Source organism: Corvus cornix, chromosome Z (assembly GCF_000738735.6).
Source record: "Corvus cornix cornix isolate S_Up_H32 chromosome Z, ASM73873v5, whole genome shotgun sequence".
In the NCBI taxonomy this organism is placed as follows: domain Eukaryota; kingdom Metazoa; phylum Chordata; class Aves; order Passeriformes; family Corvidae; genus Corvus; species Corvus cornix.
Window position 1 is genome coordinate 71,529,175 of NC_046357.1, and position 72,089 is coordinate 71,601,263.

The 72,089-nt window shown below is 38.1% G+C and overlaps 1 protein-coding gene across 2 annotated transcripts; it reads left to right on the top strand.

Annotated features, from left to right (window-relative positions):
* Positions 1-1,750: 1,750 nt before the first annotated feature.
* On the top strand, positions 1,751-57,411 carry CHD1 (chromodomain helicase DNA binding protein 1). 2 transcript variants are annotated; one of them, XM_039566510.1, is made up of 37 exons: positions 1,751-2,101; positions 3,892-4,097; positions 21,497-21,701; positions 22,623-22,727; positions 24,025-24,092; positions 25,293-25,442; positions 25,744-26,018; positions 28,446-28,671; positions 29,519-29,619; positions 29,872-30,050; positions 31,109-31,236; positions 31,805-32,021; positions 32,619-32,708; positions 33,527-33,717; positions 34,811-34,999; positions 35,313-35,475; positions 35,888-36,040; positions 36,533-36,604; positions 38,224-38,373; positions 38,960-39,108; positions 39,340-39,436; positions 39,543-39,638; positions 40,576-40,752; positions 40,923-41,083; positions 42,418-42,459; positions 43,149-43,279; positions 43,636-43,774; positions 44,480-44,630; positions 45,647-45,769; positions 46,130-46,267; positions 48,482-48,745; positions 49,158-49,298; positions 52,101-52,279; positions 54,112-54,208; positions 54,427-54,484; positions 55,396-55,606; positions 55,814-57,411. In XM_039566510.1, the coding sequence occupies exons 2-37, from the start codon at positions 4,045-4,047 to the stop codon at positions 56,175-56,177; spliced, it is 5,433 nt and encodes a 1,810-aa protein (XP_039422444.1). In that variant the 5' UTR covers positions 1,751-2,101; positions 3,892-4,044; the 3' UTR covers positions 56,178-57,411. The 2 variants fall into 2 exon arrangements, with proteins under 2 accessions (XP_039422444.1, XP_039422445.1); XM_039566511.1 differs by lacking the exon at positions 48,482-48,745.
* The last annotated feature ends 14,678 nt before the right edge of the window (positions 57,412-72,089 follow it).

Consider the following 72,089-nt stretch of genomic DNA (forward strand, 5'->3'; position numbering starts at 1 on the left):
TTACTGCTGGTCAGGGCTTATGCAGTCAGTGCTTTTTCTGCTCCTCATCCCAACCAACCAGTGAGGAGGCTGGAGGTGCACAAGGAGGTGGAAGGCGACACAGCCAGGATGACCACAGGGACGTTTCAGACCATATGGCATCAAGCTCAGTATATAAAACTGAGGGGAAAAGAAGGATGGTGGGATATGCGATAGGGCCCTGCTCCCCTGGGGATGGCTGAACCTGCCTGTGGGAAGGGGTTAGGTAATTGTTTTAAATTTACCTTAATTTAAAACAGTTACTTTCATTTTTACACTCTTCAATTCAAACTTCAGTCTATTGCTCTTTGCAGCACTCTTGTCTATCACAAAACATTCTCCTTTAAGATGACTTGGGCAAACTTCAGAGCTTCAGTAAGGAACATAGTGTAATTATACCCTTACTGTAAACTTTCAAGCTGTTTTCTTATTCAAGCAATTCCTAAAGGCATTTTTCTTAACTCTAGGGGGAAATTTTTTTCTCTGCCATACAATACTGAGATTTTGTGGTAATCTCCTATACCATGCTTGAGAGCTGAGCTAGTGTATATGCCTCATCTGGCCTCTGCAGCTCCTCAGACAGGGAATTGTTGAGTGTGACAGCCAACCCCACACCATGCTTGGTGCGCTGAAGTCTCCTTGGTAGGCTCCAGGAAACCTAACCAACTCAGCTGCAGGGTGGTGTGTATATCAGCTGTCCACACATCACTGAGCACCAAGGCAGCTAGCATTGCTCATTCTGGAAGAGTAACCATGAGTTAAGATATGGCACCAAGAGGTCTCCAGCTGACTGACTGTGGCTCACATGTGGGTCCTGGCCAACACAACTCTTCAAGCTTGAATTCATTTGACAGCTGCTGTGACCACCTTTGTCCCGTATACCCACACGGTGAGTAGCTTCCTTCAAGATCTCCTTCATTGATGAGGAAACTATGTTTTCCTGCTGATCTAACCTCTTTCACCCTTGCAGGGGGTTCAAAGGTCGGATGCCAGACGTCAGTCACCAATGTCCCCACAATCCTCCTGCACAGTGATAGAGCCTTGCAGCGCAGGTGTGCTTTCACCGGGAAGGCGGCAGGTAAGCTGCTTCCACCTTCCAGCGCCGTGTTGTATTATTTACAGCACAGTCTCACTCAGCTACTACTTTCTTTTGCCATTCTGGGAACAATTGGACACACAAATTACTTTTTTGCTTGTGTGTTGTTTTTTGGGGGTTTAGGTTGTTTCGTTTTTTCAATAACGACCGTGCATCTCGTTAAACCGTCCTGATCACTGGCAAGGACCGAGCATAGGACTGGGCGTACATGTTTGGATTTAAAGAGGAAGGCCAGCCCTCTGCCAGGGGATAGTCCAAGCCTACCTAAGTACGCTCCAGCACCACTCGAACCGCGCGCAGTGAGAAACGCAGTTGCGTTTTTCGTCGGGCCGCGATTTTACACTGAAAACCGCAAAGCGCAGTACCGAGTGGCCCGCGCCAGGCTGCAGTCGCGCCGCTCGCCTCAGGGCGCCCCTCGGGATGGGAGCCCCTTCCCAGCGCTAGGCAGAAGGGAGGTAAGGGCGGATGGCGGGCAGGAGACGAGACCGAGCCCGCCGGCTCCCCGGGCGACCGCACCGCTTCTGCCGCGCTACCCGAGGCCCGGCAGCAGCGCGGCTCGTGGCCCCCGCCCGAGGCTCCTCCTCCCGCTGCCGGTCGGTCCCAGGGCGCAGGGCTGACATCACGCCCGGGGTTTCCATCCGACCGCGGGAGGGGGAGGCTGAGCGGAGTGGCGGCGTGATGGCGGCGGTCGGCAGGACTTAGGAGTCGGCAGCGGAGCGGAGCGGCGCCCACCCCGGTTCTCCCGGCGCCCCTCCCAGCGTGGTCCAGACCCCATTGTTCGAGCGGCAGAGCGAGCGAGCCCGCGGTGCGGGCAGCGCGGAGCCGGCCGGAGTAGCGGCGGCCACCCAGGCCCCGCCGCGGCCGCGGAAGCCGCCCACGACCCGGGACTGCCGTACGAGCAGCAGTACGCCCCGCGGGGCGCAGCGAGGCCTCGGGCCGTGGGGGGGCCCGGGGAGGGCTGGGCCGGCCGGGCCCCGCGCAGCGCAGGTAGGCAGAGGCCGCCATGGCACCCTTCGCCGGCCGGGAGCTGTGCAGCTGCCGGAGATGAAAGCCGGAGTGGGGGCGGGCAGTGCAGAGGAAATGCGGCCCGGCTGCCGGTCGCGAGGGGGGTGGATGCCCAGCGCCGGGCTGGCTCCTCGGGCCCGCTCCCTGTTCTCCGCCGAGGGAGGGAGGGGTTCGCCGGGGCCGAGGTGGGCAGTGGGGTCGAGCTGCTCCCGCGCCCTCCTGCGGGGGGAGCCAGTGCGAGCCGCCCGGGCGGCCTGAGAGCGGCCGCTGCTCCGCTCCGGGCCGTGGGGGGCGCCGGGGGAAGAGATCGTGGGAGGGCGGCGGCGGTGGCTGTGGAAGTGCTGCCAGGGAGCGGCGCCCGTGCAGGCCGCGCCGATAGCGGAGCGGGCGGGCGGCCCTGCCCGCGCTCCCTGTGGGCGGGCAGCGAGAGAGCGGCGCGGGCGGCAGGGGATGAGAGTCGGGATCGCGTCGGCACGGAGCAGAGAGTGGGCGGCGGGGAGAAAGTTTTGCCGCTGCCCGTGGTGTTTGCCGCGTGCCGAGGGCGCGGCGGGATCTCCCGGCGTGCCCTCTACTCCCTCGCTGGGTCCCCGGCCGCGCTTCGCGGCCCCACTGCGGCTGCGGGGCTCCTTCCGATCGCGCTCCCCTCCCTTATCGCTATTGTTCGCGGGCCGCAGCGGCCTCGGCGGTGTTAGCGCAGGGCAGTGCCCGCTCCAGAACGAGGGTTCCCTCACCACGGCCCCGATGGGCTTGGGGTTGGGCTGTGGCTTGTTCGAGGGGAGCACCCCGAGGCAGGCAAGACCCTAATCGCCTTCACACCGCCAAGTCTGTGAGGGCGCATGTCTTGGTCTGATTATCACTGAGTTTATACTTGCGGCCCATTCACCGTGAGACTTAACTTTCTCTGGCTGCATCGAATACTTACTGCCTAATGATCTGGCCTAAGATACTCATGTATATGGAATAATGATCATTCCATCTGTGGGATCTTGCTGGTTTGATTTCGTGGGAACTCGTGTTAAACGGTACAGTCTTTTATCTTCCTGCTCCTAACCCACAACTGTAAGTGGTTAGCATTACGTGTATTTCTGGAAATGCTTCCGCTATGTTTTGTGTATGAAATACATTTTACTTAGCAGATCTTAGCAGAACATTAATATTTACCTACCTCTTCAAGTAGGCATTTTTTCTTTAAAATTTAGATCTGTTTTGTCCTGAATTCAATACTATGTCAAAAGTTAAGACACAATGTATAGTAGTGCAGATAGGCAGTAAACTGTTCTCACCCTCCAGTACTAAAGAAATTGTAATTTCCATAACTTTTCCTGTTTTGCAGCTAGTCATTCAGCAGAAATTGCCATCTTTATAGCACTATCCATGAAAAGTTGCATAAAGAAGCATGATGGCGTAAAGAAGTGTATGGTGGAACCCCACTGCAGTCAAACAAAAAGTGAGACAGGTCTTCCCTGCATTTTGTGCATTTTATTTAGATCTTCCAGTTTTTTAAATATGACTAATATGAGGACCTGCTGTTCTCTGGACGTTTTCACAGACAGCAGGAAAAATCCTTTTTTTTTCCCTCAGAAAAGGAAATGGTGATAAAATGATCAACCGTGAACAGGTAGCACACAAAAAAAATGCTACTTTTGAGTTACACATGTGACGTCAAACATGCCCCCTTTCACTGTTAGTGGAAAAAAATGTAGTATTTTTGGTAGGTCTTTAATTGCAAACATACTTTAAAACTGTGTTAATGTTTTCCTTTCCTATTTTAGGTATTTTGGGAGAAATCTTGAATACCCGCTGAGAACACTAAAGCAAACACATACAGTGTCTGGAAAACATACACAGTACCAAGAAGCGGATTCCTGATATCCACCTTGTAACCTGAGTGGACTTTTATTTATTTTTTAAACTTAAGATTTACAATGAATGGGCACAGTGATGAAGAAAGTGTAAGAAACAGTAGTGGAGAGTCAAGGTAAGCACTTGCTTATTTCAGTTATTCCTGGCTATGTATTTTCTTATATTTTGTTTACTAAAACTAAATTATATTTGAACTGAGCGCTGAAGTGTTGTGGTTAGCATGCAGATCATAGGTAGGAAGAATGGCTTTGCTTTCTTGCAGGTGCTTAATCTGCTTGTTATGTTCACATCATTTCAGCTAAGAATGGGAGTGATCTTGTATATGTCTTACATAATGAAGCTGAAGTAGTATTAAAGCCATGTTGGCATCCAGCAGAATAGTATCACTCTTGAGGGAAAAAAGTGCCTGAGGTATCAAAAATATTGACTTAAAATGTTAAAATAAAGCTATCCTCTATAAAGTGCAAGACACACATACATACTATATGTTGTATAAAACCCTAATTAGGGTGTCTTTAAAGGGGCAGTGGTTCACTTCATTTTTTTATATGAAATACGTTTATAATTCTGTCATTCTTTAAAGCTGTCATACTAGTATAGCTGAAAGTGTTAACTTTGTATTTGTATTCAGAAGTTAAAGGACTATTTTCCAGCTGTGTTCTTAACTAAAAAGAAACCTAAAATCAGTTCTCTAATGTCAAATTACTTCTATCAGGTGCAGAATGTTCAAATGTTTGGAAGAGTGTGATTAGAATGTCCTTGCATCCATGCAGGGTGACAGCCGGTTAGTAGGGGTGGAATTAAGTTCACTTACAATTCCAAGTTCAAAAAGCCCCTCCAGTGCTACAAAGTTTAGATTTCCAAAACTAGAAATATGATAAACCGAGAGGTTTAAAAATCAACTCGCCAATAAAAGGTGGGCCTTAGACTTCTCCTCTAAAAGGTGACTGTGCTGTTTTTCTGCCCCTCTTCCTGTCAGATCTGTTCTTTGCCTGTTGAAGTGGTTAGCTAATTCTGTCAGTCAGAGTGCCATAAAAAAACTATGTTCTGCAGACTGTGGAAACTTCCAGTTGGATAGAGAGAGATCTAAATTACTGCCTCAAGAGAAGAAATGCAAGAAGAATGTATGACTGCCAGCTGATCAGTCAGCATGTGCTGGCCATCAAACTTCTACAGTGTATGATGGACTGGGAGGACAGGGAAGGGAGAATTGTTTAGGTGACCCTGGATGCAAATCACAAGGAAATGTACGAACAGTGAAACTAAAGAGACTTTTATAATTGTTGTGTATTTTTATGTTAAGCTTCCTATTAATACACAGGAGTGTTCTAGAAAGACAGTACATTTTCAATGTTGTGAATAATTTGAAAGCTCTACCACATAGTAATTTTTGAAGAAATCTGCTTCCTATAAAGTTGATACTGTTACAGTTAACAAACAAGTTTGAAGTTTCATCTGGGGCAAAATATTCCTTGTCACTTAAAAAAAGCCAAACCAAAAGCTTCCAACAAACATGAACCTACAAGTTTGTGTGTGAATTTTCGAACTACTTGAAAGAAGCCACCTTGCTAAAGGTCTGTGGAGAAACTATTTTGTATTGAACTGTGAATGGCCATAAGTATCTGTATATCAAAGTTATTTAAAAGCCGTAGGGGTTCATAAGATTAAACAATTAAATGTTGTAAGATTCCCATGAATTTAATGAAAAATAAGTATCAGGAGGATGCACAGTACTCAAAGCTTCACATTTGTCTGCAAAGTGAGACTTTGTTCTTCATTTTATATGTCCTGCTGAGTACATCTTAAAGCTTCAAAAAATTGAAAATTCAAACAACGGTTTTTCCTAGGCTTGTGTCACTTGATAACCTGTGGTGGTTTGGTCCAGAATGCTCATTACTAACCTGTGACATAACCCCATAGTCTAATTCACAGGCAGGCCTTGGAAACTTTATTTTCATGTTCATTATCAGAAAGCTGTTCTTGTAAGCGAAGCGAGAAAACTTGCCATTTTAGATGATGGAACCCTTTTCTGTCTAACTTAGTTCCATTATTAAAATAATACGGAATATTTTTATTTTACTTATCCTTGGGTTATAGTTGTGTGGTTTTTTCTTTAACTGGTAGGTTTCCAGTACTCTAGGTGGTATTCACTCTGAGGTGAGGTACCTTAGCAAGCTGCAGCTGTAGACAGATAGTTAACTGTAACTTCGAAGTGTTGGTGTAATTATCCTTCATATCTGGAAATGTGAACTTTAGAGAATGGAAGTAGGATCAGCACAGAATATGTTTAAGCTTATAGTGATCCCATTCCATTCAGAATGCTAGGGATGGAAATGGAATAAGTGAAGAAAGCAATTGAGAACTGCTGCTGGGAATAAATTGCAAAGATCAAATTCAAGAATTAGTAGGAAAAAAGAAAAGATGGAGGTGAATACAGTGATAATCTAAGTAGCAGCATTGGTGTTAACTAGGAGAAGTCTTTGAAAATTTGTGTCAGTTTGCAAAATTGATACTTTACAAGTGCAGTAAAGCCCGTTTCCCTTGCCTTGGGTGTCTGATGTCAAATTCCATTGCTGTCATTCTGGAGTGATAGTAATTATAGCCTGATACAGGGGAGCCACCATCATTACTTCAGAAGGTTAAGCAGTGGATCATGGCTGGCTTTACAAAAATACACCATTACATGGTGTTTTATAGGAACACCATGACTTGAAAAAGTTGTGGAAAGCTTGTAGTATTCTCAGCAATAGGAGGGCTGGAGAAGGGACTGGTCATAGACTTTTGACTTGATGCACTGTGGTAAGGAGTTGTAGCTGTCCTTTATTCACTGTGTTTAGCTGTGAAGGTGATTTTTTTTTTTCTGAAGTAAGAAGAATGAACAGTTTTCCACACTGCTTCATACCTCTCCAGTGTTGCATCTATTCATCTCTCTGCTAGATCACTAAAAAACTTTCCGTGGTTGCAGGTGTTGGTCCTGAAGTTCTGTTTTGCTACAGATGGCAAACTGCATGGCCACACCATTTGGACTTCCCTTGCCTATTTCAGGAACCTCTGAAGCTCTAAATCAGTACTAGAACCGAGCATGATGGAAATTACTGTAAACATTGTTAACTAGTCTTGTTGCTTGGTGTTCTGATTTCTGTTCAATAATCACAGTGGAGTCTACTTTCCAGCTTCTTGTTTACTTGAAATAACTATTCCATAATGTTTTGAAGTAGCTCAAGGTAAAATATCACAGATACTGTTCATCTGGATCGCAAGTGAGTGTAGACACAAAGACTTCTTAGCAGTACGTTGAGAAGCTTACATAAGTGGAGCATCTTTGTATAGCATTCTTGACAGCATTCAGAACAATTCAGCATACAAACTTCAGTATGAATACATACATTCAAGTTACATAGTAATAAGAAAGCTTAATCAGCAAGGAAGGGCAGTTACACCTGATTTGCAAGACAGGTGCCAGGTAGAACAGGGACTGCAGCAATGAAATGTTGGTACTATTTGAATACCAACCTGATTTCCCATCTCTTTGCTCTTCTGTGTTTCTGCAGAACAAGGTAGAGAGGGCTTGAGCAAACCTTCCTTTCCTAGTAAAAAGGCATGTGCTCAGTGTAACGTGAGTGGAAGGTAGCTGGCCATTTTTGCAGTAAGCAGCTTCTTACACCAAAGACTTTTACAAGTCTATACACACTTGAACGTTGATGTTGAGAGAAGATGGTAATTTCAGTGGATTTAATTTGCTTTGTGGGTTGCGTAGTCTGTGGAGCACATAAGTAAAGACTTGGTCAACAGGCTTCAATTTACTATATAAATGCATACCTTCCATAGAAAGTAAAAAAGATTCATTGAAAGCCATGACTTCAGGTTCTTGCTTTCCTGAAATCTAAGTGGGAGTTAAAACTGAAATTGACCAAGCATATTTGCAGAATTACTTGCATGCACTGGCTTATTTTTAGTAGGAGTTTAATTGATAATATTAGTAAAAATGTGTGTATGTAGCAAGAGAGAGCATATACATAAAGCTATATATATTTAGATAAATACTTCATGCACAGGAATTCTCTGATCAACTAAAGTACCTGAATGGTAAGGAAGACTTTTGGTAGAACGTACTGTAAACAGCTAGTGGATAAAGTAAATTCTTTGCAGTGTTTTTGTCTTTAATTAACAAGTTGTTATTTTGTCAAGAGTAATCTCTTACAGAATTAAGAATATTAAAGCATGATAAGCTGTCCAAATCCAAGTTAAAAGCATCTTTTCACTTCTTTTTGGAAGAGTTCAGATAGAACGTGTATCCAGATGTATCCAGACCCAAGTATTTTTTTCCTAGAAACCTTTCCAACTAAAAGGAAAAAATATTTTAATTCATGGTCTGGCTCTCATTCTGCATGTGGTCTTAAGTTTGGTTTTGGAACTCCTGTTAAGTTTATCCCCAGTTTTTGTCTAACCCAATTGGATGCCACATACCTGTACCACATATTTTAGATTAAATTCCACTATTCTGAGAGTTTCAAGATTTTAGCTGATGCAAGCGTTTCGTGTTCCTCAAGACAGAGTGAAGTTTTGTGATACCGGCAGTGTATGCATCAGGCCTATCCAGATGTGGCACTTCAACTGGCTTGCTTTTTTTTTTTTTTTTTTTTTTTTAATTAAATTCCATTTAATACTTTTTTTGCTGGTGGTCTCTAAGGAGCTTCTGGTAAATACATCATTGTGTTGCTGCTGGATCCAGCTGTGTGTTGAAGGTTGCTCACATTACACAAAAAAGTAGTAGACCCCTGGGTAATGACTGATACCTCCTGCCTTGGGAAGGGTTCCTGGAACTTCTTTGTGCTCTTAAGATGTGTGACTTGCATCTTTCAAATAAAGACTTGCAATGTGGTTCATAGGGTCATGAAAGTTGGTAGGTAATCAGTTTAATTTTGATAACATTGCTGTGTTTATAGTAGTACCAGCAGATAAGAAGTCTGCAGGACAGGAAACACAATGTGTTAGCCCATACCAGAAAAACTCAATTGAGTTCATACTCTGTAATAGCTGAGGACAGGAAATAACATTTGGTAGATTGAACATGATACTCTTTGTGCCCTCTGTTCTTTACTGACAGTGGTGAATAAGATAAATCTGCCTTATGCATTATAATGAGGTTAAATATTTAAGATTTCTTGAAGAAGTAAAACTGAAAAAAGCTTACTACTTATATAGCGTTTGCCTAAGAAGCTTACTTGCCATTTTATGGGTTTGGCATTTACTATCTGTTGCTTCTGCACATTTTGAATGGGCTCTTCATATTCCAATGCTTGCCTTCCTTCAGCTTGTTTAAAAAAACCCCAACAACCAAACAACAAAGGAGACAGTCCACTGTCATATCAGATACATTTCAAAGACCCTGCAGATAGTAATCTTTCTTTTTTAGTGTGTTGAACTTTAGTTCGCTTAAATTGTTACTCTCTGTCTTGCTAGTCTTGATCAGTAAGGTAACTTCACCTAATGAATGCACTTGAAATCAGTGATGTTAAATTAGCTGTTCTTGGATCTGTTACTAACCTAGACAGGAGTCTAAACTTTCTGTCAGTTCTTTTGCAACATGGCTTGTTTAGCTTTCCATTTTAGGATTTGTATTAATGCCTAGTTCCTTGTTGTATGATCCTCTCAGGGGCACCTTGTTTTAAAGGATAAGCTAGTGAAGCTAAACTTAAGACTGTTGAAAGAACTAATGGCTCTGAGGCAGGATATGTGCTTTAAGCTTGTCATTTCCCCAAAGCATTCCCCAGTTTCATTGCATAAGTATTTATTTGGGGGAGTTAAAAAAAAACCATTTGTTTTAACCTGTTACCTGCTTTGGTACCTTCTCTAACCTATGTTGCTTTTCTTTCAAAGATATCTTTGCAAATAAATATGACATTCGGGCATAGATTTGTTGTGAACTTGTAGGGAGTACCCAGAGACAGTTAAAAAAACTAGACAAATTCCTTCAGTGTGTCTAAATTCCTTACCAAATCAGATTTGACATGTGCTGGTGGACAGATGCAACGATCAAGGGCTAGAGGTAAGAGGATTCTTAAGTGCATATCCTGGAAAGTGCTCTTTCTTTACACCTCAGTTTGTTAACATACATGGAACTAATTTTTCACGTAGAACTTCCATCCTGAGACCTGCTGTTCATTTTCAGTAAATGCTGTTGGCCTGCTACTGAAAGTTACTGCTGACTGCTAAATTTTTCATCGTTACTGGGGTTTGTTTGCACAGTAAAGAAATGGTCTCACTTCAGTGGTACCAAGGAGATCATCCTTAGTGCTTTACCCGTCATGTTTGTTTCTATTTTCCATATCCTTATGAGGGTCCACTCTTCTGCACAGTCTTTTATACTACTGTCTTAGTTTAGTTTGGAGAGGGGAGGTTGGGTTTTTGAATGTTTTGTTTTTTCTATTTCAGTTGAGCAAAGGGAATACAATGTAAGGTTTCTTATTCAGGAGCACCTTTAAACACATAATGCCATTTTCATATTACTTTTTAAAAAATAAGAAATATATGTCATTTGCTTGGAGGTGTAGGAGGGAAGAAGGCTTATGTGATACAGAAGAGGGACTTAATAGTAATTTCGTTTTGATTAATTAAGTGCCTAAAAGCGTAAATGGTCTTCAGTGGTTAATCTTAGCATATATTGGATCTACGTCTCCGGTTCTAGTCTTTATAGTGTTTATAATTTCTATAGCCATTTGGCTTCTTGGAATCCCAGTCATCTGGGAAGAAGGTAAGAAAAAAAGGCAAGTTGGACAATAAAGTAGTATTGGTTAGAAGAGGTCATCAGTACAAGACCAGAGCAAAGGGTAGACATAGTGTGACACAGTAAAAGTAGGGCGAGTTTGACAAACACAGATTCACAACAAACATTTTTAGTTAACTGAGAATGATGTCTGTTATGCTGATAGTTTCTCTGATTATGTTAGGTAAAGTGTCAGTTCTGCCAGCAGAGTTGAATGTAAAAAGTAGGTTCCAGCTCTGCACTGTCATGTAGAGAAATCATCTTGACTAAGTTTGGAAAGGCTGAGGTAGAGACAGAGGAAGGTCCTAATTTGTACTAACTGCCTAAAAATAGTGGAGTTTTCTTTTACTTACCAGTTTTAGTCAGGCTTTTTTTGGAAGAAAGAAAAATGTAGATACAGATGGCAAAAGAAAAGGCTGGTTAAGTTGTATCTAAGCCATCTGTCGTATTCCACCTTAAGTATCTCCAGGAGAGTGGGTAATGTATCCACTGTTGTGTTATGCTGAACTATTTCCAGTAGAAGCAACTTAAGCAAAGACCGTGGCTTGTATAGGAAGAGGAATTGTCAGGAAATAACACGCTTGACATCTCCTTTTCTGTAACAGGAGCTCTGAAGAGAGGGACAGTATTTGTGTGATAGCATTGAACAGCAGCAGACGGCTAATTGTGACAGTATTCCAATCAGTGTTTGAGGAAATATGTAATGTTCCTTGCATCCACCCCCTAGAGATATGATATCAGAATCTCAGTAATTAGTAATGTCAGTTCAGGTGATTAATTTTGTGAAAGTCAGTGGTGCTACTTTGCACTAATGGACATTACTTGTTGCAAGGAAGGTTGGTCAAATTAGGGACCCTAGTTAAACTATATCAGCTGACACTTTAAAGCTCTTTGGCTATGTTCCGGTTTGGCCAAATTTAGAAATATATCCTCTGCGAGAAGGCAGGCTACAACCAACCCTCCCCCACCAGGTTTGGGAAAAAATAAATTTTCCTCGAAGGAAAGTGAAAGAGATAAAAACTATTTATTTAACAAACCCACAGGAAAAGGATAATAATGCTAAATGATAAAACCTCCCGGTCTGCTGAGAGAAACCTGGGGGGAAATTCAGAGTCCTTCCGTAGATCTCTCTCTCCCTCCTTGGAGATGGAACGGGGTGGTGGGCCCGTGTCCAGGGCCAAGGCCTCGGTGGAAATTCCTCCTGTTGTATTCTGATGTTGAAACTGTTCAGCAGAGAGAAAAGGAAAAAAACGAAGTCCCAGGAAAACAAAAGTTCAACTCTCCGGAGGAAAAGGAGCTGAGGAAAAAAACTGCTGAAAGCTGGCTGGAAAGAAAAGCAAGCTGCATGCTTCCCTTCCCTCTCGCTCTCCAGCTGAAAAAAAGTCTCTATCTCTGTGTGACCTTGAACAAGCTGCAAACTGCTTTGAAAAAGTTTGGCTCAGTTTTTCCTCCCCCCTCTCAGGCTCAGTTTAAAGGCATAGAGAGGTACAAAAATTAATTTCTGGGCATAGGGCAGCGATTATGGGATACACATCATAAAGTCACCCCAAGACAGGCTAGAAAATAAATTCCTTATAGGCTGTGCCTCAAAAAATGCAGGTGAAGTTAAAGAATCCCATAGGCAAACATAGAAAAGAAAGCAACCAAGGGTGTTATGACTACCTAACTGCTATTATCTCCCTGTGTTTTTAATACCTTTATTGCAGAACTTAGCTTCTGTTTCTTTAATGCAAGTTAAATCTCTGCCTTTCTATCAGATAGGTTTTTTGTCCTTATTGTAGCAATGATTTTAAAAGGCAAATTTTAGCACAGTATGAAATGCCCTCACTTATCATTTGGTGTGCAGTGGTAGCTTCCATTGAGTATTTACAGAAAATACATATGTTCTTTTTATTTCACATTTCTTTTCCATTTCAGGGAAGGTTAAGCCATTTCTGGAGTTCTGCTAATACAAGGTGTTAAAATCAGAGATTACTTGTTAAAATAAGAGTTTACTTGTCTTCATGCTCTGAAAAGTTTTAGACCTCTCTCCAGCTGATGATAATTATTTTTGCCTTTTTGTAGCTGGCTGTTGGGGTGTCCCATTTCAGCAGATGAAGAAAATGTCAGCTGAGCTACTAAAAATCTGTCTGAAACTTCTGTATGTGTTTTCCTGTGAGCTTCAAAGACTCAAACAATTGCATTTCAAAAACTGGTAAACAGGCTCTAAATTTGCAGTGATGCTGGTAGACACTGCAGTGTGCTAGGAGTTCTCTATGCTGTTGCCTGTTTTATTAGTCACATCTGCAGTGCCATGTGCCTGGAAAAAGGAGAGAAGGTATTAACACCATTTAGTAGATGTGCTAAAGTTGAAAAATACCAAAGACACCCTTTTTAATTTGAAATCTGTTTAGGGTTTTTTTTCTAGGTTCTCTGTTGATTTCCACTGGTTTATGCTTCAGTTTCAGGACAGCAGTCTCAATAAATACTGCCTGTTCATTTCTGCTTGTTTTTTTCCACATCTTCATAGGCACTTAAGAGTGTTTATGAGAACAGAGGCTGTTTTGAAAAGCTCTGTCTTTTCTGTCTGTGGATAGTACTGACACCATAGGGGACATTGGAGAACGCAGCAATATCAGCGTCAGAAAAAGTTATTTTTATATACCTTCACCCATAGGTGTATGTATTGGTGAGGGCTGAATGTGTTCTCAAAGTGAGGCAGTGCATACTGTTCCCAGCATTGTTCGAATTGTGTAAATATTACTGTAACTCAGAGCAAAGGTAGGAGCAGTTAAAGAGAAATTTTACAGTTCTATGTTTCTTGTTTCTGCGTTCCTCCTTTACTATAAGGAGATGACATGTAAATGCTCTCCTTGAATGCCTGTGTGTAAATGTATATACCTTTACTTAAGTAATTCCATATTTACTCTTTAAGTTTAGCATCTAGCATACTAGGATTTAATCTGAATTACTGCTCATATGGAAGCAGGTCACAGTTAATTCTGCAAAAGGGATTACAGTTTTATGTTCATTTTTAATAACCAAGGCTTGCTTAGTATGTCTAGGTTAAGGAGAAAGGAGGATATAAAGGAGGATTTTTTTTTTATCCTTTAGTGCAGTGGTCTCTAAAATAGTTGTTTGTGCACTCCTGTCAATATTTAAGCATGCATTTTAATGTATATATAGTTCATTTATGAAGTATATACATACAATAATATTTGTACTAAAACCTACCTCATAAAACATACACATAAAATAGAAAACTTCAATGTATGAGATAAAGATTTAATATTCAAAAATGTTACGTTTTTATCGGTAAAAAATCCCTTTTAGCACTCATTTAAAAATATTAAGAATATTCTTGTTTATTAAAATCTTGGTTTAACATTTTGTGATACAGTGGTTTGAAGGTATGGTTCTTCATTAAGTTTATTTTGGTACCTTATTTTAATGACCAGCACATCTGAAGAAGATACCTAGCAAAGATACATGGCTTCAGATGGAAGAAGCATTGTTTACTGCACTAAGTCATAGTAATAGTTTTTTCAGTCCCATCAGGTAATTATGCAAAGGTTTTTCTTAAATTTCGTCTAGTAAATTCCCATCTACCCTGTCAATCATTTCTTGCATATTAGTCTTAAGGGATTGCAGTTTTTATGTTTTTAGTAAGTGGGTTCAAAACCCACTGAAACTTCTTGAAAGATTTATTTTTAAAGGCTATAAATTTTTATCTCCCAGCTTTTAATGTGTATAGATACAATAGCTTTTCTAGGTGACGTGCACTGGTTTTGGTAATAAGATCACATAATGATGGAAACCTTTCCAAACATCTGTTTTAAAAATGCTGGCTCTATGGCATGATTTTCTTTTGAAAAGCCGCTGCTTTTTCATTGTTAAAATGTCACTTTTGCTTGGAAGGAATACATAAAGTCTGTTTATTTTTTTCAAAAATATCTGCTATGTAGCATACAGTATATTGGTAACAAATTGTTTCCACAGAAAGGGTCAGTGTGTTTGAAGCAATCATCTTCTTTTTAAAACAAACACCTTCAGAGCTCACCAAAAACTAATATTCCTGGTCAACTAATATTCTTAGCAGTTCAACCTCTTAGGGTATAAATACTTTTTTTTATGTTCATTTCCTATCTTGTTACAAAGTATTGTAAATACTTTACTATTTAATGGACTTGTTTTCTTAAAATTAAGAACATCAGTGACTTCCTGCGTCCTTCTGGCTCTAGATTCTTTGCTGCAGCAGCTTGCCTTTTGTTGATGGAGTGGATGAATTTAATTTGTACTGCAATCTCTCATCGCCCCTATTAGACTCTGGTTTTTATTCCAGTCAAAGCAACCACACATTCTTAGTTACATTTGCATAGTTTTTTCATAAAACCTTTTTTTTTTTTTTTTTTTAATTAAAGAAGTGGTTTACTGTTGATAAGGTAACTTCTCTAATGCTTTTCCTTTAGTGACCTAGGAAAAGTAATTTCTTGTGTATTTCATTATTGAAAGTCCTGAAGCTGGGATATGTTAGAAGCACCTGTACTTTCATTCAACCATACTGCAAACCTCCTGCAACGGGTGATTTGTTCTAATACTTGTTTCTTCAAATCTTCAGCAATGTTTTCTCTGTGTCTTTCAACACTCTGTTGACAAAGAAATGCACTTCAGTTTGTCACTGTAGTTTTCCATGCATTTATTTTAGCTATTTTTAAGCAGCAAAATCTCAATTTTGTGATGGCATGTGGATTTTTTTCCCTTGATCTTAGGTAAGATAACCTCAGAGCAGGCTGCTAAACATCTATCATTAAATTAAGGGACATTCTTTAAAGTACAGGATTGACTATTACATTACTTGAAACATTGCTGGAAAAAATGAAGGTTTATATTTGTGTTCTAGATGGTCTATTCAGATGTCTTGTTAATTGTGATGGTTTCATGCTACCATTGGCTAATATCTCAACATTCAATACAGATTTAGGGTAAGAGTAATTGTTAACACTGGTAAGTAATATTTTGAATAGTCTTGATAATTGAAATTTTCTTTAATCCAACTTCATGTCAGATGTCATTGTCATTAAATTGTCATTGTCTGTTACCTTGGAGTGTGGCTTATGAAGAGCTTGTACCGTAGTAGAAGTGTCAGTGCTGCCATTTTCTTTTCACGTGCACTCACAGTACCTTCAGTCCATTGTTTCCTTACAGACTCTTTTTAAACCGCTTCTCCATTCTGTCAGGGTTAGTTTGGTTAAAAATAAGTAATGCTATCCATGAATCCACCTAATCAGGCAGAGACAAACTGCAGTCTGTCTCCCTGCACACAGAAGGAATGGAGTGATTGCACCACTGTCACCCATCTAGGCTGTGGAGCACTATTTCCCCCAGAGCCCCACAACTGCCTTATGTGATACAGGCCTATCAGAGATATGGGCTGAGTGAGTTTACAAGTGTCAAACCATTAAATACTTGAATGTTTGCAGAGTTGAATTTGTAGTTTGGGGTTTTCTTTTTTCTTTCCTTTTTTTTTTTTTTTTTTTTTTTTTTTTTTTTTTTTTTTTTTTTTTTTTTTAATTCCTGGGTTGTTACTTTGTTGTGGCTTTGGATTTGGGTGGGTTTTTTTGGTTTTGTTTGTTTTAGATAAAAATAAATCTAAATAGTGGTTCCAATATGCTCTTTACATACCCCCACAAGTTGTTTTGCACACCTTATGGTTTGTGTGCACCCCTCTTTAAAAACCACTGTCTTCATGTGCCAGTTTTTTCTTGTCAAAGAAGTGTGGTGAGGCTGGGAGAGGGGGAAGCTGTTTCTCTTTCAAAGACCACCTTAGGGCAAATACTGCAACTAAAAGGCTGGCTCCTTAGAGAATGATAAAGCCTTTAGTTAAACACTGGAGTTCCTCACATCAGTTTGAAGTATGGATTGTCTTTATCACTAGGAAGGCTGCCTTTAAGAGAGTTTCTCAGTTAAGTCCTGAGGCAGGATCGCTCTGGGTCCTGCTCATGTGATAATATGAAGCAATGATTCATTGTTACATTTTGTTTAGGTCAGCACTACATGTGAAACAAAAATTAAAAGTACAGATAATGTCCCAGTGATGTTACGTCTGCAGAGGCTAGAAATGGTTGGTCTCTGTGTGTTAAATTGATATGATATAGTAAACTGCTAGTATCTATGCTGAATAGAAGTTGAAATGGAAAACTGCTGCTAGATTGGGTTTTCAGTAAGACTTCATTTTCACTGCCCCATTTTTTCAGTATGGACATTGCTTAGGAGACATGGCTAGAAAATGCCACAGATACATTTCACTTTTACATTTATTATGAGGGGAAAGGTAGTTTTTTATTCTCCTCTTTATGTAACTCTTCTCCCTTTGTCCCAAGGTGGATTTTGCTGGATTTCTTAATTTTTAGAAAACGTTACATAGGTCTGTGTTTTTACTTCATTGCTGCTGCTTTCTTACAGGTATTTTGTAAAAAACAAGTAAGGTGCTGCTTTGTATCCAAAGTGGATCATTAGTTGGGTCTGATGATGTTGTAAGACTGCTTTGCATGAGATCTGTTTAGAAACAAAAAAAAACCCAGTTGATAATCAAGTCTATTCTTTCTGTCTGCCTTGTAGACACAGAGCTTTAGAGGTAATTAAGAACTAATTCTTAGGCTGAAAAATTCTATTCAATTTCTGTTTGAATAGATAGCTAGTCCTGTTATACAATAGAGGGTTTTTTGTTGTTGTTGTGTTGATACAAGAATGTTTTCTTTAAACTTTTGTGTTAAACAAAATATTATCATTGGAAGTGCTAGACAAATACTTTTTTTTTAAGTGCAGGAAAAGCAAGGGGACAGTATGCATCCAGAAGTGTATCATATTTTGATCTTGGCATAAACATGTTCTATTTTGGATCTTTGACTTAAATGATAAAAAGAAATATTTTCTCTCCAGTATTGAAAATACTTAATACACTGAAAACTGAGCCCTAAACCTGTAATTCTTACTGGAGGGTGTGTTTTTTGCCTTATGTGCTCCATCACTATTACTGTTGGTTCAAATCCTTCAAATTTCTCTAGAGGAAAGAAAGTCCTTTGATGTATGGACTGTTAACAGCTATTGGGGATTTGTAGGTGTTATATCCTATGCAGTGCTGCTTGTCTATACTGTCTTAAAGATCTGCAGTTTGTCTTTATTGCATATGTTTATGCAGAGCTTATTTATAACTCCACTTTCTACCTCCTTTGCAAACAAGAGCTTTAGGTTTCTGACTCACGGTGTTGTCTTTGTAGAGTTTGTTTCAGGTCGAAACAGTGTATGAAAGTACATGATGAAAGAAGCATTGCTTTGGTAACCCTCAGAGGCTGTCCTGTAGCAAGTAAACGGTGAAGATTTTTGCTGTTCAGTAGAAATGAAGACCTATTTGTTAGTCTTACCTAATCTTTTTAATATGCACTGTAGTTCCATGAAGACGTCTGGGAGTATGTGGTGCACAGGCAGAACTTGTAGTTCACACAAGTTTCACACAACTGCATTAATTTGGATCATTATAGTTGAAGTAAGCTCTTCCCAACATAGACTAGCCTTGTGTGTTTGAACTCCTGTAGTGCTTCCTATGTGTTAATTTCAAACTTTTTATGCATATATGTATACTAACACAGATTAGTAAGGTTTGATAAATGTTTCAGCAAGTCCTTGCTGTTTCCCTGGTTGTAACATTGGTTGCTGCTACTCAGTTAGTCTTTTCCCCTTTCCTTGTTCTGATTCAACACTCTGGGATAAGAAAGCTTAGTAAGATATTATTGATGCTATAGTCTTTGAATTTCATGTAACTGTTTTTTTCTGTTCTGTATACCATATGTTAGTCTGGTGGGGATCCTACATTGTCCTTCATAGATGGTGTCATTAGGGCTGCTCTAAATCAGTTGTGGTTGACTTTATTCTTTGTTTTTTCTTCTTGTAATTTCATTAATTTCTCTCCCCATCCCTTTTACTTCTGTGTGTAGGTTTGTTTTGTGGTCTTGCATTTATTTGTAATGTGGTTGAATTAAGAGTTTTACTCTTTGTCAGGTGTTGCTGTGAGTTGTGATGCAGTTGAGTTGTATTAGGCTGCTCTTCTCCATCCAAATCAGGCCAATTTATTTTGAGAAACAAGGGTTATGGAATAGCTCTTACTTCGCTGGTCCTTCTCACAAGCCTATTGAGAATTCATTACGAGAGTCAGAGCTTTGATGAGAGCTAGCTGTCAAGATAAGGAGCCTGTATGGTTTTTTTGAATACTGTATGATCCACATCAATATCCACATATTGACATGTTGGTATTGTTTAACAGAGACCTTAGATGATAGTTAGCTGATCTCTTAGTAAATAATTAGATTTGGCACTGGCTGGTTTTCTTGCATCCGACTCTACAGCAAATAGCATTATCCACTAGACTTATATTTTCCCTATTTCAGTCCCTTTGGTTTTGAACTTACACTCAATTCTTGTGAAGAACATCAAACAACATAAAATTTCCCATCAATTGTTTATCCCTGGAGATGTCGAAGAGGCATTTGGATCTGGCGCTGGGTGCTGTGGTTTAGGGGTTACAGTGATAGTGCTGAGTTCATGGTTAGACTGGATGGTCTTGAAGGTCTCTTCCAACTTTGGTAATTCTATGATTCTGTCTAATCAGTGTAATTCTTGCTTAATTATCTAAGTAAACTAAATTTTTTTTCATCTTTTCTGTTATCTCTCCACCATTCTCTTCTGTAGCTTGTTTAGATGTTTCTCATTACGTTGGCAAGTTGACCAAGATGTCTTATTCCAGTGTTAGTTACCCCATGCTACCTTAGAAAACAGGCACTTTGTTCTGGTTGCCTCTGTCTCTGTATGCAATTGAACCTATGGTTAGCACTGTATTAGTGTATTAGTGTCTAAAATAGTGTGAACTATTTTACTGCTGTATGGAAAGCTAATTAATTAATTGCCATCCATATGGCTTAGTGTTTTGCATAAATTTTTGATTTGATAATCCATGTCATTATTGTCCTCTTTGAGCAAGCCTTGTCCTGCATGAAGGTACTGGATTCCTTTCCCCTCCTTCAAGGTTCTGTAGGATTTACATTTTTTTGGTAACTTTTTATGACTGGAACTTTGGCTGGTATTTACTTATGTCTCTCCATGCTGAGTTTTCTTCTGTATATCTTCTTTATAGTTAGTGCTGCTGTCTGTAGTCCCCCTGACATGTACTTATGGCACTTTGCTTTGCTGAGAAATGTGGTTGTTTTGTAAAGGTATGATCTACCCAATATTTAAGGTAAGGCAATGTTTGTGTACAAAAACTGTATTACAATGAAAATCTCTTCAGAAGACAATCATGGAGTGCCGTTAATTTCTGCTGGTCATACATTGTAGTGTCATATTCTGTAACCTGCTTTATGGGCAAGTGAGGTTAGTGTTATAGTATCATGCCTGCAGTAAGACTTTGATGAAAGAAAGAAATTGGAAATTTCAGAGCAGCCTTGTAGTTTCCCAGCTTTCCTCTCAGCAAGTACAGGGGACACAGCAGCAACATGTTTCTCCACATCTTGCTCTTCAGAGCAAGGAAGCTTCACTGTGGTCGCTTTGCCCCTCTTTACTTCACGATTGCTGGTTGCAGATGGCTGATGGAGGTACCCTCTGCAGGGATCTGTTTATGAATAGCTTCATTTCTTCTTCACTGGCACAGTTTTGTTGGTGGCAGCAAAAGCAGAGGAGTGATTTTGCTTTGTTTTGCAGTTTTACAATATTGTCAGTTAAGTATATTCTGGGGCAGATGATCAATATTCCCTCTCCCCCACCTCACCTCCAGCTAACTGTCAGCCAGATGAATTGTGCTGGCAGGGATCAGCTGGGCTTTGATAGAATTTTGGCTTTAACATTTGCAATTCTGGCTTCATGTTTACTCTGGTTTTTAAATGTTTCAGTCAATGTGTACATAATTTGAAATTATTTTGCTATGTGGTGTTTCTTTCTCATGATACCTTTGAAATATAGTATTAATCTAATGAAGAATTTTACTAAAGTTTCAAACTCATCTGCTTCGTGAAGTTGTTTTAGAGAAACAAATGCTGTAAAGTTTTTGAATGGTCATAAAATAAGTATTTATCTTTAATTAATGTGTGTTCTAATTATGTTAAATCTGGTGTAAAATGAATATACAGATGAAATAATTTCACGGCTCAAGTGTATGCCAAGGAAAGTGCTTTGGCACAAGTCATACCACCTCTGACAAATTCAGAGTTGTCTGCGTGGGAAAATTTTGTGCTGCTCTTTTAACAGAAAAGCACAGTCTATGTAGCTTTTTGTTTTGTTTTTTAGGGAGTACCACTGATGTATGAAGATTGAAAACAATATTGGATAGGTCTTTGTGAGGTAGACTAAACCATTAGTTAATATGGCATTTGATGGAGCTAAGCAGGAATTTTGAGGGGGTGAAACTCAACAGTTTTGTGTGGGTACAAAGCATTTCCACCACTTTTATTTCCCCTGCGTGACTCTGCCGTATTAATTGGAATGGTTGCTTTATCTTTATTTTGGCTTCACATAGACTATCTAATTACACTTTGAATTCTTATTCCCTGTTTATTTTTAGCTTTATTCAACTCAACTTATTTAGTCAACTGGCTCCATTTGTGTACTACCTATTTGTCTGGTCTCACTTTAACAGTTGAGTTATCGGTAAAGTTAAGGTGACTTTTTTTTCTTTTAATCCTGTTACCTTGGCAGTTGTGTAATATCCTACTAACTTGTCATTGCAGCCGATCAGATGATGATTCTGGGTCAGCATCAGTTTCTGGATCTGGTTCAAGCTCCGGAAGCAGTAGTGATGGAAGCAGCAGCCAGTCAGGCAGCAGTGACTCTGACTCTGGTTCAGAGTCAGGCACTCAGTCAGAATCAGAGTCTGACACATCTAGAGAGAAGAAACAAATTCAGTCTAAACCACCAAAAGTTGATGGATCTGAGGTAAACAAGACACATAAATGAACCCTTTGGTGGGGGGTGGCAGGGAAATACTAGAAAAATCTTTTGAAATTTTCAAGAGAAGTGTTCATTTAAAAAATAAAAGGAGGCAATGAAGTGTTCTTAATTAGATTTTAATTTGATTGGGTTAGTGAAAGCATGTGTTTTGTTCCCTTAAACTTTGGGCAAGTGAGATTTGTAAGTGTTTTGAGTTAAAAGCCTACCTAAATTTCATCATACAGAAGCATGCATTAATTTACTGGAACTTGTAGAAGACAAAGACACACATAAATGTTATTTCTGAATTCTGTTTTTACATTGTTTCTCTAATGCTTGGTTTCATTGTATTAATAAATAATTGTATAAAAATTTCAAGCTTACATACAGTTTCTTTATCAATAAGTCAGCTAAGTGCAGGGAAAAGTGATGTTGAGAAATCTCTTCAGTTCAGTGGGCCAGAACTACCGGCACTCTCCCATGTTTATGGAGTGGTATATCATATTTATGAAGATAGTTATAGATCAGTTACACCAAGAACTGAAGACTGTTAAGGAGTCTCTATTAGATTTTTTTCTCATGTACTGAGGTATTACTGTATGAAACAAAATCATAGCAGTCAAGCAATCTGAAAGAATTTATCTGTGTGAATTTTAAAATGTACTTTATAAAGTTTTGCCTTAACAATTACCTACACAACAGGGTTAGATATGTTGCAGTAGTTATCCTGGTGATTAGCATATAACATTCTGTTTTGTAGAAATCTTACTATTTTGAAAAGCTGACTGATATTGTTACTTAATGCAGTATTTTGTAGTGAAATTTTTAATTGATAAAATTAAGATGCTACTTAGGAAAAGTAAATATATGGTAAACTGGAGACTTTCAGTATGTTTAACTGGCTCTTGCATCTCTATTCCTGTTTAGTTTTGGAAGTCTAGTCCAAGTATACTTGCTGTGCAAAGATCAGCAGTGCTCAAGAAGCAGCAACAACAACAAAAGGCAGCCTCATCAGACAGTGTTTCAGAAGAGGTGATTAATGTAACTTAGATTTTTAAAATGTACACATGCCTGTCTCATTCTTTTACCCGTTAAAATAAAATTACATAGAGCAAATTTGTATTTTCTTAGTGTGCACAGAAGTCTGAGGTTAGTCTATAAAATTAACATTCAAATAACTGACATTTTTGTAAGCAAACATAAAGCTATCTCTGGTTATTTGTTTTCAAGTGAGTTGTCCCAAAATTATAGCAGTCTTGATTCTGTGCTGGTTTTAGGTAGCTATTCTGTGTTGTCTGGACAAAATTTTCAGGCCACACGGTACTGATGTACATTGTATTTTTGACTTCTTGAGTTTTGTAAAGAGAGATAAAAATGCTAAAATTTTTTTTTCAGTATGTTTTTGTATAAGGTGTCTGCTATGGTTTTCAGAAATTCCATATGAAGTAGAAAACTAATTTTTACAAGTCTTAAAATAGTTACTACAAAAGAATTGTATTTTAAGAATGAGGCTTGTATTCCAGCTATTTCAAAACCGAAATCATAGGCTACAGAAATGCTGACTTTTTGCAGTAGGAACATCTTCTAAGAACACTAGTCGTAACTCTGGAATGGAATTCATATGTAAAGCAGTCTTTTTGTCTTGTATTACAAAGACTTTGCCATGTAGTCACACTCATTTGGTTGGATTTCTGTTTTTGTATGATTCAGCAGCTCATCTTCTAAACAGAAAACTTAATCACCTATCATTAAAATAGTAATTTACAGCTGTTAAGCACTCTCTTCCAGAAAGATACTTCTTAGGATAAAAGTTATTCTAAATCTAAGTTTAAGACAATGAGATTGGCCTTAAGAAAATCTTAACATTAAGAGGGTTCTTGTTTTTTCTGCTATTATAAATAAAGAGGGAACATGCTATTCTCAGAATTTTCTTAAACTGTTATTTTGATGTGAACAAATATAGAAGGTGAAAAAGCTCTTGAGGGTAGGAGATTTCATTAGGATTTTTACAGAGCCATCATCTCGGTTAATGTGGAGCAGCTTACACCATGACTTTTTATGTAGGCACAATAATAATTTTTTTAGATGGGGATTTTATGTGGTGTTCTCCAGGGTGGTATTGGCACAATGTATTCATAGATGGATAAAGAGAAAAACAATAGCAGTCTTCTAACAGCTAAACTGCGAGGCATGAAGAAGGTGAAACAAGAATAATATGCCTCCAATTTGAAAGTAGAAGCTGATGTATCTTTTCAAAATCTACTTGCTAGAAGTACTTAATTCTTTTTGTAGTAATGAATTGGGTTTGGTTTATTTCCTTCACCTGCAGGACTCCTCAAGTAGTGAAGATTCAGCAGATGACTCATCCAGTGAAACCAAGAAGAAAAAGCATAAAGAGTAAGATATTTTCCTAAGTAATAGTACACATTTTTTATCATAGAGACAGATGCTCATAACTTATGCTTGATTTCCTCACTCTTGAAATGCTTAAGTTATCTTTTTAATTTGTCTTGATCTTTGATTTCCAGTTTTGTAATTTTTAAAATAAACTCCCAAATGAACATCTCTATCATACTAGTTTCTCAGCAAACAAGTCTGCAATGTTGTTTGAAAACATTCATCACTGCTTTTATTTCTAAAATACTTTGTTGCAGTTTACTTTTGAGCTGGAAGCCCTCCCTAAAAATTCTTGTGGAGATGGGAAAACGACTTAAGTAGGTTGTCTCACAGCAAATTCAAGTTGAAATCCCTTAGTTAATGCACATGGCTTTTCATTTGGATTTTTGTGGGGTTGTTTTTGTTTTCTTTTTTCCTTTCCTTGGGCATGCTTAAAAGTTAGTATAGTTTTGATATTGATATTAATTAAGCTATTAAGATTGAATTTTCCTGTATAAAGTCAGAGTTTGAATCAAGGTACTGTACATAGTCTTTCCTGTCATGAAGTAAAAAATACCAGTTAAGCAGAAACAAGGAGATCCTGCTACTCAGTCACAAGTACTCATAGTACCTTGCCTGGCTGATGTGAGTTTAGTGGGAGCTTTTGGGAGCCAGTGCCACTCACCAGTTGCTGAAATTCATGTTTTTCTGTGTTTCTTAAATCTGCCTCTAGTATTTTTCAATTCTCATGTAAAGTTGCTGATTCTTCACATGGGCCACAGAGACTGTAGGCATTAGACAATACAGGGCTCTCCAGAATACAACATGATAGGGCTTCATGATTTGAACATGCCTAAGTTCTGATGAATATGTGTCTTTCTGGGTAGACTTGCTAAGTGCTTTGTTTTCTTAATGTCACGTTAACTCATTTCTTCAAGCAGAAATTTATATAGAAATCTAGATTTTTGGTTTTGTTTTAGATTATAAATCTACCTCTTGAGAACGGAAAACATAGTCCAAATCCCTTTGATGCAATTGGGCATTTTTTTACTTACCTAGTATTCACTGATGACAGTTTTCTGTCTCATCGACTGAAATAACTGTTACAAGATTTTATTTCTGTGAAGAGTCTTGAAATTACAGCAGATCCCCCATGGATGAATAACTGTTCTTAAAAATGCAACAACATGAAATTACTGGTTTGTCTTTCAATATGTACAGTGAGGACTGGCAAATGTCGGGATCAGGGTCAGTATCGGGAACTGGTTCTGATTCTGAATCAGAGGAAGAACGGGAGAAAAGCAGCTGTGAAGAGAGTGAATCTGACTATGAGCCAAAAAACAAGGCCAAAAGCCGGAAGCCTTCAAGCAGGTAAGAAGCTGGGCATTTGAATGCTCTGGTACTATCTCTAAAAAGCAATTGAGTATTTACTACTACTGTACATGTGACTGAAAACAATAGTACTTTTTGAGAAAAAAAAAGTACTTTTATTTTTAAACATACGTGATAATATATTAATGCTTTCTAGTGAATACGTTTTCCTGTCTGCTTTAAAAGAAAGCAGAGCAATTGAACATTCATTAAATACATGTATTCAGAAAGCAATGCAGAAGATTTTTATTGTTGTCCTTGTTGAAACATCATTGTTGTCCCATATCTTATTGCCTTCAAGAATTAAGCCAAAAAGTGGGAAAAAGAGTGCAGGACCAAAAAAGAGGCAACTTGATTCATCAGAGGATGATGAGGAGGAGGAGGATGATGATGATTATGATAAGAGGGGATCTCGTCGCCAGGCAACAGTCAATATTAGTTACAAAGAAGCTGAAGAAACCAAGACAGATTCTGATGATTTGCTAGAAGTTTGTGGAGAAGATGTTCCACAACCTGAAGAAGATGAATTTGAAACTATAGAAAAATTTATGGATAGTCGAGTTGGCCGTAAAGGAGGTATTTTTTTAAAGTGTTTTTTAAGATTCTTTTTAAGTTCGTGGTGCAACTTCAATGCATATTCCCAGCTATAGGTTGAAGAGCACTAGTTTTAAAGTTACAAAGAAGTCATACTGTTTCACCTCTCATTCATTCCTATTCCCATCTAAGTATTGCAGAGTAAAATACAGAAAAATTGCATACCTAAGTAGAAAATAAATATCAGGTGAAAGATAACTCTGTATTGCATAAATGCGCACCATATTGTTATGACACTGTTTGGACAGTTCAGTGATACTTGATCAGTATAAATTATATACAGTGAAGCAGAGAAAGTAGACTAGACTAGTGGTCTGAACAGTGAAAGATGGTGTTGGCAAGGCTGAACCACTGAAACCATGATTTCAGTTACTTCAGTACAAATACAGAACAATGTGTGGAATGGCTACAAAAAATGCACCTAAAATTGCGATGGTATTTAGCAGTTCTGCTTTGTATTTGAGTCTGCAAGTTAAGATCATAGACTCATAGAATGGTTTTGGTTGGAAGGGACCTTAAAGATCACCTAATTCCAACTTGCCTGCCACTGGCAGGTACACACTCCACTACATCAGTTTGGTTGAAGACCCATTCAATATGGCCTTGAACACTTCCAGGCATGGCGTATCAACAGCTTCTCTGTATGTAACTGGGCAGCCAGTTATGGTGCCTCACACCTGTCATAGCAAAGAATTCTTCCTAATACCTAATCTAAACCTACTCTGCTTCATTTTAAAGCGAATACCCCTTGTCCTACTATTAAATGCCCTTGTCTGAAGTCCCTCTCCAGCCTTCTTACAGCCTTCTTTAGGTACTAGAAGGTGCTATAAGATCTCCCCAGAGTCTTCTTTTCTCCTGGCATAACAGCCCCAACTCTCAGCCTGTTTTCATAGCATAGGTGTTCCAGCCCTCTTACCATCTTGATGGCCTCCTCTGGATGTGCTCCAGCAAGCCCACATCCTTTTTATGGTAGGGGCCCCAGCCTTTTCAAAAATGAGGTTTATGTTTCTCCTTTTCCAGTTAGTGCGAACTTCCCTGGACCACCATGACCTCAAAAATTATGGTAGTTACTTAATGCTTAGCTATTTCCTCTGCCAGTTCCCTCAGGTCCTGTGGATGTATCTGATCTGGTTCCCTGGATTTGTGCACCTTCAGTTGCCTTAATTGGTCTCAAACCTGATCTTTTCCTAGAGTGGATGATTCTTCCTTCTCTCATTCCCTCCCTGGTTTGCCTCCTCTGGTGTGGCTGGGTCACTTGATTGTGAAGACTGAGGCAAAACGGTTGAGTACCTCAGCCTTCTCCTTGTCCCAAGTAACCAGTTCTCCCATACTTTGACTCTTAATTATAAAAACAAACACATGAAAAAACCCCACTCAAACTCTGAGCCCTTTGCACTTCAGGGCTGCCTTTCTCTACTAGTTACACCTAGCGTCTGAAGTTATGGACCCCTCTCAGAACTTGTACTCTTCTTTCTCTCAAATTCCCTGTCCCATGCTATCCCATGCTATCCCATATCCTGCTCCAATGTGTGGTGTTACTGCTGTGCTGAAAGCCTTAGAACTAAGCTTCTTTCATTCTTCCTGCCCAGATGATGTTGCTGCTTGTGATGCTTTTTGATGTTGCCTCTCTGTGACTTTGTCCGCTCCAGCAGCTTGGTGGGCTCATTTTCTTATCAACGCCACTGAGATTAGCTCACTTGGTTAGAGCTGGGTGCTAATAATGCCAGAGTTATTGGTTTGATCCCCATAGGGGCTTAAGAGTTGGACTCCGTGATGCTTGTGGGTCCCTCCCAGCTCTGAATATTCTGTGGTTCTGTAACCTGTTCTCACCAAAGTGAGCCTATTTCCTGCTGCTAGTGTGCTGCAGCTACAATACAGTCTGTACTTAATCTGTATTTAATAATTTTTACCTGATAAGATAGCAGAGGCAGGAAAAGTAACAAACTTGTTTAGGAAGAAGGAGGTTTATAGTATCTCTGTTAGTAGGTTTTTTCATGTCTTGAGGCTGATCAGACATAACATCAGATGGCATAATTTTATATGCTCAGAGATAAGAATAGTGTAACAGAAGATGACAAGCAGTGGAGCATTCCCTAGTGACTTCTTTAAAAACCAGGAATACTAGTAATAATATAAAAATAATAAAGTTCTTATGAGGAAGGATAAGATATTGCAGGTTAGATGTAGAAGTTTTGGTTGCTTTGTTTATTCTCTTGACAACTTGTGCATGTGTTAACATATCTACATCATAATTTTTCAAATGATAGTAATGACTTGAGTGCAGTAGACACTAGTCAAGTATATACTCATCTAAAATTACCACCAATTACTTTTTCTACTACATTTCTAACTGGTTAACTTCTGACAATGCACACTTACTCAAGTCATATGGTGTGGTTTCTTTCTCAGCCACGGGTGCTGCAACCACAATCTATGCAGTTGAGGCAGATGGTGACCCAAATGTTGGGTTTGAAAAATCAAAGGAGCCGGGAGAAATACAATATCTTATTAAATGGAAAGGTTGGTCACACATCCATAACACTTGGGAAACTGAGGAAACACTGAAGCAACAAAATGTTAAAGGAATGAAGAAACTGGACAATTATAAGAAAAAGGATCAGGAAACGAAACGATGGTGAATTTTTTTATTTTTATGATACTTATTTTGAAACACTCTAGGTGTTCTGTTGTGTTTCTGAGACTTGTTACCTGGTTTTGAGGACATAACTTTGAGTGTCTGTGCAATGGGAAGACAAAAACTTTGAAAGCCAAAGTCCCTTTAACATGTTTTTGTAACATAATCCTCTGAATCTGATGTGTGCATGTGTGTTATAAATGGAGTTTTAACAAGATGGGTAGTGTTTAAAAATGAATAATAGATTGTACCTTTTAGTAATTTTTCTGTTATACTTCGATTGGAGTTCTTCAGGAATTGTTACAAGGATCAGTGTTTTCTTGGTGCATTAGCCATTTCAGGTTATTTTGAAGAATTCAGTTTTCTTGGCTGAAACCTGAGGTCAAAGCCTGGGAATAAAAACATGAAGAAATACATGTATTTTAAAGTCGCCTTTTTGGTATCCAGTTTTATTAGTATGTTTAATATAATCAATGAATGCTGGTGGGATTTTTAGCAACTAATCATAAGACGGACTGTTACAGAGTGGACCACCCTGAATACTATTTCATGAAAATAAACTGTAAAGTGTACTGCTTATCCAGAGACACAGCTACGACAGCTACCAGTTGTACTAGTCAAGCCACTAATGCAGAATACTTACTTTCTGCAATAAGTATTCTCAGTCATTAATGGTGAGGCACTTAGGCCAACCACTTTGTAGTGAGATTTTTTAAGTTGTTCCTTCAAAAAAGCTTTCCAGGCAAGATTCCTGGGATGATTACATTCAGAGCTATAGAGTTGCTGAATTTTCTTAGTTTTAGAACTATATGGTGTAATAAGTGTTGTAAATTAATTCCCACTCCAGGCTGAAAAACGCTTCTCCAGAAGATGTGGAATATTACAACTGCCAGCAGGAGCTTACAGATGATCTACATAAACAATATCAGATAGTGGAAAGAATAATAGGTATGTTACAAACTTGGGGACAGAAATCTATGTCAGGAATTCTGTATGTTCTCAATGCTCTTGTATTTGTAGGTAAGAAATGTAAAATGTTGGTATCACAAACTTTTTAATCCAAAACAAATCTTCAGGTAAAGAGAAGAGCTGTCAGACTGGCTGTATGGTTCTAGCTTCTGTTGTATTATTACCTCAAATGAATGTTTTCATACGGTACAGAAGTAAAATGCTGATCAGACCTCTGGTGCATTTTTACAGCTCATTCAAATCAGAAATCAGCTGCTGGTTATCCGGACTACTATTGTAAGTGGCAGGGTCTGCCTTACTCTGAATGTAGCTGGGAAGATGGAGCTCTCATTGCCAAAAAGTTTCAGGCACGCATTGATGAGTACTTCAGCAGAAATCAATCCAAGACCACTCCATTTAAAGACTGCAAGGTGAGTATGTAATTTGCAGTGGATTTATAATCAGTTGTACTGGATCTGACTGGGATAGGGTTAATTTTCTTTATAATAGCCTCTACAGTCTGTGGTTTAGATTTGTGACCTAAATGGTTTTGGTAACACATACTGGCTGTTGCTGAACAGCACTTGCACAATGTCAAGGCTTTCTCTGTGTCCTGTTGTGTCATCCCCACCATGGGGATGGGAGGGAACACACCAGTTAACAGCTGACCCCAACTGGCCAAAGAGGTGCTTGGTGCCATTTAATGTTTTACTCAACAATAAATTGCATGGGCTGAGCAGGGGCTGCTTGTTGCATGGAGATTTGCTGGTCATCAGTCTACTGGTGAATTAATGTGTGACTCACATTCTGTCACTTGTGAGGTTTTTTTCCTATGTGTTTTTTTGTTTTGATTGGGTGGGTGTTTTTCCTTCACGCAGTAGACTCGTTATTTTGACCCACAATTTTTTTCTCACTCTTGCCTTTTCATTTCTCTCGTCCCTCTGGGGTGGGAAGTGAGTAAGCAGTTGGGTGGCAGCTTGGCTGATGGCCAAGTTCATGCCACCACATCAGTTGCAATAGTAAAAATGTGATTTTTTTTTTTTTTTTTTTTTTTTCTTTTTTTTTTTTTTAAATCCAGATATCAAATACATGCTATGTATTTTTTGGAAGCTTTTTCAGAACAGCAATAATGATACATAGTAGGATGTATGGACAATAGCACTACTGACAGTAGGTTTTTGTAGATGCCAGTCCCCTGCATTTTTACTGGCATTCAGAAATGGGTTTGTTTACTAATGTAGTTTATATTAAAAGAAAACTTTGAGTGAGTTAATATCACTCATGTTGGGACATTTAGATTAGAAATCAAACTGGTTTCTACTTGCAAATTACTTGGTGTTTTTGTATGGCCTAGATTACATCGATGGATAAAAACTAGAGTTGATGACCTAGTAAATACCTCCTTTTACTTTTTCTACAGGAAGATTTTTTGCCAACTTCAGTCAGTTACACTTCGATCATTGACTGATGATCAGTTTCCTTTTCACAGGTTCTAAAACAAAGGCCACGGTTTGTTGCACTAAAGAAGCAACCACCTTACATTGGAGGACACGAAACTCTAGAATTAAGAGATTATCAGTTAAATGGGTTGAACTGGCTTGCTCACTCATGGTGCAAGTAAGTATAGTCTCAAATTTGTTTGTTTGTAAATTGCAAGCATTTGTAAAGTACTGAAATGCTTTTTTCTGTTTGGTGGTTTGGTTTTTTATTTTTGGAGACTTTCATACTGTAAACTCAAAGTAGAGGTCTGAAGGGACTGGTTTTGCTGTAAGTAGTACCAAAATTATCATTACATGGCCATTCTCAACAAAAAACAGCTGTGTCATTACTTTGCTTTTAGTTTCAGTGGAATAAGTTGTATTTTTAAAACAGCCAACAAACCTATAACAGTAAAACCAGAAAACCCAAACATTTCTGGAATGTCAACATTAGTATTAAACTTTTTAAATTAGACTCAGGAGGTCTACTTGCAACCTTTTTGTTAATTTAAGGGGATAGTATGGGTGGGAAGTCTTTTTTATGGAAAAACCGTGTAAATAAATTTATTCAAAATATGTAGTAGCAAAATCTTGAAAACTTTTATGAGTGGGTTTTGTGGTCAAAAGATAATAATTTCTTCTTATCCAAACTACTTTCCCCATCTCCACACCTCCCCTAAATAGTTTTGTTTCTTTTTTTTTTTTAGGGGCAATAGCTGTATTCTTGCAGATGAAATGGGTCTGGGTAAAACAATACAAACTATTTCTTTTCTGAACTATCTGTTTCACGAGCATCAGTTATATGGGCCTTTCTTGTTGGTTGTGCCACTTTCTACATTGACATCTTGGCAAAGGGAGATTCAAACCTGGGCTCCTCAGATGAATGCTGTAGTTTACTTAGGAGACATAACTAGCAGAAATATGGTGAGTATTTCTCCTTGTCGTTGGAAGTCTTGTACATAAACAAGACTCACTTCATATTCTTATCATCTGCGTATCTCAAATATTTTGGTTGGGACTGAGCAAATATTTGTTGAAGACCTATGTCCTTAAAATGTGAATTGAAAGCTTAGATTTTGATGTCACGTGAATGTGTGTGAGAGATTGCCTTTCTGCTTAATAGTGAAGAGAATTAAAAATGTTGTCTTGCATTTGAAAATCAATTATCTTCTGCCATGCGATTACTTAGGTGGATATAGTGAAAATAAGTATGTAAGAAAGCCAGTCATGATCTTAGTTTATTTCCTGAAAGGTTGTCGGTTTGTTTTCTTAATGTTAGTAATCTTACCCATTAAAGTAAAAAGTTCTTGTATGTTGTGTATGTGTATATATATATATAGTGTGTAAAGGTATGTGTGCATATATATATGTGTATAAAATGTTACATATGTGTGTGTTGTCCCTCTGTTTTGTTAATCATATTACTTTATGCTATTAAATATCTACATTATTGCAGTACTTGAATTGATTCCAGTCAGAAAGACCTTTTTTCTGCAGCTCACAGTTTGTTTCTTTTTGTAGATAAGAACTCACGAATGGATGCATCCACAGACAAAACGATTGAAATTTAACATACTCTTAACAACATATGAAATTTTGTTAAAAGATAAGGTAATTGCATTTCTGTGGGGAGACAAAAATAATTTCCCCAATATAGAATTCTCTTTAGACTTGCATGTATTTGGTTTATGGCCCATTAAATTTATGGCAAGTCTGATAGTTTTTGCTTTTGAAAGTACAACAGTGTATAGTTTGGTGTTTTGGTTTTTGTTTCTTGTGGGGGCTTTTCTTACTTTAAGCACTTCTGGATTTTATGTATATGTGGTGAAGCTTTCAGCCTTTTCCCATTTTGTGAGGTGGGTAACAATTTTGTTCTTAGTTTTTTTCTTCTTAGTTTGCTTGAAATTCTCATTACTGTAATGATCTTCTCCCAACTTCATGCTCTACTTCTTTGCAGACCACCATCACGGAACTTAAACAGAACCCGATCCTTAGCCCCAGATATGATACAAAACTAGGAAATCCCTATAGTTTTTCTGTGATACTGTGCATACAGTAGTATGTTTACATGTATTAATACAGTCTCTGTAGTGATAGCACACAGAGTTATTGTTAATCCTAACAGCATGTGGAAATTGATACAGATATTCAAGAAGCAGAACATTTTGACTTTGTTTACTTCATGTGGGTCAGACTTCTGGGCATCTTTTTAAATAATAAATTTAATTTATGCTTTCTTGGGATGACTACACAGCTTTTCATTGAACCTGGCAAATGTAAAAGCCTTAATTAGTACTAAAAACATATAGCTGTTATTTTATTAAAGTACACCAAGAAATTATTGGGTTTATAGCTTGATTGTATAATGTGGGAAATTATGTAATGTGTTTATTTGAATAATGTTTCCCCCCTTCTCCATTTCTTTTAAGTCATTCCTTGGTAGCCTGAATTGGGCATTCATAGGAGTTGATGAAGCTCATCGTTTAAAAAATGATGACTCTCTTCTGTACAAAACTCTAATAGACTTCAAGTCTAACCATCGTCTTCTTATTACTGGAACCCCTCTGCAAAACTCCCTCAAAGAGCTTTGGTCTTTATTGCACTTCATCATGCCAGAAAAGTAAGAAAGAGTTTTTTGTCAAGTTTGTTATAGCAAAGTAGTGTAGTGATGTGAGAATCAGTAGAAGTAGGGAATTGTACTGAAAGATAGCTTAAATATCCTATATAAAGTAAATGCCTATATCTTTTCATGCTGCGTTAGGTAAGTAATGCTGGTAGAAGTTGTCACCTTTTCCCATTTTAGCAGTGCATAAAAATGATGGATTGATGTATAGGTCAGAACCTGGAAAAAAGGCTTCATCTTAGTTTAAGAGGAAAGCCATATAGATTTGCTCTGGGGGAAGAAGAATGGAATCTTTCTTGTGTTAGTACTACTAATAAAAACAAATTTGTGTCAAGATGCCAAATATCCTGTAATTCAATTAGATAGCCGGTTTTCCTGTATGTTTTGCATATGGTAAAATATGTGTTGACTTGATTTTGTACTGACTTGTTTAAACCTAAGGTAAACTAGAGCTCATGTGTGAAAGCATGTGTTCCTGTCATACATCTTGTAAGTGCTAAGCACCGTAGCTCTATTTAGTTTGAGCTATGGATTATACTGACTTCCTCAGAACATTACAAGCAAAGCCACTGAGGTTGGGCAGCCATTATTCTTTTGTTTGATCATAAAGTCTGTTCTCCAACTCTGTTAGTCCAGACGATTGCTACATGTCAACTAGACCATACAAGCTGCAGGACATATTTTAAATAGATTCTTGTTCTCTTGCACACCCTCTAGACCTGGAGCTGGCTTTTTATGCTGTCTTGACAGAATATAATAATGGAATTTTCTGCAACCATCTAGACAAGTGTCCTTGCAGAAAAAGAAATCATTGCATTTCCATGGTGGAATTGAAAGTTTTCATTCTGTAGACATTTTTGGAAAATTCCATTCTTTTGTTTACAGGCACAATATCTGGGATTTCTTGGGGGATGAAAGTTCAGAAATTGGATTAAACAGAAGGCAGTGGGGAAGAAATCTGAATGTTTATGTGGTTTTGTGGTATATTTATACATGTTCTGTGTCTGTGTTACCTTTCTTCCTGAATTTTGCTTCGTCAGGTCACTCACAGTATGTCACTATTTTGCGCTCATATTTTATTATGTTGAAGGTTTTCCTCATGGGAAGATTTTGAGGAGGAGCATGGCAAAGGGAGAGAGTATGGTTATGCAAGTCTTCACAAAGAACTTGAACCATTTCTGCTGAGAAGAGTTAAAAAAGATGTAGAAAAGTCTTTACCTGCTAAAGTGGAGCAAATTCTGAGGATGGAAATGAGCGCATTGCAGAAGCAATACTACAAGTATGTACCAACTCTTTGTGTATTCTGCTGTTTTAGTGATATGTCTACATACAATTTACTGAATTACAGTGGTTTCTGTACTGTATAGAAGTTGAGGCTTCTATAGGGTTTCTCAGCAATAAAATTCTATGAAGTAAGGGCTCAGGAATTACAGTGGTCTAATGTCTGTTCATGTAGTTTCTTTTGTTTGGTGTATTTATATATACTTTTGGGAGATACGTTTACTTTTTAGCTTGTTCATTTTGGGAGCTTGCATCTGTCTTGCTTCCACATATGGTTAGAAGTTACTAATATTGTACATTTTATTTCATAGGTGGATTTTAACCAGGAATTATAAAGCCCTTAGCAAAGGTTCAAAAGGCAGTACTTCAGGCTTTTTGAATATCATGATGGAACTCAAGAAGTGTTGCAACCATTGCTACCTCATTAAACCACCAGATGATAATGAATTCTATAATAAACAGGAGGCCTTACAGGTAATGTCACTTTTTATTAAAAAAAAAAAGAGAAGTTAAACATCTGTAGTTTTCACGGAATTTTATAGTGCTTTGGCAGTTCATTAGTTCTTATTGAAGTGTATTAAGGAAAATGAGGTTTTCCACAAAATGTGCATCGTGGGTTTTTACAGTCAAGTATTTTTTGATTCTTAATTGGAACTGAGTAATTGACAGAGAATTGACTAAATAAATATGCCCAGTTTTAATTACATATTATTGTATGGATGTTTTAAACTGTAAGATTCTTCAGAAATGTCAGAATTCGGCTTTTATTTTTCTGCCCACAGTAACAGAAAGAAAAACAAACTTCAGATGAATGTCCAACATACCCCAGTGTGTATTGGTGTTGAGATTAATTTACTTTGCAATATACATTTCTTGGTTTTTGCAGCATTTAATACGTAGCAGTGGGAAACTAATCCTTCTTGACAAGCTACTGATTCGTCTGCGAGAACGTGGCAACAGAGTCCTGATTTTCTCACAGATGGTAAGGATGCTGGACATCCTGGCAGAATATCTGAAATATCGTCAATTCCCATTTCAGGTAAGAAACTTGCTGGTAATAGCAGCTAAGAAGCTTTGATCTTGAATATTAAGAAAATCTTTTCTTTACTGTGAGGGTGTCAGAGCACTGGAACAGGTTGTCCAGAGGTTATGGAATTTTGTCTCTTGTGGAGGTCCAAAAGCTACCTTGGCATGACCTTGGGCAGCATGCTTTAGTTGTCCCTGTCTGAGTAGGGGATTTAGACAAGTTGACCCTCAGCAGTCCCTTTCAGCTTTGTTCGTGATTATGTGACCGTTACCCCTTCAATTAAAAAAAAGTGGAAGAAAATGCATTCTTTTTCTAGAAGGGGACTGGCTCTATGATGAGTGTTATTTGGAAGTAAAACAGATGAACTAAAAATTATGTGAGCTGTTTATTTACTTACTTTTTTTTCCCTTCACATAACAGTTTCAGCAGCTGACAATTGAAGTTGCTCTGATTTTGAATATAGTATAAAAATTATTTTTTAACTGTAGTTCTCAATCTCTTTAGAGACTTGATGGATCAATAAAAGGGGAATTGAGGAAACAAGCACTGGATCATTTTAATGCAGAAGGATCAGAGGTACAGTATTTTTTTCCTGAGGAGTCTGTTTTAATTTTTTCCCAAGAAGTACAAGACGACATTGCACAAAAAAGAAGGGCTGAAAAAAGTGAGGAATATATCAGTAAGGTTGGAAACTCATTGCTACTGCCTAGAGTATAAGGTTTATATAACCTTTTTTTTTTAGAAGAGGTTTAAGTAGAAAACATATAAGTTAGGAAAATGGTAGCTGATTGCTCTATAAATGCTGCAGAATTTTAACCCCAGCTTTCTTCCTCTGTAGAATTTAATAATGTTTACAGGAGTGCTGAATTTAAGCAGTTAGCATCCAAAAGTCCTTTGGCAATGGGCAGAACTAACTTCATCTATCCTTGCACAAATGATCATGTCTTACTTGTTTCAAATACAATTTCTGTTATCTTCATTTGTTGCCACCTGTTTACATGCCATGAAAGAAATAGTAAAGTACTGATTTATAGCAATTCTTTGTGAACAACCTGTAAGTATGTAGCCATCTGTTACAATTCTTCAGATTCTGAACTGGAATATTTGTACCTTATTTAGCACTCCTATTATGCAGGTCATTGCATACCTTTGATCACTTTAAATCCTTTGTCCTCCACTGGCAGATTTGGGGGAGGGGAGGTTGGTTGGTCATTGGTTTTGGGGTTTAGTTTGTTTGGTTTTTTAATTGGTATTTGAAGATAGCATTTATTAGTTGCTGCTGAGCTTGTTTCTGCTTTGTGGAGGGAGAAGGACTGAACTCCATGTTGAATACAAAAGCTAACTCTTTCAGATTTCTTTCATGGACATTGTTGACATTTTCTGAAATCTTAGCAGTTACACTGTACATTTTTTGAGATGAAGAGGAATTTAAACCGTGCATTTCTAAAATTGAGGCAAACTCTTCATTTGTGCTGCAAGAAAAATAATGCTCTCAGTTGTAGCTTTTATTTCCTAAAATTTCGTAACATTTTGGAGGGGATTTTGTAGAGTTTTGTATTACTGAGCTAAGGGCTACCTGGAAATCTTTCACACAATTCTCAGGACTCTTTCCATATTCTAATGTTTGCTGTTTCCTGTAACTACTGAAAATTTGGTTTGTTTGGGTTTTTTTAACCTGTTTTACTTTAGCTTAGATTTCATATGTTGTTTTTTTGCATGTCTCAGTTTCCTTCTACAGTATTTCATAGTTATCTCTGATTCAATAATTTTATATTGTCTACAGGTTTTTTTCACCATATAGGCTCAAGTACTTTCCCTGCTCTGACATGACTGTTTAGTCTTGCAGGGCTTGGGGCAGGGAGGGTGGAAGAGGGTTTTTGTAACATTGAAGGCCTTGACAGTAAGATTTTGGTACTTTTTTTTTGACCAATCTGGTTTTTTTTGGGATGTCTTGCTCAGTGATCCTCATCTAAGATACTGCGTCCTTTAAACTGTTGAGAAGTCAGCAACTTTATGAAAGAAATTGGTAGTCAGCATTTGCTTTATACTTAAAGAAGCTTTAAACATAGAGCAATTGTGGATTTGGTAGTAATATGATTTTGTAGTCTGTACTACATAATGCATAAAGTATATTGGTTCCTTTAGGAATATTACAAATACTGTATATAAAACTATTTCTTACTTTATGATTTCAGGACTTCTGCTTTTTACTGTCTACCAGAGCTGGAGGATTAGGTATCAACTTGGCATCTGCTGATACTGTGGTTATATTTGATTCTGACTGGAATCCACAGAACGATCTGCAAGCACAGGCTAGAGCACATAGAATTGGGCAGAAGAAGCAGGTAAACACACTCAGTTTAAGCTCCAGCCCTGAAGGACAGTTCTGTACATCAGCTGTCCACTCTCTGTCTGCACCATTCAGTTCTCATGTATTTTTGTGAATAACGAATACTTTCTGCATATGTCCAGAAATGTTACTAATGCTCATTTCTTTTTTCCTAAGTTTCCGTACAGGAAGAAATAATATGGCAGCTGTGGTATTTGGGTGGGAGAGGGAGAAGAGTTGTGGACTTGTCAGTCTCACATTCATTGGTCTGATGTCATTCTACAAAACAACTGCTACATCAGGCATATCCTCCATGCTTAAATATTCTAGGTCTCTACAGGATTGTTTCCTTCTTACAGAAGACATACAGTAACAATTAGAAATATGACATTATTTCCTGTGGCAATGCTTGTGCAATGTTACTGAAGTTTATAAAGAAAGGTCTAAGACTTTATTTGGGTTTTTAAAAACGTTTCTGTAAAGACTGTGGTAATATGATTAAACTAGTATTTCACATTTGAAACACATTAATAAGTCAGAAGTTATGTAATGAGGACTGAGATTTCTGCTTCTAAAATCTTTTATTTTTTAAATACACATAGGTTAATATTTATCGACTAGTCACAAAAGGATCAGTAGAAGAAGATATTCTTGAACGAGCCAAGAAAAAGATGGTGTTAGATCATTTAGTAATCCAGAGAATGGACACTACAGGGAAAACTGTGTTACATACAGGCTCTACTCCTTCAAGGTACATTTGTGTTTTTTTCTATACCAACTTACCGTTAAGAATATTTCACTTGTAAATAAAAGGCGAAAAATAAGATGCAAAGTCTTTGTAGATTTTTATTTTCATATTAAATATGTATGTCAAATATATGAAGAGTTTAACAGTAAAAAGATAGCTAAATTGACTATGATTATGAAGAACTTTTCCAAGTTAGTAAGTTAAAATGTTTTTCTGAAATATAATTTATTTCAGCTCAACACCTTTTAATAAGGAGGAGTTGTCAGCAATTTTAAAGTTTGGTGCTGAGGAACTTTTTAAAGAACCTGAAGGGGAAGAGCAGGAGCCTCAAGTAAGTAGCAATTAGTAGTAGTCCTTCTGGACTAGACAGATAAAACAGCCAAAAATATGTACGAATTATTTAATTGTAAAGAATTTTTACTTTTTTAAATCCTCAGGAAATGGATATAGATGAAATTTTGAAGAGGGCTGAAACGCGGGAAAATGAGCCAGGTCCATTAACTGTAGGAGATGAGTTACTTTCACAGTTCAAGGTATGGCTCTTTTCCCGCCTTCCTGCCATATTTATACTTTCCTTTGTAAACAGTACTATTTCTCTTCTATGTATTTATCTCTATCTCTTCATTCTTTGGAAATAGATGCCTCAGTAAGTCAACTCTGTACCACTTTCTAGTAAAATGTTCTTCACCTATACATGATACCCACCATCAGTATAAAAAATTAAAAATACTTTCTGTATTTTGATAATAAAATGAGATGTATTTATGAATGTGTTAATGATTAGAATTCTAATTTTGTGGTTTATGGACTGCCTTTGTATTAAGCAGCTGTAGTATCATTAAATACAGTACATTATATTCTTTGTGTTTCTTAGTTGATCATTTCTGCAAGTTGCTTTTAGCCCTAAAGTCAACTTGGAATGCCAGGTGTTTTAAAGTGTTGTCAGTTAAATATATATGTACAAAAACAAAAAAGGCAGAGCATGATATATTTGTTTAGTTAAGGAAATTATTACACAGCTCTCCTGCTAATCGCTTATTCACAACATATTTTGATATCTGCATGGTATTAATGTTTGGTTAGTTTTATATTATTATAGTTTCACATTAAATCAGGCATTCAAATGTTGTTAGCCCTATTTTGAAGGAAGTTAAATAACCATCATACATGTGTGAGGGACATGATTCTCCTTTTATTTCATCTTAACCCATGCTGAAGGAGTCTATCTTTCCTAAATGAGTAAAAATACTTTCTTTAGAGACTGTTTCATGAAACATTTTGTATTTATAAATTTTATATATAGCTTATAATACAATAGCATATATATAAAAATAGATAAATATGTAATTACATTATATGCATAAAATATGGCATCTGTAACTTCATTTTCCTAAAATAGTAGTTGATCCGTCTTTTTCAAATTGTGTCGTGTATTGATTTGATGAAAATATGTACATTTTGGTATACAAGGTGGCCAACTTCTCCAATATGGATGAAGATGTTATTGAGTTGGAACCAGAAAGAAATTCAAGAAATTGGGAAGAAATCATTCCGGAGGTCCAGAGGCGAAGAATAGAAGAGGAGGAAAGACAAAAAGAGCTTGAAGAAATATACATGCTTCCAAGGATGAGAAACTGTGCAAAACAGGTGTCTCTTGGTTCTGACTGAATTGTAGATCTGTGTTGCTTTTGTGTAGTTTGTTGCTTTTTGGGGTTTGGGGTTTTTTTACTTCCTTTTCTGAACACATTTTTTTGACAGGGCAGATAAAACTTGCTTGTATTTGTTACTGATACAGCTTGCTTACTCTGGAATTCCAGATCAGCTTCAATGGCAGCGAAGGGAGGCGCAGTAGAAGCAGAAGGTACTCTGGATCTGACAGTGACTCCATCTCAGAGAGAAAAAGGCCAAAAAAACGTGGAAGACCACGAACTATTCCTCGAGAAAATATTAAAGGATTTAGTGATGCAGAGATTAGGCGGTAAGATATGGGAGGACATGCATATTTAAAGGGCCAAGAAATTACCATTATTATTATTATTAATAATATTATTACTAGTCTTGAAAGTACAGCTGATAATCTGTTTTTACTGAAGTTCTTTGAAATCTTTTTACTCTAAGCATTTAATGTTTTTACCTTGTGGTGCTGACATAGTGAACTGCCATAGCAAGAATTTGAACCATTTTAATGAGGTATAAAATTAGGTTTGAAAAATACTCATGATTGATTTAAGTTTTTTAATTCCTGCAGCCTGTGAAGGCAGTATTTTCACTGGGTGGTCACTGACAGTGATTTTACAAGGGGTGAACTTTTCTTTAAAAAGAAATGAGCAAATAATCTGCTTTCTACCAATTTATCTTAAAACCTGTGGTGCTGGTGTTAATCTATTTGGTGACAAATGAAAACATTTGATTGGATTTTGTTTTCTTTTTACACTTCTTGGCACTGTAATTGAATTGTTATATCCTGCTTTTTTAAAACTAAGAAAATATAAAATCCTGTTTGAAACTTGTACTATTATTGGTCCCTTCTGTATATGCTAAATATTTGCTGAAATACTGTTTTGGTAGGAGGAGGAGGAATTCCTTTTGGTTAACATTTTTGGATTTGTGAAATGCTACTTGCTTCTGAAATTCAAGTATGCATGTTTCTCTAAAACGCTGTAAAGTTCTCAGAGTATTTTTTTAGAAGAAAAACTTCAAAGATCTTTTTTGGCTTTCTGTCTCATCTAACAGCGGGACAAATTGGTAATTTTTTCAGGGCTATTCTTGTGCTTGCACAAGTAACTTCGTTGTTAAAGAAGTCTTCTTTTATTTATTTATATTTAATTTATTTTTATTTAATGTCCTTTCTTTTCCAAGTATCTCCAGTTTCTTTCCATCACTTAGATATTTCAACAGAGAGTATCTTTCGTGTCATTTTCTGAAACCTTCCAACTATCTGTTGGAGATTGCTCTTTTTAATAACTGTGTAACTACACATAACATAATGTCTGAAATCTTGATTTACTGTAAATCCATATTCAGTTTTCATTATTAGATACATACAGCTGCTGAATCCTCAGTCTTGTGAAATTAATAAAGTAATTTCTGAAATCAATTGTATCTTCTATTGTTTTATTTATATCAGTTCTTAAACCCATAAAACTGATTTTGTTTATCTGAACATATGAAGCTGCTCTACTCTCTACGTTTTTTTTCACCCGTTGTCTATATAGCATTATACTAAGATTAACAATTGTATCAATACAAGTTTAAAACAAATGTTGTTTGTTAAGCATATATTTAAATAGCAAAATTATTTTCTGTTACTAGGTTTATCAAGAGTTACAAGAAATTTGGTGGCCCTCTTGAGAGGTAAAGTTGTTTGATTATTATTTGTGTGGCAACTTGGAATCTCTTTTTTATAAAAATTAGAATGTACCATGAAACTAGGCAGTCGGGGAAATACATCATCTTGAATATAGTGTGACTTCAGTGTAGTGTCTTCCATTTCTTTATGTATGGTGTGTGTGCAAACAGCCGCACAACAGACCTTGCCATTTGGAGGAATACTTCCTTTATATTTATCTGCTGACTTGTTTAATCTTCCTTGGTAATAATCATTCACTTGTCATGTTTGATAGGCCTGTTTCATGAAAGCCTATCAGTGTATCCACTCTGACTGTCAAAGTTACTTTTGCATTTTACATATTGTCAATTCTCATTTTTAAGCTTCTTTCATTATTCCTATTTAAGAGAAACTTCCCATCCTTAAAAATATTTATAGTGCATGTGATGATATGATACATATATATATGTATGATTTAATGATTCCTTTTCTTTTCTAAAGAAATATGTAATAACACTAGGGTTAGGCTTCTTTACAGTGCTTGTTGTATTGTCCTCATACCTAAATCATTTAGGGTTTTCTTTCTTGGATCACAATTGTACATCAAATAGAAAACACAGGTGACTGATAATTTATGTGATCATTTCTTTAGTTTTGAAGTCTGAAGGAATCATTCATAACCAACAAATAAAAATGAGTATTTTTTTTATTACAGGCTAGATGCTGTAGCTAGAGATGCTGAGCTAGTTGATAAATCAGAGACAGATCTCAGACGTTTGGGAGAGCTTGTACATAATGGATGCATTAAAGCCTTAAAGGACAATTCATCTGGACAAGAGAGAGCAGGTGCAGTATTCAGGGGGCTTGAGGGGACAGTGTCAAGAAGAATGAGGTACTCTTGCACTCTGATCATAACAGAAAACAGTTTTGTTGGGAAAATGTTGAGGTGTGTACTGGATGATTTAAAAACCCCAGGGTTATAATAAGGTGACTTTTCCCCCTTTCTGTGTGTGACTTACCACTGAAAAATGCAGTAGGTTTTTGATTTGCTATGAAATTTAGAAGTACTCCTGTTATGTAGCGGCTTTTTAATTCAAACATTTGGTTAAGAAAAGGTCATGTGGTATAATTGTTTCCTTTACATTTTTCTGATGCTATTGGTAAAGGTGAATATTTTAATAGCTTTTATCATTTATTTTAAGGAGGTAGACTTGGGAAGGTTAAAGGCCCAACATTCCGAATCTCAGGAGTGCAAGTAAATGCAAAGTTAGTCATCTCTCATGAGGAAGAGTTGGCACCACTGCACAAATCCATTCCTTCAGATCCAGAAGAAAGAAAAAGGTATTGATTTTTGCGTTTTTTTAAGGGAGTAGTAATGCAGAAAACTTCTCAAGTCTTACTAGCATTTGTTTTTGGCAACTTTGACTCAAACACTCTAAAAGCATTGTCTCTCTATTCGCTTTAAGAACTGGCGGCGGTAACCTGCTCCACAGCTGTACTTCCTTTTTTCTTCCTTTGCCATAGAAGCCAGTAACAGCTTTAACCTGTCAATTGTATTCACTGGGAACTGTGTTCAGTTGCTAGTAATAATTAGGACTAGTATTCAGGCTTGCTAAGGTGCTAAATGTGTCATCTCTGCTTGAGAGGAGTGTCAAAGTGCAGCAGTAGTTGTTCGAACCGCTAAACTTGCCGCCTTGTGTATTGCAATTCCTAAGCTATCCACTTAGAACACTTGGATGATGATTTTTGCTTTTATTCATGGCTGGCCGATTTTGTCACACAGCTCATGGCTACAGACAGATGTCTGTTCTTCATATTTTAGTCTTACTCAGCTTTAAAACACATTCCAGTGCTGATTTCAATAAATATTTTATAGAAATACTAAGAAAATATTATGATAAATATTTGGATTAATTTCTTAAATTTACCAGCATTTTAGCAGAAAAAATAAATCTAGTTACATTACTTTTAGTATGTTCCCTTCCCCCTCTCTTAAGTTTCAGATGTAAAAATCATTTTTTTGTCATTCTAATATATTTCTTCTAGATATGTCATCCCATGCCACACCAAGGCTGCTCATTTTGATATAGATTGGGGTAAGGAAGATGATTCCAATTTGTTAATAGGCATCTATGAATATGGTTATGGCAGCTGGGAAATGATAAAAATGGATCCTGATCTCAGTTTGACACATAAGGTATGTCATCTACAGTAGTTTATCAAGGACTATTTGCTTTGGTAATGATGCTGCTAAGTAGAGTTACTGAAAGAGCTTATTTTATGATAAATGAAATTGCAGAAACATTATATGTCAGTTGTACTTTATACTATCCTTCTTGTGGTATATTACTAGCTTTTAGGGTCTTGAGTATTTTGAAGTACACATTCTTGCAGTCAGTTGTGTCTCCATATTCCCATGTGGTTGGCCCTGTGTCATTTGATTTTTTTTTCAGTCTTCTCTATTTCAGATGTTCTGCTGTTGTTAATTCTGTGTTCTTGATCTTTTGAGAAGGGCGTTTATTCTAGAGATTTATTTTAGTTTCTCCATCCCTGCTTAATCCCCAGGTTCTTCAGCTGGAGCTATCTTCCACTCCCAACACTAAGAGTAGCTTTACTAGAATTAGTGCAATAGCTTCTTAGCAATAGTGAGCAGCAAATACTGAGGAAAAGCCTGTGGTGAAGTAAACTTTGTGACAGTGCCAACAAGCTATAGCTTTGGGATTTGAGGAGCCAGGTTTATGTCCAGATTTGTTTAATAATGATTCCTACTCCTGCTTTTCATTAATTTGTCTGACTTTTGGAATCACACATTTGTATTCTTGGCATCTGCACTGTAGTGTAGTTCTGCACTTAGAAGGTGAATTAGTCAGAGCCAGAGTTCTGTGACTGATTGGTACAGGTGCCCAGAATTTCTTAGATGAAATATCAGAGTGGAGACAGAAATCTGAGGCTGGTTTCTTGAGTTGGTTTTAAACTCCGAGGCAATTTCAAAGACTCTGCACTGGTTGCTTGCATTGGTTTCAGTGGAGAGAAATGAAAACTTTTTAAAAATTCTCCTTTGCTTTAAACATTCTGACATATTTGCTAGGTATAGTTGGAGTGGATTGTTTACTACCTCCTTTGGCACGGCTTTTGCTGTTCTGTGTGCTCCAGGCTAACATCTAAAGTTGATAACCTGTACTCACAGCTGTGATGCTGCCATTTTCTCCTCAGATTTTGCCTGACGATCCAGATAAGAAACCCCAGGCAAAGCAGTTACAGACCCGTGCAGACTACCTCATTAAACTACTGAATAAAGACCTTGCGAGGAAGGAAGCACAAAGGCTTGCTGGAGCAGTAAGTAAAATGTGGCATTCATTACTGAGGTAAAACATTATGCTTAGGGGCATGTCACCTGATGCTTTTCATTTTTTAGTTCTGCACTTTTTATTTGTGTAGTATTACTCTATTGCTAATCATAATACATAAGACAAACTCAGAATATTAATTGCAAGTTTAATGTTATATTACTCTCTTATTATTTGTGTGTATTCTCTGCTATTGCACTAAGCTCTGTCTCCAATCCTGAGTAAAGTGGTGGTCATTAGTGGCAATAAATAAAATAAAAGGAACCCTCTCTTTGATGTAAACCCAAACCTTTTATTTTGCAAAGATGCTTGTCAGTTTACATGATTAAAGAGATCAATTTGCATTCAGGGCAATTCAAAGAGAAGGAAAACAAGAACTAAGAAGAATAAGGTGCTAAAGGCTGCAAAATTAAAAGAGGAAATAAAAAGTGATTCTTCACCACAACCCTCAGAAAAATCTGATGAAGATGATGATGAGAATAACAAGGTATCTTCCACGCAATAAAAATGTCTATTCAGTTCTTCCTGTTAGTATCAATTTGTATTTTATCTTCTGCTTGGCTTAATAAAATTAAAACACCTGAATGTCATCCTGTTCCTGTGGCCACTACAATTGATGTTGCATCATGGCACATGGAAGACTGTATCTATTTCAATTTCATGATGAACTAATAACTGAGGAATTACGAATTTTCCAAATTGTTATAAAAAACATTATGGTCTAACTACTAGTGATACTGCTCAGTTTCAGCATTCTTTAAAGACATTAGCACTGTATTTGCTAGATATGCAAATCACACTTGTAAAAATACTAGGGTTTGCTCATGTGTTACAGCTACTGATAATGATTCTTAAGGTAAAGGGTTTTTTATTGAGGCTGAGAAAAATATCATCAAGCTCAATTAGAATGAGCAGCATAAGAAAATATTTCAAAGTTTTCATACAACAGCTTGTATATACATTATGCATCCCATTTTTCAGAAAGACTATTTAACCAACTATTTAACCTTATTAGGTTTTGTTACTTCTGATTATTAATCTTAGTATTATGCTTTTGTTGTGTCTTGTTATTTTTTTTATTTATCATATAGCAAAATCACTAGACATTAATATTTGGGTAAAATTTAGGGTCATGACACAGCTAATTTGAAAGCAGTTGAAATAAGTCACTGCAATTGTATGCATATCAATAAAATAACTCTCTACTTGGTTTGAAGCAAACTGTTACAAACCATTGTAATTGTCAACTTGTTCTAAAAGAAAAAATACTTACGGAAATACATAGTTAAAATTAGCATTAGAAAAACTATGATAAATCTATTAAAAATAGTAATTTTTAACCACTCTTTAGGTGTATGTATTTAAATTGTACTATGAAGAATAAAACGTAAAGCCAGCAACAAAAAAAAGTTCAGTGTAGATTGCCTTGTGTTTATAGCTACAGTCATTTGCCTGGAATGTAAGACTAAGACCTGTAAATGTTGCCACAGTTCCCAGTAAATTAACACGGACAACTGAACCCTAAAACTAAGCAAATTAATTGTTCAGACTACTTCAAAAATGAGTGTCTTCATCTCCATTTAAATGAGAATACACTGCCAGTCAGTTGATTGACTTAACTATGTTTTGGGAAACTGCGTAGAATGTTGTCCTCTCTTTAACAGCAGGTACTCATCACTTCAGTCCTTTTGGACATGATTAACAATTGCATTTCGGAAAACTGGACTGTATGTTACAACCTTCCTAAACAACTGGCTTTAGCTACTTAGATGCCACACAGTGTGCAGTATTTAAAATTTACCTATTTTACTCCTAGAATTATCAGGAAAGTTTTTATGTCATTGGATTTTTGTTAGAAAGCTTCCATGATACCTAAACACCAAAACACAGCCTTGGGTTGGGCCGATGACTTCATACCTCTTCTAAATAACTTGTTCAGTTCGAGACAGTCTTTCATTTGTTTTTTTGCAACAGATAAACAGTTTCTGTATGTGCCTTTTTGGTATATTCAAATAAATTCAAACATGATAATGATTCTTCCACCTGTATTATAATAATACTTTAGTTACAGTATTTTTGTATGTCTGAAAGGATATTAGTTTCCATCACAGATCTTCTCAGTGAATATTATAAAGAGCAGTGAAGTGATACTTTGTTCACCTTCAAACAGTTAAATGGGCACCTAACAGAGAGTCTGTAACTAAAGATTTTTTTAAAGCCTGGTAAAACTAACAGTTCTGGAAAAGAGAAAGTTGGGATTCTGTTACCTTCTCCTGTGAGTGTTTAATATGGTATTGGGACAAAGCAAATTAGATCAGAGGTCTTCTAATATCCCCCATGACTTGACTGTCCTGACAGATCAGGTCAGTTTTGCAAGACTTACTTCCTTTTAGATTTCAGTTCTTCAGTCTAATAACCTTTAAAGGGACCAAATTCAAATTTAATTCTAAGTTAAATGAACACAATTTCTCACACCCACTGACTCTGCCAAATCAGTAGTTGCTTTGTCACATCAAGGAAGTAAGTGCATAGTTCTCGTATTTCTTAACCCTCTGCATTCAGTTCTATTTCATGGGTGATTTGATAAATCTATGTCCAGAAATAAAAAATGTACAGATAAAAAGTGTTTCAATCTGATAGTTGCGAAACTTGTATAGATAGGAACCCCATTTGATGTGACATATATGCTTGCATATTGCAGGATGAGATTGTTTCAGTGAAACATCCACATAAAAAATTTAAAGCAGAAAAAGAAAATGAAGAAAAGCCTGAGCCAGATTCTGGTATTAAGAAGGAAGCTGAAGAAAAAAGAGAGACAAAAGAAAAGGAAAATAAGAGGGATTTGAAAAGGGAGAAAAAAGAAAAAGAGGATAAGAAAGAATTAAAAGAAAAGGATATTAAAGAAAAGAGAGAAAACAAAGTAAAAGAATCCACACAGAAAGAAAAAGAAGTAAAGGAAGAGAAGGTAACTAGGTTTACTTATCTTACATAGCGCTAGAGAAGGCCACCAGGTTTATGTGAATGATTTTGAGATGAAAAAGTGTTTGGATCTTATCAGTTGTCATTTCATTAAAGTCTTTTATGTCACTTGAAGCTTTATTTTTACCTGAAACCACAAGGACAGGCATTTGGAATGGGGAAGTACATCTTCAATGATGTATCTCTTAATTGGACTGAACGTGTGCAAAAAATTCTTTTTTTCCTTTTCCATTTTCCTTTTCCATTCCACAGAGAAAATAAAATGTACTGTCATTGAATGTCAGCATAGATTTTATTCTTATGTATTGAAGAGAATGCAGTAGTTAGGGGGATTGTCATATGTTATAATTGCAGAACCAAAATAAAATGTATTAAGTATTTTTGTATCTTGTTCTTAGGTAAATGAAATCAAATCTGAAAATAAAGAGAAAGCTAAAAAAATTCCATTGCTGGATACTCCAGTTCATATTACTGCATCTAGTGAACCAGTTCCTATATCAGAAGAATCTGAAGAGCTAGATCAGAAAACTTTTAGTGTGGTAAGTCCCCTTTTGAAATCGGTGTTTCTACTTAATAGTCTAAATTAGGACAATTGCTGATACTCTTGATATTGTTACTTGGCACAGTAACACAGGTGATCTTTTGCTAAGTCTCAGATCAATGAATCTTACTGACAGTGTACTAAAGTAATTTTTTACTGTGTTCTAGCAGTTTTATTTTGCCTTTTTTCTGTATTTATTCAGGATAATAGAAAAACTTATCCAGTAGTTTGTAGGATTTATAGGTTGAGAATATACACTAAAGATTTATCCTCAAGAATCACTTGTATATCGTGCTTCTTAAAGAGCAGATGTGAATGAACTTAATTGGATGATGGAGTCTTCAGCTTCGCCGTATCATTTATGCTTTTCTTCTTTGCAAGATAGCAAGAAAAACTAGGTTTCAGGACTTCCTTCTGAAGTATTGTATAACTAAAGTACTGCAGACTTTAGTTAGTAAACACAAGAAGGAACAATACTAAAGCACTTAGAAATACCTTGCTGAGGCAATGTCTCTGACACCAAAAGAATTCTGTTTAATCACTACTTCTTACTAAGAATAGAATTAACATTTGAGAAAAATGCATATGCACAATTTATATGAAGTTTTATAAGTTGGCTGAGGCCCCTGGAAAAGTATCAATGAGTTACTTTGAACAGCTGTGCTTGTTGTCATTCAGATTTCAACAGTTGTGTTTTTGCCAGCCAGGTCTGTTGGGTCTGTTGTGGATGCTGGCTGTGACATGCCAGTAGGATTCCCATGAGTATGGCAGTTACTGGTCCATGAGTTTATTCTAAACAATCTAAGTAAATCACGTGTGATTTTCAGCATGGGCCTTGAGTGATTCAGGTGGATTTGTCTGTGTCTCATGACAGAAAATCACTTGATTTCCATGTACAGTTATATTTTTCTGATCACTTCTATATTTAAGAATTGCACTCTATAAGCTGTCTTTTTAAAAGCTACTTTAATCTGTGGCAGTGCAAAATGTAAACCAGATGCTTAATTACTTAGTGGAATGAGATGGCAGTGGAGCAGCTTCCCCAGTTTTTCTGAGTTGTCCCTAGATGCTTAGCTGGTAATGGTGATACTCTGTTTCATTCCATTCCAGGTATTTGTTTGGTTTTTCTAGGTTTGGTACTGTATAGAGGGGAAGAATGGGGGAAGGAGGTGATTGTTGTTTTTCATTATGCCATGGTCAGGTGCAGTCTAATTATAGTTGCACTTTCAAATGGAAATGTTGTTCAGGCTTAACTGATTGTGCTCTTGGTGACAAGGAGGATATGCATGTCATGTTTACCATGCCATTGGAGTTCAATGGTATTACCAAGCAAGTGTCTGCAGTTTAAACCATGCCAACTGGGTTCATCTGGATTTATCATTAAAACATTGGATTCAAAGTGGGAAAATTCAAGAATGCACGACCTTTATCTGTGGCTAGTCTAGACATTCTCTGTGGCCGTATCTCGAGTGCTGTGTTCAGTTCTGGGCCCCTCAATTGAAAAAGGGCATTTTGCTGCTGGAGCAAGTCCAGAGAAGGGAACGGAGCTGGGGAAGGGTCTGGAGCACAAGTCTTATGAGGAGTGGCTGAGGGAGCTGGGGTTGTTGAGCCTGGAGAAAAGGAGCATCAGGGGAAACTATCACTCTCTACAGCTTCCTGAAAGAAGGTTGTAGCCAGGTGGGGGTCAGGTCTTTTCCCAGGGAACCAGTGACAGGACAAGGAAAAATAGCCCCAAGTTGTGCCAGGGGAGGTTTATGTTGGATGTAAGAAAAGATTTCTTCAATGAAAGAGTGGTTAAGCAGTGAACAGCCTGCCTGGGGAGGTAGTGGAGTCACTATGCATGGAAGTGTTCAAAAGAACAACTGGATGTGGGACTTGGTGATACATTTTAATGGAGATGGTGGTGTTCAGTGAAAGGCTGGGTTTAATGATCTCGGAGGTGGTTTCCAACCTTTATGGTGCTATACCCAAGCTAGCTTTATTCTTGGTAGCATAACTTCTGCTAGTATCTGCATAGGAGTGAGGTTTAAAACATGCTCAGAGAAGCAATTTTGATCCTTTGTTGAATGCCAAGTGTAATGGTTGCAGAAAGTATTTGTTTGAAATGTCCTGAACACTCTCATATTTAATTTTGACATTGAGTTTGTATAGCTTTGTAGGTGCTAAAAGGGGTAAGACTTGTCCTACATGATTGTGCTCAAAGTTTTAATACTAAAATACAGTTGTAGTAAGTCTTTTTCCTCAGAAATCCTATATATTAAATTAGTGCTTTCTCGAATCCTAGTGTGGAGTCCCACCCTTAAGGGGAAGGGATCACCCAAGATTCTTGGATGTTTGTGATGGAAAGGAACAATAAAAATGAGAGGGTCTGCAAAAGCTTACAAAGTTTTATTAGTAAATGACACACCTGGAAAGAAAATCAGTATGTTAGTCCCTGACCTGCCATATAAGCCGACACCAGTGGATTTTGAACAGAAAATAAGATAGCCTCACAGCCATCCAGCTGCTGGTGTTTGAGATATACACATTAGCACCTGTATCTTCTGTGCTGCTACACCTTGATATGTGTATTTTATAGAATCTAACGCTTTCATAGGGAAGTGAATTTCCAACTGGATTGATAATCTTCCAAAGGAAACATGTAAAACATTTTTAAGACCTGTGAGGAAGTCTGTGTTTCATTTGACTTCTAACAATATTGTCTTCACCTGTGGGTATATATCACAGTAAAAGGTGGGTCATGCTTTAGAAGAAATTTTTTTGTTTTGAATTGATGCATTCATTTTTTTCTATTTCACAGTGCAAAGAAAGAATGAGACCTGTCAAGGCAGCATTGAAACAGCTGGATCGACCAGAGAAGGGCCTTTCTGAAAGAGAGCAGCTGGAACATACTAGACAGTGTCTTATCAAAATTGGGGATCATATTACTGAATGTCTAAAGGAGTATACAAATCCTGAACAAATTAAACAGTGGAGAAAGTAAGTTATTTTCTTGGGTTTTACTTGGAAAAGGGAAATCTACAATTGGTTCCATTGAGAAGAATAGGTTTTAGTCTCCTATTTATTGTTTGCTCTTGTATCTTTCTGCTGTTTTAAATAGAAGTCTATTAAAAGGTGATTATGTATTGTTCTGACTTGTAATGGATTGACTTTAAGCATTGATGCAGAGTCCTGTATTTTGTCCAGAGGGTGGAGACATCTCTCTGCTTAACGCTGACAGCAAACGCTGGGGACTTGTCACTGCCACTCTGTTTAGTTAAAACCATTCTTACCTTTAAAGATCTGGTTTTCTCAACTTCAGGTCATTTTGGTTTTTTAATAATTCCTGCTGAAAATACGCAGTTCTAAAAATGTGTTGAATGTATGATTCCAAGTTGTAGAATTCCTTTTTTTTTTTTAAATGCGCTCTAAAATTGAATTAACTATTATGTATTAACTACGACTTGATAATTATTTATCATAACATACTCTAATGCAATTCAAAAGCGAGGGAAGAGTTTGCATCTATATCAGGTGACAATATAAAAAGAACTAAGAAAAAAAATACTGGTCTTGTATTTCATTGATAAGTTCTTAATGCAATTTGACTTCCTTTTGTTGGAATGTTCACTTAATGTTTTTATGCTTGAAGATACAGCCTATGATTATATATATCAAAGTCTTAAGTGTTGCATTTTCCTGAAGACTTCTGTTAGCGTAAAATGCTTCTGCTGATTTTACTTCCTTTACTTGAAATTAGTAAGGTGATCTGAGATACAAAAACAAAATCCACATCTTACATTTTGGTAAATTTTATATTATTTTAAGTGGAAACTTGTAGTAGAGCTGTTATTCATAATAATGGTATGATATTATGTGTAGATAAAATACATATTTCAGCTGTATTTGATAAGAAGTAGTATAGTTTATATAAAGTTAGAATGGTCTCATTAGACACACCATTGACTGGTTGCCTACTTACGAAAACTTCTAGACAGAAATTATCATGTTTAAATTATCATGTTTGAATAATGAGCATACTGTTGCTTCCTGAAGTGCCACACTCAGAATATTTTTGAACACTGTTATTCTGTAGACTCTCCTAACCATTCCACCTGCAAATTTCACTAAAAAAAATCCGTATCTCTTAAAAAAACTTCACCTGTGATCATGGAAGGAAAAGTTTTCTTCAGAATTTTGGCATCTTGACAGCAAAAGACTTGATTTGTTCTACTTTGGTTCCTTCAAGCACAGATTAGGCACAGATTTATTACTGTACGACTTTCATCCTCTTTCACATTCTTACTTGGTTTCAAAAACCTTGGCCAGACTCTCAAATTCTGTGGAAAATTTCCTTTGTTGATGGTTTCATTTAATAAGATTTGTTCATCAAGTGTCTTATGCTGTAAGAGATTTCAAATTTGAAAGAATTTTTACTCCTTTACTTACTTAAATTTTTTATTTATAGACTGGTAAATACTCAAAATTCAAACAAACTTTTAGAAGACATATATAAACTGATAGCTATATTTTTAATGAGCATTTCACCAAAAATTGACAGAATTCTTATCAGTACTACTGTCCATGCACTTCACACTGAAGTACTTACGATAAATATTAAAAAGTGAAAAATTGTTAAAGGAATCAATCTTTCAAATGTTTTATTTACAACTACATAACATTTGTTGTGCAATTAGACAATACTGTGTAGATTATATAGCATTTCAGGATTACTGAAGTAGCATTCAGATAATTGCAGTTAAATCCATGTTCTGCTATGTAATACAGGGAGAAATTTAAATAATTATAACTTCTCTTTTCTTCTTCCTCAGAAATTTGTGGATTTTTGTCTCTAAGTTTACAGAATTTGATGCAAGAAAGCTGCACAAACTGTATAAACATGCAATCAAAAAACGTCAAGAGTCTCAGGTAATATTTTCAGACCATTTCAAAAGACACAAATACATTTTTTAATTATTGTAATGTTTATTAGATACAGAGGATTATAAAGAATACGGAAATACACTTCAAGTAGTCTTTGTGTTTGCAGTGTAGTAGTCTCTTTTGTTAGGGTATATTTCAGTGTATTCGGATGAACTCTGGGATTTACCAATAAGTACATTTACCAATGTACTTGTCTTTTTTAGCAACACAACGACCAGAATATTAGCAGCAATGTGAATACACATGTAATTAGAAATCCAGGTAAGAAACTTTTAAATATATTCTTGTGTTAAATACTTTTAAGTATTCATGTTTATTTCATTTCACACGTCTCCTGGGTCTGTTTTCCACACTGCTAAGTCCCATAGAGATAGCCTAATTCGAAAAGCTTCACTGATTTGCTGGTGAAATCCAGCAGAGTGCAGAGTGAAGCTGGTACTACCAGGTTATTTGAGTGTCCTTTAAAATAATAAAGAAACATTTTTTGTGTTAAATTTTGGGGAGGGCAAGAGGTAATTTTCTGTAATTTTCTTGGAAATTCTGTGACTGTAGCTGTTGTGGTATCACTGTGGTGTAAGTTTATTAGTCAGTCACAGTCTGTCATTAGTTACAGGGGCTGTTTTTTATTGTTGACAATAACACTGATTTTTTTTTTCCCCCATATGTTCCCACACCTGCCTTCTTGTATGTAGTGCTTTTTTAAATCTTGTGTTACTGAACTCCTCAAGTATATTGTCATGGATTTAAAATCAAGAGTCACGTGTTTTAGGAATACTGTTGAAATTCTTTTGCTAACAAGGTGCACCTTTAAAACTGTTACTCATGCTAAGAGCATCCTTTCTTAGAGAGGAGGTTGCTGCAATTCTATCTAAAATTGCTCTGCTGAAGGCACCTCTACTCACTGCTTGTTTGGACACTTAGCTTCGTAGACTGAATGGAGGGGCTGAGAAGTTCTATTTCCAAGTCCTACACATCTACATCTTAGCTTGGTTCCCTCTTAATTCTGAAGTTTTCTTCTGTTCACTGGCATTAGTGCATTTGATTTTCAGCTATTTAGATCTTGTTTTTTAAATTATGTCCTTTTCATACAGCTGACAGGTAGAAGTGCTGTTTGAATTAGGTGAAGTAAAGATGTTATGATACTTCCTTTTAACCTCTGCTTTACTAAACAGATGTGGAAAGACTGAAGGAGAATACAAACCATGATGACAGTAGCAGGGACAGCTACTCCTCTGATAGGTATCTGTCACAATTCCACGATCATCATAAAGACAGGCATCAGGGAGATGCTTACAAGAAAAGTGACTCCAGGAAAAGGCCCTATTCAGCCTTCAGCAATGGAAAAGATCACAGAGACTGGGATCACTACAAACAAGACAGCAGGTGAGTTTCTTGAGTAATATTGAAATCTGGTCAGAATTCTCTTTGTGTTTCTGTAGCTATGCTTGTAGGAAGCACCAAACCATCTTTTCTGAGTAACATAAAATTGCAACAGTGATCTTTCTCTAATGCAGTTCTGTCAATTTTACATAATTGTGGCTCTTAATATGTTACCAGTAACTCTATTACAAATAATTTCTTATTTTTTAGATACTACAGTGATAGTAAACATAGGAAGTTTGACGAGTACAGGAGCAGAGACCACAGGTCAAGCCTGGAAGGGAGTTTAAAAGACAGCCGGGTTCATTCAGATCACCGTTCCCATTCAGACCACAGGATACATGCAGATCACCGTCCCTCTTCTGAATACAGCCATCATAAATCTCCCAGAGATTATAGGTACCACTCAGACTGGCAAATGGACCACAGAGCTTCAGGTAGTGGCCCAAGGTCACCATTGGATCAGAGGTCTCCTTATGGTTCAAGATCTCCCCTAGGTCACAGATCTCCATTTGAACATTCATCAGATCACAAAAGTACACCTGAACATACATGGAGTAGCCGGAAAACATAACAAAGACTGACATTTTCTGGACCTTCTTTTAGCCATATACAGTAAATTAACACAGTAATTGCCTTACATGACTTGAAAGATACAGACGGGATATTCTATCAGTAGCAGTATTGTTACTTCTTTCCAGGATGCAAGGTCTAGTATCCCAACAGAAGAAAAATATTTTTGTATTTAAAGTTTATGCTGCACTGTGCTGCAAATGCTGTGGCACTTTTTTTTAAGAGATGGAAGATGTTTACTTTTACAGGGACCTCAACACTGCCCATTTCAGACTGGATCTTACTATAGAACACTTCATGTCAAAGTGGTTTGAGGCTGATAATGTTTTAAGTTATGTTTGTAAACGAACTTTTAAACACTGACCTGTGCTCATATTTCAGGAGGGAATGGGGAAAATATTTTTTTTCTTAGTAAAGAACTCTCAAGGACTTTGTTCACTTTCCAAAGCTACTTGTTTACATTGTACACTGCGACCACCTTGCCGCTTTCCATCACAAGCTTGAATATTTAAATTCTGTACCTATAACTGTAAAATAGCCAGGATTTCTCCTGTTTGTGATCAGTTACAACACGTTTTTACAAAACAAACAAATAATAAAAAAAAAGCGAAACACAAACAAATGGCTGTAAATTGTTGTAAATTTATTAAATGAGCTTTTTCCCCCTCAGGCTTTTTTTGACTGTTCCTTTCCCCACCAACTCAGGCCTTCTTGTCACAATTATGAAACTAAATCAGTCTACTTGTATGTTTCAATAAAAGATTTTGATGGAGTCACTGCTCAGAATGTAAAAATGGGGAAAGGGAACATTTTATTCCATTTAGTGCTCCCTTTTTTGGATACTTTAGATACATGTTTTGGTTTGTGGGTTTTGGTTTTTTTGGGGTTTTTTTTGGTTTGGATCTTTTTTCTCTATTAAACTGTCAGTGTTGTGATTGTTTGTAGTGAAATCTTAAGAAATATCCAGCTAAACTGTGCTCTGGAAAGCTTTTCAGGTGCATTGGTTTTAAAGGAGGAGTGTCAAATACCTGAACACTTCAGTATCAAAATCAATCAAAATTAATTGTAAATTCATATGTTCCCTCTTCAACATGGGCAATAATGTCAAATGTGCTATGCAGGTAGTTAATATTTTAGAAGATTTGACTTACGAATTTATTGACAGAATTGTTACAATGCACACTGATTGTACATAGATAACTTCTATCTGACAAATTAAATTTAAACTAAAAGGACATGTGGGTCTTGTAGTTTTCTGCTGTGTTTGTCTATACAGTGTTACTTTTCCCCAGGTTTACCCATGAAGACATTAAAAGTACTGAATTTTAATCCTGGTGATAACTAGAGAAGTTACCTAGCCTGGCATCGTGTGGCAGGAGCTCTCTCTACTGCTCCAGTTTTTCTCTGCTCTTGAAATGCTGAGTATTTTTTCCAATTAAGCAGGTTTATATGAAAGCATTACCATAGAAGCACGATCTGTCCACAGAGTATCTCTAAGGATCTTGCTATAGGCACAGTTGCTGCACATTAAGCATTAAGCTCATTTAGTGTAGGCTTGGACTTGGTTAGTTAATGCTGTTTCATTTCTTAACTTTTTATCTTGACAGGATCTGAGGGGCTTGAGTGGTTCTGCTTTCAAGCTTGATTGTTGAACAGTGTTCAGGCAGCAGAGTCTGATAAGGTTGTGCATGTGTACCATGCACCTTCCACTTCCAAGGGTGAAAATGTAGGAGTCGGGAGCATCTCCAGCATCTCCATGGACACAATTATTCCTGGTTGGCAAGCACACAGATGCATCCTAGAGCATAGACAGGGCATCCCCACAGAGCCTGGTTTGCCATCAGTGTGGCTGTGATACAACACTGTGGCTTCACATGATATGGTTGGTCTGTACATTTTCACTGAAGGTACCTCAGGTCTCTGAAATATTTGGTGGCTTTGATGATATGGATCTCTGGGAATTAGTCTACTTCTGCTTTGTAACTGTAACTTTTACTCGGTCATATTTAGAGATACACAAATCACATTTGCAATAGTTTAATTACATTTCCATTACATTGTAAGTATTTGAAGTTTGATGTTGGAAATTACCTTCATATCTGGTGAGGCCTGTTATGGTGTATCTTACTTTTCAATCCCGTATCCTCTGCAAATGAGCCACTTATCAACCAGTCTTCATGTAGATTTGATCCTTCCTTTGCTCATTTGTAATGAAAGGTTTCCAAGGAGTGTGTCCATTCCTGAAGCGTCCATCAGATACTAATGTTGCCTGTCTGTCAAAGGTTTTGGGAGGTAAGAATCCTGAGGACTGCAAGAGAAGTCCTCATATGGCTATTGATAAAGGTTTAGACATTCCATCTACCATGCATGGAAGTCTAAGACTTCCATTTTAATCCTGTTTTGTATTTCTAGTCTACCATTCCCAGTAATACCCAAAAAGAGTCTTAAGTATGAAAAAGCAGATTAAGAACCGTATTACTGCCCTAAAAGTTTTATGGACAGAGAAATGCATATTCTGGTTGCCATTAGTTGTCAGGGGTGATGATGTGATCATCATTTACCTGCTCACAGTTGCTCTGTTTTCCCCCATTTTGATTCTCCATGCAGATGTGGTGACTGAGCAGCATTCAGACAGCTGCTGGTTTCTGAGAGCCTGTCACCACAGGACCAATCAACAGGACTTGCAAAAGACTCAGGCACCAAGCACTGAAGGATGGCAGTTCCTGCGGTGGTACCATGACACTCCTTTGAAGGGAGTGTGCCCTGACCTCCCTTTGAGATAGGACTCCCTAGGATGAATACTTTTGAGGCGTTTTTGAAGCTTGATTGTCTTGTTTTGTCCCTGTGTGATAGTTTGTCATCCACAAACGAATCTTGTCAGTTTCACAGTCCTAACTGTGTAGTTGCAGGGCTCCACATACAATATAAAATCCCAGGGCAGCACTCTGGTAGCAAAGCAGTTTTAAGGAACTGATTCCATCTCCAGTGTTAGGCTTAGTGTTGTGTTCAGTGACAATAGCTCTTTTTGGTAGGAAATTACCTCACCATTACTTAGGAATTACACAGAAATAAATGTAGACAATTTCTTGTTTCTGTTAGAGAGTAGTAAATAATGTAAAATCAGTAATACCTAGTATGAGTTATCCTATTGCACCAAACAAGGTTTGTTTTATTGAACTGTGTTGGGACAGATGTAGTGCTGTCAGTTTATGTCTTCATTCTTCCAACAAACTAGTGTAACTGCAGCTGAAATTTGAGTTTTGTTCTTAAAATTTTATGCTGAAGCTTTTATTAGTGAAACAGTCTGGAAGCAGTAGCTAAGGAATATTAGTTGTGTGGGATGCTGATAGGATCAGAATGAAGAGGAGGTTCATGGAATTAATTGTTTCTTAAGCTTTTTGTTTTTCTCTGTATTTCAATTACTTAAGATATAAGTCAAGAACACCTGAATAACAGCAAGTACCTTCTGGTCCACCCATCCTTTAACTCTCACGGTGTATTTGGATATGGCCAACACAAAACCAGTATTTCTAGCATGTATTTTCCAAGTCCGTAGTCCTACCAATTTATTGGTAATTATTTTATTTTTTGTATTTCCAAAGCTTTTAACAACTGAAAAATTGCTGTGGAATGAATAATGAAATTGAATGATGATTGTTAATTTGCATGAAAATGTAAGAATTGCTGTCCTGTTGAAAATAACTTTCTGAACCTTGCATAACTTGCAAAGAAAATAATTCTGCTTTTTAAATTATCTGTACCATCTTCATAAACCTATTCAAAAACTACTCTTGAGACTGAGCCATTACCATAGTTGATCCCATGTTTGCACTAACAAAAAGAAGGGCATTGCTGGAAGGCTAACAGTCTCAGCTATGTGTAGGGTGCCTGTGAGAGAGTCAGGTGAGTGTTTATTTCTTGGATACGAGATAGGTGACTGTGAAGGAAATAGTGCCCCAGGGTGTTGCAAGTCCCTCCGATGCCTGCTATTCAAACCTGAAGTGTCCAAACCGAGCCTGGTAGTGAGTGCACTTGTTTTCACAGCCCAGATTCCCACCCCACAACTTCACCCTCAGTGTTTCTGGAATACTTCGAAAATCGCTGCTGCAAGACTTTTGAGATGTTTTGACATATAAACTTTAGATCTATATTGAGTTCATGCACTAAGGCTGAAGCCCGAAGAACACACTTGGACATTGCATATTATTTATTTGACACAGGTTTTTCATCAGGCAAGTCTGTCTTCTCTGAAAATAAACATCCAGAAATCATGGCAGAAAATCATGTGACACTGATCACATGAGAGAAAGTAATCAGAGGGCTTTTATTACTGCAGTACTCTTAGACCTCCACTGCATTTTATTTGCAATAGAGTTAGTATTTGCTGAAGTAACTGAAGCATTTGGAAAGTAATCTCACTCATCACTTAAAATTAGCTAATGGATTTGGTTTTCCCTAATTCTAGCATTGATAAGTGGTTCCCTGCAGTGTATAGACCAAATGACACTTCGACATTCCTTTCAATCACTGAGGAGCACATAGAGAACTTCAAAAGCTCTGATTTTTGTAAGCATACTAGATTATCATTCTTTTCCAGTCTAGGAACTGTGAAATGTAGTCGATGACTGAGCAACATGTAAAACTACCATGGCACCAAGTATGCATAATAAAGCTGTTACAGGTCCACAGCCTTAAATGCCCTTTGGTCCTTTTGTCTGGAACTAACTATTCCATCTCTATTTGGTACTGCTTGCAAAGAAGTTGCTAATATGAGAGACAGCTTTCTAGTTTAAACTTTAACTAAATTTCACTTGGGAGGGTTGATGATATTCTTCCGGTAATGAAATCTGCAGGTGAATTCTCTATCCAGAAAACAGTAAAGCAGGAGGTCAGTTTTGAAACATCTAGAATACAAAATTGCAATTCCACCTCATGGAACTCTTATCAAAGCTATAAAATCTGGAAGAGTAAGGTCTAACTCAGTCTCGTTCTTGTCAAGAAAGTAAACAGGGCTGGAGAATTACTTCCCAAGATTCTAAGGGTTCAATAAGTCATGTCAAATTCCAAGTATGAAGAGTTAGGTTGGAGTTACTCATTACCCATAATGCTGGAGGGAAACATGCACAGGAAGGAGATATCCCATGGGCTTTAATGAAAAAGAAAAAGCACACAAAGCACAGCACTCTCTAGTTTGGTGTTTTCAAACTGTATTCTTTCTTTCAAACGCCTCTGCTAGTGAGCGAAGAGAGGTGAGCTACCACAACAGATCACCTTCCAGCATGTTCTGGACAAGTTTTTAAAATACAGCTTCCATCTGATCTGTTACCTTTGACAGTGCAGCTTTCCTCCTTTTAATTAAGTGAATTCATTGTAAGATGGACGGACTTTATCTTTGGGATAAATTGATATCTTTGGGATGACTGTTGGACCCCCAAATGCCCTCCTTTATGATTGTTCCAAATACTGAGGCAGATGGAATCAAATGCATATTAAGCTCACTAACGGTAGCTGGGCAAAGTGATCCCAGGGATTTTGAAGGGTGTAAAGCAGTGGGGAGGGACAGGTTTTCTGACCACCTATATTTAAGCTGCCTCGGAGACAATTCTACTGGTAAAACACATGTTGTCCATGATTATCAGTGGAAGTAGCAACATCAGAACAGCGCTCAAACCCTTTTTAGTGAGCTCTGATCCAAATCCAACCAAACAGCTTGGGGACGTAACTGTAAATGGAAAGCCTGTTTACAAGCTAGGATATTCAAATATTGTGACTTATGGTGGGGCAACTGTTGTTGGAGGACTGTTAGGCCCAGGAAACAAGCTGTATTTTGACTCACCAATAGATGACAAAAGGTCAGAAGACGCCTTTCCCCACGGAATGTGGGCCTTGAAAGGACATAACTGGATTTTTGGCCAACATGCTTATCCCAAATTACCTCCAAACTGGTCAGGGATATTGTTCTTTTTCTGCTACCACAAGTTCCAGGAAATCTGCTAGGAATCAAACCATATGGTGATTTAATTAGAGAAAAGCAATCAATCCCTGGCTGGAGGGAGTGCCCAAAGGCGGGGAAAAGATGAATGGCCACCAGAACGGATTATACAACACTATGGACCAGCCACTTGGAATCCTAATGAGTTAGTATCAGGCATCAGAGAACCCATTTAGAATTTCAATTAGATAATTAGGTTACAAGCTGTCTTTGAAATAATAACCAACCAGACAGCTACAGCTCTTGACCTTCTTGCTGACCAAGAGGAATGTGATATATCAACATCAGATGGTGTTAGATTACCTATTAGCTGAAGAAGGTGGAGCTTGTGGAAAGATAAATGACTCAAACTGCTGTTTGCAAATAGATGACCACAGAAAAGTGGTAAACAGATAACAAAGGAAGTAAGAAAATTATCTCATGTACTAGCCCAAACATGGAAAGGATGGGAATGGGACATGTTTTTGTGGTTAGCTGGTGAACTATGGGTTAAACAAATGCTATTTGTCCTCTTATGTGCTACAGCAACTCTAATCTTTTTACCATGCGTGATCCCTTGCTTAGTGCAGCTCATTCAACATGCGATCAAGGGGATGCAGGTGGTAGCCATGCCTACAGACCCAGAAATGGCTAAAGAAGGACAGAAAATAAAGAAGACCCAGGAAGAAATGATTGTATCCGTGATAATTAAGCTTTGTGAATAAAATCATTGAGAAAATAAAAAAGAGGAGGGATTGAAAGGAATAAGATGAATGTGTCTTTACAAACAGACCATGTGAATCTGCTTGTAGATAGGGCCAGGAACTTACAGATAAGGAAGTAACTGAAGAGAGAAACTATCAGTTCTAGAAAATGTTACTAATCTACGTGGATTGTTGCTCAGCCAAGGCTGTGTTAAATTCCTGAACTTAGAGAAAAAGAACAAAGACATAACAGAATTATGAATACTGTTTTGTTATATAAGAAAAAAAAAGGGGTGCATATTAGAGGGGGCATAGAGTAGGCAATTCGGGGAGTCTGTATCTGACTACAGCACAAATATAAGGGTATCATGGCTATTTCTGATGTACTTTATTGATTGAAATTAATATTTCAGGTAAAGTTTACAGCATCAGAAAGGGACAAGAACAGAAGAACAAAGCACAATCTAAGAAAAGACCTTTGGAACTGAAGTTGCAGCTGGTAGATAAAAGAAAGTGTTTGGATAATACGGTGATAGAAATGCCAAACTCTTAGGGGGCATGAGCAAGGGCAAAGCAGACAAAGAGCAAAGGAGAGTATTTCCAGCAATTAATTACAGTCCAGAGTGGTCTTGTGAGTCATGCGCCTGACCTTGTCTAATCATTTCTCCTGACAGCAACAAGGATGCATCAGCTCATGGCAGCCTGAACCACTGCTGCACTTGAGGACACAAGCAAAGTCCGTGCACGCGTAGAGGTGTGGGGAAATGAAGGCAGCAAAGACTGGAGGGTGTTCTGCTCCACGTACAGATCTGTACCTACAAAAGATTCAGTGCCCCAATAGCAAATGAGGGACTGGGACATCCCCCCATCTGGCAGCCCCTGAGTCCCTCCAAGAGCAGGTGGGAGAAGTGGTAAATGACAGTGGAACTCCCTGTGGAGGGGCACAGGTCCCCTCCTGCTACCCTACCTGGCCTGGGTCAGGATAAAGGAGATGTGCTTCTTCAGAGGCGTTCTGTGAGGAGGCTGACAAGGCTTCTCTAGTTCTTGGCTAATTCAAGTACCAGCCATACGGCCAGATGTTCCAACCCCTTAAGGTGAGAGGCGAGTTTTGCTTTGATCCACAACCGAGGAAAGTGAGATTAAAATACCTGAAAGTGAGATTAAAACACAAACGAGGTTAGATGTTGGGATCCAAAGCAATAACTCACTTATTTTTTCATGAAGGAAGAAGGAGAGAAAGGAAAGAGAAAAACAGGAAATTTCCAAGAATAATTATGAAAACCACAGGAAAGGGGTTACCAGGGGTGCAGCACTGGCTTATAGAGTGCATGGGGAAGATCTCTATTGGGCGCAATGGGTCTTTCCCTGGTGAAGTCCTTCCAAGAGCTGGCCAGCAATCCAGCAAGGGAGCAGAGCCAGGCAGCCAGACCAACAGGGTGGTGGGTCACGAACACCTTTGTAGAAGCAGCCAGGACAGTGAAGGACAGAAAAGACAGCAAAGACTCCAGCACTTTGTCGAGTTTTTAGACATGGGGGCAGGATGGCCGCATCCATCACGACTTTATTTGCTCCCTTGAAGTGGGCTGATTCGTTGGTATCCACGAGAAGTTCGTCTGATGTTTCAAAGTTTATTACTTGCTCTGCTGATGTATCAACAAGCTCTTTTAATGACTTGATACAGGGTGCCCTCATTTTCTAAAATAAAGCAGTTTCTAAAGTTTTTGTTAGAGGCAGTTAAACACTTCAACTTTCAAACCTTAATCTTCTAAGAGGCAATGTAGAAACATTCCTTATTTTTTACTCATTCCCTACACCAGGGGAGACCTGGAGCAGAGCAAAAATGAGTGTGTTGGTCTGGAACTGAGGACCAGGGGCACCAGGGTGCAGTGGTGCCACTTGCCAGTGAAAGGAGGAGGTTGAGGAGGAGTGGACAGATCATACAGGTCAACAACCACGGTTGCACCTGGTCTCAATTAGAGCTTTGGCTTTTATGACCCCAGGGCCATTTTGAAGATCAAGGATGGGTAGTTGGTCTGACATGACTGAGTATGACAAATGCTTCTCATGTCTATCAAATCTGGGCAAGCTGGTGAGAAGAGCTTTGAACTAGAAACAGCAGGGGGAGAGATGATGATCCACCATGTGAGAGCTAAAATAGTGTTTTGCTTCAGCCATTGTTTCAGCCATAAGAATGCATACTTATGTTAGAAATGAACTAACTTTTACATACAATTAAATGGGGACAAAGTTGTCGAAGAAAAAGAAAACTATCCAATTTCTGTTTTATGTCTGGCCATGCTCTGGTAGCAAAACTTATTTGTAATAGTTCTTGGCATGCCGCACTTTCAAGATCTATTCCGGAATACTGCTGCATATTCTTTCTGAGCCTTTGTAACCAGGCAGTCAGTGGCTCATCTAGCTGCTGTTTATTTTCAAATGCCTTTTCAAAACTCTGTCCTTTTGGTGCTGCCTCCTTAATTTCCCTTATCACCAATCTTCTATAATCGGACATACTATTCCTTCCCTTGATTGTATTCTGATCCCAATCAGGTCTTACCAGGGGGAATTTCTGTTCACCTGGTATTCCTCCTTGAACATTGGGTGGATTTTCTCCCTCCCATATTCTTATTCCTGCAATTCTTATCATTTGCCTTTCTTCCAGGGCAAATAGGATTTCTAAAATAGATTGCATTTCCTCCCAGGTGTAAATATTTGGGCCTAAGAATTGATCCAGTTGTTCTGCTAGCCCCAAGGCATCCTCTGATATAGTACTCATTTCCCTTTTAAATTCTCTTACTTCAATACTGTTTAGAGCTATGTTAACAAACCCTACCCCTCCTTGAGCTCCATGCATAGGTACCTGTCCCAGGGAAAACATGGACATATTTGTGTTAGCATCTGAGGTGGTTCTTGAAAGGGGGAAGGGGAAATTTTGAACATCTCTCTTTAATTGTCCTAGCTCTGTAGTCCTTGTTCTCTGTGACAGCTGGTCTGTCCTATTTTGAGATTTTATCGTTTCAGTAAAACCAGCCCCACTACATGGGCCCACCATTTTATGGGGACCAGCCCTGCCATTATCGTCCCTTTGCTGCTCTGCTGCTTCTTCTCTAAATTTAGACTATTCAGTACCCTATCAGGCACACAGCGAGGGGGTAGGTGGTCTAAGGGGTCCCATTTTTCCCTCTTTCTCTCCCCTTTAAGCTCCCTTAAGTTCTTGGTCACAAATATGGACACATATGTCTCCAGCAAGCAGCATAATTCTTCTCCTCTCTCTTCTGAGGTTCTTTCATGTTTACATAAAAATTTAATGCCTAACATACCCATTTGTCCGACGACCCACACTGCAGCCAGTACAATAGGTCTGGCCCAATAGGTTCCTTTGTCCATTCAAACATACAATACTGGATCATTTTCCCCTGATCCTTCCCCTGGGTACAAGACAGCTCCTCTTGTCCCCCATCCCTGAGCATCCTCCCTAAGGTACTGTCTGGAGGTATGCTCAGAGTGGAGCCCTTATGTCCCTCTGCACTCCTCCTGACCTTCCTGCTGCAGATGTTACCTATTTCCTAGTATTCCCCTGAAGGACTCCTTTCTCTCAAAACCATTCGCTTCCTCCCTTCACTGGATGCACCCCTCGTGGGATAATGGAACCACAGTTAGAAGGACTCCACACTCACTTTGCAGGCAATTCTGCATCTCAAGCACACTCACTCAGTCCTGCTTCTTCCAGCCGCCCAGGTAATACTTGACAGCTGTTACAAACGAGATCTAGAAGATTGGCTTTCTCATTCGAGTTGAACCAGTTGTTAATTAGTTGAAGGTTGTTGATTAGTTTAATGGTTGTTAATTGGTTGGTTGAAGGTGATGATACTAATTTAGTCTACCCATTCACGGTTAAGAATTACTGCCTAAACTGTAAAAAAAATGTAATGGGGAGAGTGTAGAACCCTCTAGACAACTCATGATGTAATCTTGCTCCAGGAAAGGGGAGTGGGTGTCGACCTGACTAACATAAGGGGAGGTACCAAGGAACCCCATTGGATACCTCACAAGCCAATAAGAAGATCTTGAATACCAATGAGCCAACAACTGACCAATCAAGAGGTCTTACCACTCAGACAATTACTCCAGTCTCTTTGGGGGCGGGGACAGGGGATGTACCGGGTTGGGTTTAGGGGTATAAAATGTATCATCACTCAATCCTGGGTGTGCCTCTTACCACACCTGTCCCAGGTCAAGCACCCAGTGTTGTTCCCTTTGTTTTGTGTAAGGCAAATTGCCATCGTGGTCTCCTATCATTAATTGGGAAGGTTGTTTCTGGAATAAAAATTTTCACGAAAATCTTACTTTGTGACACAGACTCATTTCTCACAACAGCCAATTTCTTACCTGGGTCCCGTGCACAGGTGTTACCGGCTGACGTGCGTGAACTCTGCTCTTTCTCTGCCTTTTCCCTCTCTCTCTACCTTTCCTCTCCCCTCTTTTGTTTCAAGAGTCCCCTGTCTGGGTCTCACCTGCAGCCCTCACAGGGCATGACAGGGCTGCTGAAACTGCAGGGAATGCCTTCCCATGCTCCCGTTGTCCTACCTCGCAGGATCAGAGGTCAGGTATCCCAGACAAGTTCCCAAATTAGAATGAACTTTCCCATGTTAGAAATGAACTAACTTTTACATACAATTAAATGGGGACAAAGTCATCAAAGAAAAAGAAAACTATACTGTTTATTAGAACGATTCAGGTGAGGCAGGTGCCTGTTCCTCCCCAGACCTGAACAAACACACCCTCCAACAAAATAGCTACATTTTATACCCTTTCCCAGCCAGGGCAGTCCCTGTCCCCTTCCCCAATGGCTGGGTACTCGGGAATTTACATTCTCTACTGACAGCCTACTTTTCTGTCCCCTCTCCTCTCATCCTACTTCCTTTTTTAATCAGGTCTTCAACCCCACCCCTCTCCCAGCTCACAGCAACACCCAACAAACCAACCAGAACAAATCCAAACCACAAACAACACCACATAGAACTGTTATGAATGATTTTTGAAGGCTGGCTTTTGCCATATGTTGAATTAATTATGAATTATGTTATAAGTTATATTAGGGATTGTAATGTTGGCTATTATGATTTTATCCAGTGGAAATATCAAGTGATAAGATATATGTCAAAGGTTTCATGTTGTTGGGGTGGCTTTGACTGTACAAGTTTGGTTTCATAGGAGTTGGGTGAGTTTTGTGTGACAGTGCCAGTTCTGTGGGGAGTGAGCTGTTGCCAGCCAGACTTCAGGAGCAGCACCATAAAAGCAATGAGAACCCTGACCATGAAAACCATGATTGCCTCAGGGCCAGAAAAGCGCAGGCTCTCAGAGGATTGGCAAGGGGGCGTGGCTATGTAAAACCAGGGATTACTATGCATCAGACACAAGGGTATAAAAGGCCAACCTGCCATTTTTGTGAATGAGCCTCTGGCAACCAGCTAAACTCCCAGTGCCGTCCCTTTTTGCTTTGCAAATATTTTTTACATTCTCAATAAATTTTAATAACTCATATCCATTTCAGATGTGGGTCGGTTATAACAGAACTGACAACTTTTGTTCTTTAACTTAATAGCCCTTTGGCTTCAGCAAAATATCACTCATCTCTCACACATGTCATATAGGCAAAGATGTAGCTAGCACGGGGCTAGGCTGCTTGGGGGGTGGGAAGGAAAAGGGGAGTTAATCAATGCTTGTTACTTAGTGGGATAGAAAAGGGAGGGGAAGGGGGGGGTGTCGGTTTGAGCACTGTAGGCAGTCAGAAAGAATGTGAGCTCTTAAGTACCCAGCCAACAGGAAAAAGGGACAGGGACCCCACCAGTTGAGGAAGGGTATAAAAGTTTGTGCATTTTAGAGAGAGGTGCCTCCTCAGTGAGATGCATCTGACTCAGGTGACTCGTTTATATCAATAAATAAGTGTTGCTTTGATGACTTCGTCCTCTTTCAACTTTATCTATGACAGCTGGTGAGGGGTCAGTAGCTCTGACTGAGGAAGCTGTGACTGGTCTGGAGAGATGGTCCCAAAAGAGATCATCTTCCCGAAGCCCAGTGTCTTCCCTCAGCTGCAAGCTAGGAGGGCCCGTGCAGAAGCTGTCAGCTCTTCAGTGATTGTCAGCTCGTGATTTCAGCTCAGCTCTGCAGGGCAGTCTCCAGGCCAGACCAGGGAGAGAGACAAGAGGCCCCTGTAGCTGTTCCACACGAGGTAGCTTTATTAGTTCGGCGAAGGGGAGCCAGGGACGAGCATCTCTCTGCCCTCGCAGGGGCAGGGGGCTAGCTCTTATACAGGGGGTGGGTGTCAGAGGGTAAAGGCCAATGGGCTACAAAGGAACTGCATAGGGTCTCCCAGAGGATTCTGGGTTTGTCTTCTTCTCGCAGTAACTGAAAGTGGTTGCCTTTCCAGAGGAGTTTGAGCAATACCGTTATCTCAGCAGACGTCCCTCCAGGGCAGTGGCTGGGCATACCCTACATTTATCAGCAAGAGAGTATTTCTCACAAGCATCAAGAGGGGAAGTTGTGACCTGGACTCACAAGCAAAAGGCTCAGGCTGACATGGACAGGAAAAACCCCCTACCAGCAAAACAGGGCAGAAGGGTGCCCAGCCCATACAAACAAGGATGTGCAAAGAGGACTCTGTGTACTATGGTGAAAGTTCTCACGCCTTTTACACAAGATCATTGTAACTGGGTACTTCTCTACATGCACGGAGCATGTAGTCACTACAGACTTCACCTGATTGCCCTGACTTTTCAAATACAAAGGATGAGGACCTTGAAATGCAACTTAGCAGGTCCCAGGATGTGTGGATACTCAAAATCAAAGCTCATCTGCAAAAGCTGGAGTTTGTTTATCTGCAGGGATAACAGTCTTTTGCAAGGCTATTCTTGACATAATCCCAGAAATGGGTTTATCCACGTGTAGAAGATTATGTTGTGGATTTTTTCTCTCTAGGTAGAAAATCAATATGAAAAGGAAAATGAGAACACAAGGCTCCATTAACTTCACAATGACATGTGAAATTTTTCTTGTAGGAGGCTTATTTGCTTGCTAAAATTACATTTGTGGGTGGCAGAGTGGGAAGGCACTGGTGGATATCTAGAGATGAAATGGTAACTTCAACTCGGCTGCCCCTTGGTAGCATAAGACAATTAGTGTAAGGAAGTTATGAGCATTGCTTTGTCCCTTTGTAGAAAAATGCAGCTAGTGGTGAGTGCTATGAGTTTGAAACAAAGCTTTGGAAGTCATATGCAGGGGAAAGAGCTTGTCCGAGATTCAAGGATGCAGTGCTTCAGCCAAAGGTGATACACAATAATCCCTATATTCAAAGTTATGTGTAAGGGTGAAATAAATTAAGAATGGAAGAACTGTATTGCCCCTTTAGGAGTGGGACAGACTGAATGCTGACTCTATGCATAAGCAACAGAGGTGAAAAGGCAAGATGGAGAAATTCTTCTTAGTCTCTAAACCACCAAATACTTTGGCACATAAGAAAATTATATCCAGAAACTAAAAATCAAGGAGACTCTCTATGTACATAGTGATCCATATACCTATGTAGTAAAGAACTCCACTGAGGGGAAAGTAGTGGTAAAAGAACCTGCTTAAATTGTTACATGGGGAAGATTCATTAATGACTACCAAGATAACCCTATTGTCCACAATTTCTCTGTAGTTAGCAGCCCTTAGTTTAAGGCCTCCACCAGAGGTCAATATATTGCCATTTAACTACTGGCACTTTAACTAGCCAGTAAAAATATCCTCTGAGCAAAGTTGAAACTGGGAGGGTTTTTACTTCTTGTCATTAGACTAACTCATTCACTTACAAATGAACTGCTTTTAGATTGCAGGGTTCTGGTTGTTATTTTTTATCCACGGAGATATTACATAGAATATTGATTTTAAAGATTCGTGTTATAATTACCAGACAACTGACCTTTCCTTAATATTAAATGAGCTGGTAAGATTTTAACTTTTGAAGTGAACCTCCTTATTTCATCCTCCCTCTTACCTTGCTTTTGGTTCACATCTCTGACCGGATGAAATGGATCCTTCCTGGTAGAACTAAATGGGAAGAAATACTCAGAAGATCATGTAATGCACTCCAGCTGCTGACAGCTGTTTGCTCTGTTCGAGCTAGTGTAGAAAAAACTCAGAGCAAAATCCTCTCAAATGCGCAGAACTAGAGATTTTCCTACGCACTTTGCACCTATCAGACAGTGTAGGAGCAAAATCCTAACACATTTTTGAAAAAAAGCTCTATTTAGCTTTGTCTTAATAATAGTGAAATGTTGCAATTATTAAAGGATCCGGGGTATGGATCATTGATAGAATTACGGGATCAATAGAAGAACTATACAAGCAATAAGCCTGCAAGCAAAAGGCCTGTGTGAGAAAAACTCTCCATGAGAAAAATCTGTGAGAACCAAGCTGAGAACAAGAAGGGAGTTTTGAAAAGGTACAGCTGTGGAGATAAGACCCAGAGGGAGGAGGGTGAACACCGAATTCTTTTAATCATAACATAACTGAAGAAGCTTGCCATTGTAAGTCCAATTATGTAGAAGTAGAAATGTGCTTTGATAAGCTTTAAGCCACTTAGGAGTTAACAAGCTGGTATACTATGTAAGTGCCTTTGGATTGCTAATAAATGCAGTTTTGCTCTTACCAACCATATTGGCTGGTCTGCAACCCTCTCCCCCCGCCGGAGTTACCGGGCCTCTTGTCTTTTTACAATTCCAACAGTGAAATCTGGATTTTTGTGAGTCTAAACCCCAAAGTAGAAAGTGTTTCCACTTTTAAGGGTCTTCTCTTTCTGTCCCTGAAACAGCAACATCAGGATTATCATATTTTACGAACAGAGTATAACAATACAAACAGTGTATCCAGAGAAAAGTCAAAAAGCAATCCATTGTCTTAAAACAGTTAGCTGATGGTCTGCTGAGAGAAAAAACTCTTAGCACTTCTGTCAATGAACATGCAGGTCTGCTTGTGGAAAGCTTTCAAGGACTCAAACACAGAGGGTCATCTCTGCAGGACTTGGTATTTTTTGGCCAAGGAGCCTTGACTAGTTGCAGAGAAAGGGCAGAAGATTGTGATTGCCATAGACACAGACACATCTGAAATTACTTTTCACCAGTTATTCTTATTACAGAGGAATATCTATTTGTCCTTTCCCAATAGGACTATTTATTTATTTATTTAACACACACAAAGT

What these genes read in the sequence shown, in the direction of transcription:
- CHD1 (XM_039566510.1), top strand. Translation starts at nt 4,045, where the DNA reads ATGAATGGGCACAGTGATGAAGAAAGTGTAAGAAACAGTAGTGGAGAG. An exon ending in GATCAGGAAACGAAACGATG is followed by an intron (nt 28,672 to 29,518) that starts GTGAATTTTTTT and finishes TTCCCACTCCAG; the next exon opens with GCTGAAAAACGCTTCTCCAG. An exon ending in AAATTTTGTTAAAAGATAAG is followed by an intron (nt 32,709 to 33,526) that starts GTAATTGCATTT and finishes ATTTCTTTTAAG; the next exon opens with TCATTCCTTGGTAGCCTGAA.